At 41.1% G+C, this 72,089-nt stretch overlaps 1 long non-coding RNA gene and 1 other non-coding gene across 2 annotated transcripts; one reads left to right on the plus strand and one right to left on the minus strand.

Moving 5' to 3' along the window:
- Nucleotides 1-14,796: 14,796 nt before the first annotated feature.
- On the plus strand, nucleotides 14,797-14,902 carry LOC113594307 (U6 spliceosomal RNA). The gene has a single exon (XR_003414667.1). It is a non-coding gene; the product is annotated as a U6 spliceosomal RNA (small nuclear RNA).
- A 5,915-nt stretch (nucleotides 14,903-20,817) lies between these two features.
- Nucleotides 20,818-50,339, minus strand: LOC113594196 (uncharacterized). The gene is made up of 3 exons (XR_008291240.1): nucleotides 50,241-50,339; nucleotides 49,958-50,046; nucleotides 20,818-21,020 (listed from the first exon to the last, which is right to left on the minus strand). It is a non-coding gene; the product is annotated as an uncharacterized LOC113594196 (long non-coding RNA).
- Nucleotides 50,340-72,089: the final 21,750 nt, after the last annotated feature.

Consider the following 72,089-nt stretch of genomic DNA (forward strand, 5'->3'; position numbering starts at 1 on the left):
AGGAACCGTCTCCAGGTGCTCCCAAGTCTTGTCTCCAGCCTCCGGCACAGAACTGCATTCTCGGCACATGAAACCCTGTTGTATTCTGGCGACGCTGCGGGGAACGCCCTTCCCCTCTGCTCCGTGTCTGTCTGCACTGCCTGATGCCAAAGCAGAAAGGCATGCACCCTCAGGTCTCACAGAGTGGCCCCTTCTAAGCAGCTCCTTCAGCTCCTACCACCAACACTTTGTCCACAAGACTCAGGCACAAGCCAGCCAGACACATAGACCCCCTAGTGGGCCCACTATAGCTGATAGGACCCCCGCATGACTCCTTTCCTCTGCTCGTCCCCCAGTCCCTCTCCTTCCATTCTTCTCTCACTCATCTCCAGCCACGTTGGCCTCCTGGATGTTTCCAGAAAACACAGGAAACTCTCTCTAGCTTTAGCGCCTTTGTGCTTGCTGTTCCCTCTGTCTGGAATGTGTTTCCCTAACATCCCAGAAAGTGGACTCCCGGTCATCAGATCCCAGCTTAAAAGTCATCCTTATCATTGATGCTAAATTGTCTGCCATCTGCTCACCACCAAACCCCCACGCCCACCTAAGGCTAAGAACTACATTTCCCAGAATCCCCTTTTCTGTATATTTCTGCCTTAGGCTTCCCCACAGCAAGGAATTTGAGCAAGATTTAGAAAACAGAGGTCATTATTTGGGGGAGGCTGAGAGAGTCAGCCTCACTTCACAGCCCTAGAAGACCAGCTTCAAGAGTCAGTCTTGTGCAACTTCTTGAGCTTTCCTTTGATCTCAGCCTTTTCCGCATGGGCCAGCGATTGCTTCTCTGACTCCCAGTCTGAAACTTTCCAGACCTCCGCTGTCCAGGTCCTTCCACATTCACTTAACTTCTTATTTCCACGATGCTCGTATTGCCTCTGTTTTCCATAGGAAACCAGGCTGATCCATCACCTCTCTGAAGTCATTCTGTATGTCACCCCTGCCCTTGATTCTCTCCCTAACATATCTCGTTGATATTTTTACCTGCTCGTTTATTTGTTTGCTCTCTGTCCTCATTGCTGCCAAACCCCTTGACCACAAGGCACAAATGGGAACTTTGGCAGTTTTGTCCACTGCCGTACCTCCAGGGCATGGCTTATAATAAAATCCTACCTTTCAATAGAAGCTTTAATAGCTTCATAATTATAAAAATGGTAAGACAGAAGTAAAGGAGTAAGAGGCATATCATTACCTGAGAATCTCAATAAATATATTCATATATATTCATATATAGAAACCAGGATGAGTCTTACTTCCTTTGTAAAGGGAGTACCAGTGCCATTTATTGAGCACCTACTATGGACATGCCAGGAACTGTGCTAGGCACTTTTTACATTAAGTAGCTCTGTTACTTGCTTATAAAACAGTTCCCGCAGTACACGTACCTAGATTAATGTAGGATTCAAAGCTGCTCAGCAAACTCAAGACTAGCTGTGTCTCTGTTTTAAATTTCAAGATCTTGACTTGGCTTTGGTCCTGTTGTCCCCAGCCAGAACACAAGAACAGGCTCCTAGAAGGACAAATTACTCGTTAAGATTTCCTGGTGGAAGCAGAGGTCACAGCTCAGAGTCTAACACTTAAGGTGAGAATTTGAATCTGTGCAGATGCCTCACCTTAAAACCCCGGGAATTTTTGGTTGGCCACCCACCAAAACAGGAGTGAAATGTGCTGTGATGATGTACATGAGTGAAGTGATAAAGGTCCAACTCATTTGTAAAAAGCTCCCTTCTGATGAGCGCCTCTGCATATTTCCATCATGAGTTCTAATCGACTGTGGGTAAGAGCTCAGTGCTCACCCCTCTGTGGTTTTCTGCTCCTTCCTAGGCACATGGGACATTTTCTGGCCCTTGCAGGTAAATCGAGTCACGTGATGGGCTCACGAGTGAGAGAGATTTGTGCCATTTTTGGCCAAGGCTCTGAAGAGCAGGTGTGAGTGCTCTGTGCTCTCTTTTTCCCTCTCACAGAGACCCTGGAAACCACGTTTCTGAGGTCGCAGCCGCACAAGATGGTGGGCTTCTTCAGCCGGGATCTGAGTAACTGGAGCAAAGCTTTCCACTGTAGACCCATGTAGGACACCCATGTGGGATGCACTGAATGGATGAAAATTAAATCCTTTGCTTGTCAAGCTACTAAGATGTGGGGACTGATCTGTTACCACAGCATAACCTAACCTGTCCTGACTGCTACCAACTCCAAAATGCTCTTCCCTCATAACAATGTCTGCTGAGAAGTAACCGTGAGATTCCAGGTAATGGTTTGGAAGGACGCTTTCCTGCACTTTCCTGTCAGGTATACAAAAGCATTTTGTACCGATTGTCTCTTTGATGCGTATAGCATTTCTGCGCTAAAAAACTAGAATGATCATTTCCATGTGAAAACTAAGGCAAAAAGAAGTGAATTGATTAGCCATGGATAACCGCAATTCATTGGAAAGAGCTAAAAAGAAAAATCCATATGGACTTATTCCCAGCTTCAGGCCTTTTTCATTCACAAAATAATCTCTTGGGTTTTTCTGGGCTAGCATCCATTTCTTGCCTCTTACAAAGCCCCTTACCAGAATACCACAGTGCTAAAAGAGTGGGGAGGGGGGAGGTATAATAGCTTTTTGGATATAAAACCTGAAGTAATTGCATTGTATGGCATGTCTGTGGCCTTAATGTAAATTTTTTTTCTTTTGATTCCTTCCCATTCTGCTAATAGCATGCCCTCCAGAGTAATCAAGTTACCCAGCCAACTAAGCTCTTGCATTACTAAAAAGTATTACCCGAGACCAGCATGCCGCCACTAAAGCTTTTTCCCCCATCCTGTGAAAAATGTAACACTGGCTAAAAAGGAAAGCCATTCTTGGAACCAGTTTGGAGTTTTGTTGGTTTTTTCCTTCCCCTCAGCTCATACTAACGATTTAAAGGCTGAATAAGAGTCAAGGATTATACTCAGTTCATTGTCAACACTAACTATTCGACTTCTTTTTCTTTTATTTTTTTTTAATTTTTTAAACATTTATTCATTTTTAAGACTGAGAGAGACAGAGCATGAACGGGGGAGGGGCAGAGAGAGAGGGAGACACAGAATCCAAAGCAGGCTCCAGGCTCTGAGCTGTTAGCACAGAGCCCGACGCAGGACTTGAACTCAAGGACTGTGAGATCATGACCTGAGCCGAAGTCGGACGCTCAACCGACTGAGCCACCCAGGCGCCCCAAACTATTCAACTTCTTGTTACCCTTCAGAGTATATATACAGCATATTCAGATACAGAAATATATAGATATAGATGGATTTAAAATTTCCAATAGGTGGTTCTTTTAAAAATAAAATCAAATGGAATTTTTAAAAGTTAGAACAAAAGATAATAATAGTAGGAGGATTTAAAAAATAAATTTATTTTTAGTAATTATCCTATTCCATCCATCAGCTTTCTGATTCATCTTATATGGAACAGATTCATCCAAACCAATAATGAAGATGACTGACATTTTAAAACATCGTGAACTACTATTCCCTCTTAGTATTTGTTCACTTTAACAAATCCAACTCAAGAAACGAAGCAGGTAGGAAAACTCACAGTGGAGAGAAGCCCCTATGACACCCAAGGTAGAATTCACATACCTGATCAGTCTGTGTGTGAAACATACATAAAATAGCCCATTTGATCCCATTACTTCATTTGCTGTAATTAGCATGGACTCTTATTTCACAGATGATTTCTGTTCCCTTCTGTCTGTCTCATTTCTACATCTTCCCATCTTCTGACTTGGGCTTCATCTCCTATTTCCTGACTGATGTTTGTCTTTTGAACTTGATCATGTCAGGCGGTTTTTGTTTGTTTGTTTGTTTGTTTAATTTGCTTTCAGGTTTTGTTCTGTTTTGTTTTGGTTTTTGGTCTACTCTCAGATCTGTTTCTCTTGGTTCCCCTGGTCGGCTCTATTTCCAAGCTTCCTTGACAACTGACTTTTACCTTCGTCTAGCAAGGTAAGCTCCGGTGGGAGACTAAAGATGACAGAAGCCGAGTAGGGTTCCTCTCTTCCTCCCCTCCCCTCCTGTCTCCTCCCTTCTCCCCCACCTCTCCACCCTGTCACTTTGGACAGAATCTCTGAAGCGGTTGCATCTCTCTGGTGTGCTTTAAACACAACTAAGAAATTCTAGTCTCTACAATCCTCAGAACTTTTATTGTTTCACCCTCCCTGTTTAGACTTATCATTAATCTAGAATTGTTTTGCCTTCACTTTTTTTTTTTTTTTGTCTACAATACAGTGTAGGGTAGGTGTAATATTCTTTTTCTAAATCTGTATATCTGATTGACTCTGCACCATTTATTGAAAAGACCATTCTTTCCCCCACAGATCTGAAGTATAATCTTTATCATAAATCAAGTGACCTTATATAGGTGGGTCACTTTTGGATTCTGTTGTTTCACTGATTATCTTTATATCGATATCATACTATCTTAGTTATAACAACTTTATGATAAATCTTGATATCTTGTAGTATAGTCCTGCAGTTTTGTTCCTGTTCTTCAACATCACCTTAGCTAATTTTACCCCTTTATGTTTTTGTATACATTTTAGATCAGCAGGCCACTTTCCAACACGGGTCTTGACCCCATGACCCTGGGATCATGACACAAGCCAAAATTAAGAGTTGGATATTCAACCAACTGAGCCACCCAGGCACCCTGTATCTTGGCATTTTATTCAGTGTTTCGCTAAGTTCACTTTTAAATTCTTTTGGATGTTCTATGTTCACATGTCATCAAGGAACAGTGAAATTTTATTTCATTTTATATATATATATGTGTGTGTGTGTGTGTGTGTGTGTGTATACACATATATAAATTTTTTTTTCCCTTGTCTGCTTTCAGGAGCTAGGACCCTGTGTTGTTCCTGATATAATAGGGAATGCCTTCAACATCTCAACATTAAGTATGAGGTTGGATATAGGTATTTTGGAGAATATTTGTCTCAGTCTATTTGAGCTGCTATACAAAAATACCAAAGACTGGGTAGCTTATAAACAACAGAAAATTATTTCCTATGATTCTAGGGGCTGGAAGTCCAAATTCAGGGTGTCAGCATGGTCAGGTTCTGATAAAAGCCCTCTTGTGGGTTATAGACTGACAACTTCTTATTGTGTTCTTACATGGTGGGAGGCACAAAGAAACTCCCTTGGGCCTTTCCTATAAAGACTTTAATCATTTCTGAAATGCCCCATTTCCTAATGCCATCATATGAGGCATTAAGATTTCAACATATGAATTTGGGAGCCAACATTCAGTACATAGCAATACTCTTCATCAGGTTGAGAATGTTTTCCTTTATTATTAGTTTCCTAGTTGCTATTAAATGCTTCTAACATGAGCCGTTTTTAATTTATCAAATGTTTTTTCTGCCTGTATTAACTGTATGATTTCCTTCTTTCTTTGGTTAACTTTTAATTTCAATTATTTCAAATGTTTTAATCTTTTGTTTTTTGAATAAATAACTTGGTTGTGATGTATTAGTTTTCCCTAGCTTTTTCACTAGACTTGATATTTAAATATTTTTTGTTTAGTGGTTTTGCATCTATGTTCAAGACATTGACTTATAATTTTTATATGTTTTGTTGTCTTTGTCCAATTAAGTATCAATATTATATGTTGGACACATAAAAAGTATGGGGAGGTGTTTCCTGTTTTCCAATTTTTGGAAAAAATTGTCTAAAACTTGATTATTTATTTCTTCCTTAAATATTTGGAAAAAATTGGAAGTGATAGCATCTAGGCCCAGAGAGTTATTTGTGAAAAGTGTTTATCTGTGGATTCAGTTTCCTTAATTGATATAAAACTTTTCAAATATTATATCTTTTCCAGACTCCATGTGGTATACTGTAGTTTTTTACAAATTTATCTATTTAACCTGAATTTTTACATATATGGGGATAAACTTGTTTATAATACTCTGTTATGAGTTTTTAATGACTGTATGATCTGTAATAATGTCCCTTTTTTCACTTCTAATATTGGTAATTTGTATTTGTCTCTTTTTTCTTTATCAGGTAGTTCTGTCATAGGATTATGGAAATTTTTTTTATCTTTTTAAAGGGTCAAATATTTTGTTGATATTTTCTATTATACATATATAGTTTATTTTATTAATTTACTCTCTGTTTTAGACTTTCTCCTTTCCACTATCTCTGGTTTTAATTTGCTTCATACAGATGCTTAGATCTTTGACTTTCCAGCCTCTCTTCCTGTCTAATGTACACATTGAAAACTCTCATTTCCCTTATAAGCATGGCTTTAGTTGTATCCCTCATGTTTTAATCTATGATGCTTTTATTAATGATCAGCTTAAAATATTTCTAATTTCCATTGTCATAACTTTTTCACCTTTGGTTTATTTTAAAAGAGAACTGCTTAATTTCAAATATTTGAGGATTTTCAAGATACCTATTTACTATCAATTTTTATCATAATTCTCTTATAACCAGAGAACACACTCCTTATTTCAATCATTTGTTACTGAGACTTACTTTATGGCCCATATGGTTTTACATAGTCAATTTTGGATAATGTTCCAACACCTGAAAAGTGTCGCGTTCTATGATTGCTAATTGGGCCAAATTAGAAAATCATGTTGTGCATGTTGTCTCTGTTCTTACTGAATTTTTGTGTCTATATCGTGTCAGTGAAAACTTCTAGCATGATAGTGCTTTTGTCTCTTTTTCACTCTAATTTTGTCAATTTTGCTTCATACATTTTCAGGTGTTGCTATCTGAGTTATACCAAATTGGAATTATTATATATTTCTGGCGGTTTGACTTTTTTTTATCACCGTGTGTTCCTCTTTTTGCTTTCTAACGATCCTTATTCTTTGAAGCACACTTTACCTGTTACTAGCTGTACTAACGTGAATACAGCCCACCAGCTCCTTCTGGTCAGTTCCTCTACACTTCCATTCTTTGTGTGTCATATATTAAAATCATATAAAACATATTTGATTCATTTTTGACCCAGTCTGACTATGACAGTCTTTTAATTGGAGTGTTTGCTCCATCTCTATTAAAGGTAATTATTGAAATATGTCGGCTTAAACCTCTCTTATTTGTTTCCTGTCCTTTATTCCATCTTCTCTTCTTGCTTTCTTTTGGATTTATCAAGTAGCTTTTATTATTCAATTTTTCCCCTTTGTTAGCTTTTAGTTATGCCTCCTTTTACGATTCTTTTAATGATTACCCTCATTTTCTCTCCTGCTTTATCTAATCTCCTGTTAAATCAATCTATTGAGTACTTAATTTCAGTTCATAAATTTTGCAGTGATAGAATTCCCTCTGCATTATTTTTTATAGGTTGTAATTCTCTGGTGAAATTCTCTATCCACCTATTTCTAAAGATATTAATTCCAGTACCTGGATTACCTGTGAGTCTATATCTTTTCTGTTTTTCCTCTTGGTTTTCAGTAAGTAGTCCTCTTGGCATATCAGGTAAATTCTTTTGAATGTCTGACATAATGTATCTTTAAAATGTGTAAGTTTTAAATGATGTTTTCTTCCTTTAGAGATAATTTACTATTTTTCAGACAAGCAGTTGAATGAGGGGTTGATCATCTTTGTCCAATCAGAGATGAAGATGATTTGGAATTTGGTGTCAGTTTTTGGAAGATGGAGTCTATTTTCAGTTTATCTTTATTCTGAGAGTTTAGCCCTCAAGAGACTCAATTTAAAGCCTGGGGCACTTTTCAGAGTTCCTCATTTTGAAGAGCAATGAATTCCAATTCTTGCCATCCGAGCACCATGAAACTGTCAAAAGCTCTGTGCCTCTTCTGTTTGAGTTTATGCTTTATGCATCCCTCCAGATAGAATTCATGTTTGTTTGTTTTCTAGATGAGCCTGGCAGTACTAACAACCTGGGATTTTTCTAACTGATGAGTTTTTCCATCTATAATGGTGAGTGTGCCTTTTTTCCGCCCCCCCGCCCAAGTTCTCTGAGAAGACTATTTTTCTCATCAAAGACAAAACAGGCCAAGTCTCCTTATGAAGGACATACACTTCCTCAAGGTACCAGGTGAGAGTTTTGACTTCAGGTTTATGTCCAAGGTGCTGATCTTCCATCCCATTCTCCTTGGATTACAAGCCTGTCTCCTGTTCCCCACATATGGAACTTCAGAACCTAGGGCCTAGCCTCCAGACTTCAGCAGATAACCTCAGGACAAAAAAAATCAGCTCCAGTTGGCCCTTGTTTCTCTTCCTTCTCACTGACCCTTAACTCTAGTTATTTCACATACTTGAACCCCAGCTCAGTCATACGTCTTTAAGAAAAAAGAAAAAATTTTAAACCAGTGGAAATAGCATTTTTTTGCATTGTCTACTGTGGAATGGACTAAAGCACACCAACTATTAATACCAGTTATTAAGGAAAGGGAAGAAAAGGAGAGTAGGGAGAGAGATTACTAAGTGTTTATGTTACTTTGTATTTTTTTTCTATGTGTTTTATAAATTTGGGAGAGAACGTTCATGAGGTTTTTGCAAAGTATCTGTAATATAGAGAAAAAAAGTTTTTGAAAGTATTTATCCAACTTACTGACTTTTCTAGGTACTTGCATCCCTTGACGTAAGCTGAGCTACTGGAAAGGGACATTTTGGTACACGTTAGGGCATCCCTAAGACAGCAATGTTTACCTTCAGCTTTTATCAAATCCCATCATATAGTCAAGCCATATGAAACTTAGTGTTTTATAAGTTATAAAAATGTAATTGAGGTCAGTGTTTATTACATCATTCACTGCCCTCAAGGAATTATATAATGGCTTAGAGCCAAACTCACACACCAGCTATGGCAACAAGGTTTGAGTCTTATGATGTGTATAATTATGCTTTTCTTTTTATCTGATCCCGGTATTTTATTTCTTTTTGGTTTGCTGTGTTACAAGCTGCCTTGAGTCTTCAAAGGAAAAAGAGAAGCAAATAGATTGTTTTAAATGCAGAAGAGCATTCTGGATTTCAAAGTTAAACCTGCTAAAATATTATCAGGCTGAGAAATAATGATTGAACCACTTGTCCTATGAGTCTCTGTGGGTTACAGAGAGTGAACAGAAAATTCAAGAAAAAAGTATTGATAAAGCTTTAATAAATAAAAGATACAATTCCATGTAGGTAAGAATTCTGGATAGGTGAGGAAACGCTATGACAAAATCTATATTAATTAAATTTGGGTTTAGAAACAAAATTATAATTAATATCCTCTTTTTATAAGAAAGTGAACATAGTCTTAGATACAAAAGGTAGATCATCTGTACCATTGCATTTGTCTGACCTGTCATTCAATTTTGGTTAAGATTTCTATTCATTAAATAAAAGATCAAAGGCAAATTATAAAAATAAAAATCTGTATAGACCAGAATGAGCATTAGTTGAACTACTTGAAATTTTTCCTTTTTTCTAATAAACTTTGAAATTAAACCTCAAGGAAAGTCAAAGTCACAAACACATTGAGGCATTATTGTCTCCTTTACCATCACTAATTTCATATTTCATATAAACAATTGGGAAGCAACATTTGTGCATTAAGTACTGTGAATCCTGATTACAATTCCTGGGTTTGAAAGACGGCTTTGCCACCCACTACATGGGGAATTTGGTGCTGTTTACTCAGTCTTTCCACATTTCTGTTTCCTCACCTGTAAAACAGGGGTGCTGGCAAGTATCAGCATCATAGGATTGCTGCAAGAAGTTGAAAAGTTAATATTTGCATAGCACTTAACACAGCTCCTGAAACTTAGCAGGCCCAAGAGAATTATTAGTTATTAAACTACTAAAATCTTTCCATCAAAAAGTAGAAATCACTAAATATCACACCAGCGTTCTTTGAAACATTTTTCCTCCTTCTTCTAAATTAACCTATAACCTTTACCCTAACGACAAAGTTTGATTGAAATACTTAGGAGTGAGGTATTTATTATTTAATGTGGGCTTCCTTATAAGGGGGTACAAAAAGTCAATACATACTCAAGGAAATACTATAAAGAAGACAATTTGTACACAATTGCCAATTCTGAATTAGCTGCAGATGTGGACAACTCATGTAACTTGATTGTGCCTAGATTTTTTTCATCTGCCAAATAGCAGTAATCAAAGTCTGATTTTTCTCCTTCACAAGATTACAGTAAAGTCACACACACACACACACACACACACATTACCTTTGAAAAGACTGTACCAATTCTCTAAGGAAAGGAAAACAGAACTTACTGTTAATTCTGCTAGATGTTTCCTCTACATTATCTTATTTAAAACTGCTCTGCAACCCTATCAGATAAATACTATTATCCCCAATTTGCAGGCAAGAAAACAGAAGCTCAGGAGGCTTCGACGCTTGTCCACACTCACATGGTCATTAATCAGCAGTGCAGGATTTCAAACCTCGTCCATAACAAACGACTAACATAGTCATCATACCTGGCGAAGCCCTCCATAGAGGAAAGTGCTCAGTAGATGTTTGGGGCCTTATTTATTGCTTAATACAGAAGCCAATGCCTTGAGTTAATCAGTTATTTATGAGTTTCTACTGTGCAACAGACAAATCTTGAAACTCACGTCCTTTAGTGGCTGTTCACCAGACTAAGATTTTAAGGAGGAAGGACTTCAGTTAATGTAACAGTTTCTGGTTGTTGCCATGACTACAGTGTAAGGAAACAGAAACAAGCTTGTTACCAATCAAGGCAGATATTGGGTTATTTCTCCAACTACCCCTCATACAAAACGATTTTTAACCTTGAAGTTTAGGAAGCCAAGGAAGAGTTTTAACATTGAGCTCCCACCATAGTTTCCTATTTAGAAGCTGCCTTGTGAGGACTCGTAGAAAACCTCATGCCAACCATCCCCAGGTCTGAGAAGACCCCTTCGCCTCCCCTTGCCTTCCTAAAGGGCAGGCGTGGCAGACAATTAAAAACTCTGAATGGAAAACATAAAAGAGAGTTTAATCATTGCCGAGTGGTAGAAATATCAGCCACGAGTGGTAGAAATAACAGCCTTGGAGCCCTTTTGAAGCAAAGCCAGGTGAGAAAGCCAGCTGGCACCAGCAGGAGAACATGCAGAGCCCCCATCTCAGTCCTCCATGGGAACTCTTTGCTAAATCTTTCTAACAACATCAAGCCTGAATGTTTATTCTGATACAAGAGCTTGAAATCAACTCGTTGTCAGGCAACAGACAGTGATAGTATTTGTCCCTTGTGTCCCCAGGAAAATGGTTAAACCCTAAAGATGTTAATAGCTCCTATTGTTTTTATTTTTTTTAATTAGTTTATTTATTCTTGAGAGAGAGAGAGAGAGAGAGCATTTATGCATGACCAAGGGAGCAGCAGAGACAGAGAGAGAGAGAGAGAGAATTCTAAACAGGATCTGCGCTGTCAGCTCAAAGCCCAAGGCAGGGCTCAAATTCATGAGCCACGAGATCATGACCTGAGCTAGAATCAAGAGTAGGACTCTTAACCACCGGAGCCACCCAGTCATCCTGATAGCTCCTCTCCTTAATGGGAAGGTTTGGAAAGCACATTTTTATGCACATGGCGGAAGGAGAGCAGTGAATTCTGAGCCAGGCCAGCTCTGTCAGGAACAACATTGCTTCTAACCCTGCTGAAGCAGACAACGCGATTGTATATCCTCATTAATGCTATAATTGGTATCTGGAATCTGTTCAAATATGCCGATTTCCTTTGTAACAGAGGATTATGGCTGAATTTGGAGTTCTTTATGGTCTGCAGATGCTTGAGAAATTCAAATATAAAAACTGTCAGTTAAACATCTCATGAAAAGCTGTACCTTATACTAATCCAAACGGACATGAACAAGTGCTTGAGGGGATAAAAATCCACTGTTTCGGTAGCTAACCACTTACAGAAACATTAACATTCTTGGACAGGGTTGCTCACTGAGTTTCTAAAGTAACTTAGGAGCTATCAGGATTCAGTTCTTAACAGACTTCAACACAGTAGGGGGAAAATTGTCAGTCACCAGCCTCCAGTATTTATGAATTATTAATGTTGGCTTTCTGGGTATTTTTTTTTAAGTTTTGCTTTTGTGTGCGTGTTCAGCTGAGTAATTCAATAGACTGATGGAGACATGAATAGATATGTTAACTAGCACCAGGGTTAACCTTTAAAGTTCATTAAAGCTGTCAGCTTTCAATGAAATATTTTCACGTTCTTTTTTTTTCCCCTGTGAACTGGAATATAAACATTATTTGTACACTGGGATCAGAGGTGCTTGGGAGAAAAGGAGACTCCACCCTGTCATCAATTTTTTTCTTTTAAACCAAGACTACAATAATGGATTCATCAGGAAAGGCATCTTTTTAAAAAAAAATTCTCGTTTACAAACCATGACACCAGAGTATATCCATGGCCTCGCTTTGTGACAGTATTTTTCAACCAAAAAAAAAAAAAAAAAGTGGGGGAGGGAGGATGGCATGTCCTATGGCTACAAAAACACTTGGGGGAGAAAAGGTTTGGATCTGAAGAGGACAAGGCAGGGATTTTGGAGAGAGAAAATGGAGACCAGGGTAAAGCTGATGTAGACATCAGCGTGCAGACCGCAAAAGGAACAAAAACCACATCTCACGGTCATGGTGAAGATGGCATTTAAAGCTGGTGACCACCTTGGATCAAAACAGGGATTCTATTTGGAAGAGCAGAGCAATGAGAGGGCCCATATTTAAACCAATTGTAGAGTTTCCAGTATCTTCAAGGATTTTGTAGCCACATGGGCTTGACGAACAAGGCTAAATAATAAACCCTCCAAATGGAAATCACCCTGCTCTGAAATCTTTCCTGTTACTCTTTAGCTGTAGAGTGTCCTGCTTTTCCTTGCTGAGGGTTGGCTACCATTTGGAATCATCTGCCACCTAATGTCACATGCCAGCGGTTTCCTCCTGCTCCGTCCACCCCTCCGATGACTGTGCGTTTCTAAGACCTCCTTTTATCTCAACCCCCATCACAACTAGAAGGGGGAAAAACTGGAAAAGGGAGACTTGCTTCTTTTCAAAGTCTTTAACTGCCCACCGGTTTGCAAGGGTTCCTTTACTACGATACGGAATGAGAAGACTGCCTGATGTGTGACAATAAATGATGCAATTAATCAAATATCTCAATCTTTTTCTAAAGGGATCTCTAGTCTTCATTTTTTTTCCCCCTCCACCGCATTCCTTTTAGGTCAGCAAGAAAGATAAGAGAGTGATTTACCAAACTTTGTAAACGTGAAGAAAAATTGAAGCAAAGAAATGGGATTACTTGCCAGCATCCTAAGACTCCTAGAAATACTTGAACTCAACCCTGGAGTCTCTTACCAGGTCAAAGACAACCAGCTCATAGTGTAATCTACATCTAATTTTCAAAGTTTATGTCTACCAATAGGTGTACAATTCAAATTAGGGCACTAAAATAAGGCATAGATATTCTTTCTCAGTGTATATATGCTTTTAGGATTGCCCCTTGGCTTTGCAACCAAGGCTGAAGAAACCAGTTTTGAGGGCTCGGAGTTTATTTTTTGCTTTTCCTCCCCTCCTTCAAGGCCATTTTCTTTTTTTTTTTTTCTTTGTATTTTCTGATACCTATCTTTTATTATCATTTATAATATAGCAGTATATATTAGAGACAATTTTTAAATTATTAATGTGCTTTATTTGTTTTGCAACTCCACGTCCATGTCTTAGAGAACCCATCTGCTTGGAGAGATGTGTTAGAGAGAGAAAAATAAAAATAAATACTGATGTAATATTCAGCATCTGACATCCGAAATAGGATTTAGCAGAAAGTCAATAAGCTTAAGAGCCATGCATTTTTTAGAGAGAAAGGATTTCCCAAACGCTTTTATTTCCTCCTTTGGTATATCAACAACCAATCCGGGAGGACCCACGCCTGTTGAGTTCTTGTTACTGTTGAGAAAATTCCACTTCCACCCGGGAATGCAATGGTGGAGAATCTCTTGCTTAATTGTAGAAGGAGATCAAAATGTAGGCAAAGAAAAACAAAAACTTCCCTATTTCCAGCTTCAGGATTTATAGGGAGCAAAAGAGGAAGAAAGAAACCAGATTCAAGTGTTCGGTCCTGTGTCTCTTGATGTCCCCCTCCCAGACTTTTACTCAGCGAGGGCGATTGCCCTATATAAGGAAAGAAACCTTGAAGAGAAGGGACTCTTGCCTCTTTTTCTCCACTTGGGAGTCAAGAAGGAGGTGACTGTGCAGAGAACCCCACACCAACATACAGCCACTCGGCTTAATTAAGAAAGCACACCATGTGGCTAGAGAGAGGGTGATCTGGGTTGACACCTCTGATCCCCTTCAGTCTCCATGGCATGTGGGCATCTGAGTTGAGAGCGAGCCAGACTGATAGGCACCTGCCGTGTTGGGACATAGTGACATAACAGTAGGAGGTAGAACTGGGTGTCCTGGCCACAGGCCTGGGTGAAAGGCATGGTAGAGAACAAGGGTCTGAAAGCAGTGGACACTCCACAAGCAGAAAAGCACAGAGGCCCCTGCACCTGCTACCACAGAGACACCTCAGCCCCCTCATATACCCATATGCCATCCGAGGAAGGAAAATAAGGGGAGAGCAGACCCAAGCAATTTTATCTACACTGAACACTACCTAAAGGAACAGTTTAATTTTTTTTTTTTGATCAGACTAAACTTTATTCTAAATTGGATATTTTGTCACATCTCCTTCCTCACTCTCAAGAAGAGTTTTAGAATTAGCTCCTCAGGCGATCTTTTTGCATATTAAGCTTAAGAACCCTTGTCCAGTGCTCGCTTCAGTAGCTCATACACTAAATTGGAATGATACAGAGAAGATTAGCATGGCCCCTGCACAAGGATGACACATAAATTCGTGAAGCGTTCCATATTTTTGAAAAAAAAAAAATAGATACAAACAGAGAGGGAGGGAGGCAAACCGCAAGAGACTATTAAATACAGAGAACGAACTAAGGGTGGATGGGGGGTGAGGGGGGGAGAGGGGAAAATGGGTGATGGGCATTGAGGAGGGCACCTGTTGGGATGAACACTGGGTGTTGTATGTAAGCCAATTTGACAATAAATTATATTCATAAAAAAAAAAAAAGAACCATCGTCCAACTTTCTGGCCATCCTTGCAAAAAATAAAAGCTAAGTTAACCTTTGGATTCATTGATCATGAGAAGAGTAGATATTCTTGGTACTTACATTAGTTAGAATTTCTTCCCAAGGACCACTTAGCAAAAAATCCCATGCAAATGTTTTCAGTAGCAACCTTTCAGTAGACACACAAATGCACTTCTTGAAACCCTTTCTAGAATATTCTTTGCTCTATTTTTTGCTCAACAAAAAGTCATTTATTAAACAATCTAATGTTGAACCAACATGGGGCGCCTGGGTGGCTCAGTCAGTTAAGCGTCTGACTCTTGATTTCGGCTCGGGTCAAGATCTCACAGTACAGCTCGAGGCCTGCTTGGGATTCTCTGTCTCCCTCTCTCTCTGCCCCTCCCCTGCTAGTGCACTCCGTCTTTCTCTCCCTCTCTCTAAGTAAATAAGCTTTAAAACAAAGTGTTAGTATTGAACCCAAATTACACAGCATAGGATTGAGTTTGCTCCAGAGGTAAGCTTTAGAATATCTGGTGGAATTCATGAAATAAATGGCCTTTGAACAAACTTCCCTTCATAAATATTATTTCAGCTTGGTTTTTGCTAAATGGTGGGTGGGTCCCAAGTTCAAGAGTATGCTTATTGTGGGACTAGCTTATGTCACTTATTAAATAGAGACATATATCTAAGCAGGCAAGAGAGATTGTTCTGATATCCTTTTATAGAAATTGAGTCATTTAATAAGAACTCACAATGAAGTTTTAGTTTTTAGGTCTGTCATAACAAAGTACCACAGACGGTGTGGCATAAAGGTCAGAAATTCATTTTCTCACAGTCTTGGAGGCTAGAAGTCCAAGATCAGGGACTCAGTGGGATTGGTTTTTACTGAGGGCTCTCTCCTTAGCTTGCCCTAGAAGGCCCACTGTGCCCTGTGTCTTCACGTGGCCTTCTCGCTGTGCAGCTGTGTCCTAATCTCTTCCTCTTAGAAGGACGAGTTATAGTGGATGAGGACCCACCCAGATGACCTTATTTTACCTTGACTACCTCTTCAATGACCTTATCTCCAAATACAGGCATTCTGAGGCACTGGTGCCTCGGATGATCTACAGGAAAAACTGTACTCTAACCACTGAGTGTCTGACTTCAGCTCAGGTCATGATCTTGCAGTCTGTGAGTTAGAGCCCTACACGGGTCTCTGCACTGACAACTCAGAGCTGGAGCCTGCTTCAGATTCTGTGTTTCCCTCTGTCTGCCCTTCCCCCGCTCACACTCTGTCTCTCTCTCTCAAGTAAATAAGCATTAAAAAAAAAAAGAAAGATAGTCATTTCTTAGCTGAAACACTTCATATTTTGCACACTTGATATAGTTTACACAATGAATTCATGTGAGTTATTACTTAAGCATCCAGTCCTCCTTCAAGATCTGTAGGACCCACTTCCTTCTGACCCACTGTGTGATACCCAGAAGACTTCTGACCCTGCCCACTTGGGCTTTCCACAGTCTTCATTTTTACCAACAGTGTTAGGAACTTTAAAGAGGTCAGCTCGAACCTGTTTCCATGTTGATGGGATGGTGGAGTCTTCTAACATACAATGTAAAATATCCAGTCACAAGGATTGGTTAAACCCATTTTGATTCATCTGTATAATGGAGAACTATTTTGCTTTTACCACTGATATTATAGAGCAACATATTTAATTGCTCAGTACTGTGGTACTTGAAAGAAAGCAAGTTACAAAAGAAGAGAGCCTCATTTTTGTAATCCACAGCACATATGTGTGATAGAACTGTCCACACGCAGAGTAGTTGACTCTAGGTGCTTGGCTGCGGTATTTGCTGCTGGCAGCTGAGATTCATAGGAAGCAGAGCCACTGAGTGTACGATACGAGCTAACTTGGGAACTTGGTTTGTCTTTGATCCTTCCACTCTATTTGGCTTTAAGAACTTCAAAAGCTGCAAGACGCGTAAACTTTATCTGGATTATCTTGTCATTTGGAGCATTCAAGTGTCTGCTTCAATATGCCTTAGAATCACGATTGCCAAATGAGAGCGATACTTTGTGCTTCTCACATAGCTTCTTCCCAAGGATCCCAAAGCACCGGAGAAGTGTTACTTTTGCCTCCCTTCACTTCTCTCAAGAAACTCAGAATAAAGTCCTGGACAAGTTGACTCCTAAAAATTATCAGTTAATCCAAAGATAAACTGTTAAGGGCCTGCTTCCTCAAATAGACATCTTCTTCATTCATTCTCTGATAACACATGAATCCCACAGACTACAAGAGGGATTTGGAAATTAATAAAAATTCACTCCAAATAAAGGGCACACAAGGACATAGAAGAAGAAGTACTCGTATCTGAGAGAAAGTTGCCAAACTTCTTGGGCTCCTGTGGAACCTACCAGACTTGTTTTTTCTTTCCATATCTTTGTGTTGGCCTTTCAACTTTTAAAAGCAAACGATAGTCCCTTTCTATTTAAGTTCATAACAGGAATGCAACCAGAGATAAATGATTTCCTTAAATACAAGTCTGTACTAAGCTCTGTGATGCTAATTTATATCAGCTTTAGTGATTACTGGGTGGAAGCCATTTTTCTTAGCCCCCATCTTCCACTCACCAACATGAGGCACTCACATGGTGCACATCCTGCCCAGGCTTATTGTGCAATCAAGTGGCAGTGACGAAGGGAAAGACTTTGGTCTCTTACCCTCACTCTATTCTGCTACGTAACTAAGCTACTTTTCTTTGTTATTTTCATTCCCAAATTACGATCTGGTCATACAGTTTCCTAAATATATATTTACTTTATGTAAAATCCAGGGCATTTTGAAAGACTGAATCATCTTCATTTATAGTCCATACTTTAAAGCCATTTTTTTGTTTGCTTCTTGATGCAATATATTATTTTGTAGTTGATTTTGGCTTCTATGAAAAATTTGCTTGTTTATATGCGTGACTTTAAGAGCCTCGGAGATCTAAAGAACCAAGCATTACTAACTGTTATCTGGACATGTTTAAGAGACCTACTCACTCATTTAGCAAAATAAATTATAATAGAATTTTTCTATGTATGAATGAATATATGTTATATTTTAAAAACTTGGATTTTTCTCCCTAGAATGTAGAACTTTTTGGTTTTATTTTTGTTCCACACATTTAACTTTGAAATAAGCAGGTTGCTACATACCATAGTAATTGTGGATGGACAGGGGTCACCAGGAAACAATAAAACTGTCAACACAAAGTAATGACAACTGAGCACAGGGTAGCAAATAGGACATGAGTGTTTTATGAGGAAAGGTCAGGAGGTACGAGTCACAGGGAAGAAAGATGGGTTTTGCCTTCCAAACTGAACACACTTTACAAGTTAATTAGGCTTCTAGAACTTGTTCCAGATGGTGGAGAAATAGAGTGTGAGACAGATATATGCCAGCAAGAGAGGAGTCAGGGATGAAACGTAAAGTCTGGTGTCAGGGAGATCCAGGAACAAGTAGGAGATTAGGGAGAGAAGGAACAGAGATGTGGGACGTGGAGCAGCGAGAGATGAGGCCAACATGAAGCCAGAGGTAAGGGCTGAGAGACCGCACAGAGGAACAGGAAAAGGGAAAACGCTCGGCGGTCTCCACTCACAGCATGGCGGTCAAGGCCGCAGCTCATGCAATGAACTCCTTCACCAGCTCTTTGTGGCCAATAGACATGGAGACCGCAGCTAAACCTCAGAACCAAACACGATGCCATGCGGCGGGATTTCTCAGCTAAGTTAAGAGACGTTGATTCAAAAACTGATGCGTCTATATGCTCTGTGTGTCTCTACCTGCTGACTCTAAATTACACCTACTTTACAGTTTTAAGGAATCCATGAATTCAGATTAATTTTAAATTAAAAAATTAATTTGAGTTATATATATATCCCCAATTATATATACCAAAAATATATATCACATCAAGCAAAATGTTTATTAATAGAGCACACATCCTATATACACTCAAAATACATTGCAAACATTTCTTAAGAAAGCTCTGTGACTTATCCCTACATCATGAGGCAGGGCTGGGGCAAGGTGGGGAGAGTTCAGCCTTGACTTTGGGCACAGAGTTTAAGGGGGTGCCAAAAATTTTAGCGATCAAGGGAAATTATATTTTAATGTAACATTTTTAAACTCCCAAAGTGAATTATTCCATGATGAACGAAATATCAAAATTTTAAGTGAAGACAAGAACCCACCTTGACCTTGCAGGGCTCACCCTCACTCCCTCATGGTCCTGTTGGATATAGATAACAGAGAGGGTGTTTGTTTGTTTGTTTGTTTCATGAACTTTCATAAATTTTCCATCTGAAGGCAGGTGTCTCATTCACTTTTGCCTCATTCTACTTCTGACTCTGGTGTGAAATCACCGACAAAAGGATAGGCCATCCTTAGTCCTCCTAACTCTCGCCCTGTGATACCCCCGAGCATTTCTGCAAAGCTGGACCAGCTAACGAGGCAGTCTTTATACACCCTCTGGTATCAGAGTCCCCTCCAGACTCTGGTCCCTGGCTGAGTTGAGCCCCACAGATCTAGTGACCTCATTCCAGAGAAAGAACAGCCAATATTTGTGCTGATTGAACATCACCCAAGTCCAGTGGCCATAAACTCCAAGCCCATAAATTCCAGGGGCACTGGGCCCCTCTCCTTTTATTCTCATTATATCACCAGCATCTCCCACAGCTCCTGATACACAGCACGCAGCCAAGAAACACTTGCGAAATAAACAAGGAAGTCCTCCTTAGATTATACACAGAGGTAAATAAAAGCAGAGACAAAACAACCTCCAAAGTAAAAGAAAAAGCTAACAGCAGTTGAAGAAATGAATTAGCAGGGCTGCCTAAATTGCAATTTTGAGATTCTGGATCCAGAAAACATGAAGAGCTTAGAAACTAAATCAGCCAACACGCAGATGTGGCTAGAGCAGGAGCTCTTGAGCCAAGGTCCAGGAGGGAAGTGGGCTGTGAAAGTACAGAGCCCTTGAAATTGACTGCAAACTGTAGGAGCAGGTTTGGTATTGGGAGGTAAAAGACTCGTGCATCTTTAAAAGTCTTCTTCACCTCTGGTTGATAATCACTCCTCCAAAGACTGTTAAAAATGGCAAAGCTCATCCTGGTCTTGGCCCACTGAAACAGTTCCTATAAAATACCACTAATTATGATGCATTCCACTTGAGCCCAGTGAGATTTTCATCAACCCAGGGTTGTTTTTTTGTTTTGTTTTGTTTTGGTTTGCTTTGTTTGTTTTAGTAAAGCTGATGATACTGCTCTTTAAATTCCATTATTACTACCAGGCCCAAGTATACCTCTGTCCATTAAGTGCCCTAAGAAAGTCCGTTTGCTCAGCTTGCTTGACAGCCTAGAGACCTGCCAGAGATGGAAAGAAAAATCATATCAAGTGTCCCAACAACAGCCCCTGTCTCTGGCCCTGCGGCAACTTCATCAGCCCCTGGTGGAAAAAGAAGGTCTGCATGTGACCTCTGATAGTCTTTTCTTTACCTTTCTTTACCTCCTCCCACATACACACCAGAGAAATATCAGCGTTCTGCATAATACCTAATTTGGGGGAAAATATAGTTAGCATTACAAACGTGTACTCATTTCGCAGGAGAAGAGCCAAAGCGTTAAGCCGTTATATGACTAAAGACTCAGCTGTCATGCTAGAAGTGCAAGTTGAACTGCCTTAAAGTGGAAGAGAGGTGGAGGCATTTACTGGTTTATTGATCAACAGGGTTCCAGGGATCATTGGCTTCAGGTAAGGCTGGATCAGGCGCTCACACAGGTCCCCGGTACTGGATGTCTACCTGTGGTCCAGCTCTCTCCGTGTTGACTTCACTGTGGCTGCCAGTTACAGGGAGTCTTGGGCACACCCCTGTACCTCAGCAGCTACAAAAGAAAAACATAATTTAATTGTTCAATACTTCCAAGTTAAGTCCTGCAACTGAACCTCATTGTCCAGGTCTCTGATACATGTCCATGCTTATACCAATCATTGTGGGCAGAGGGCATAGAACATACTGATTGAGCAGACCTGAGTGACACGCCCTCATCTAAAGCTAGCAGTCTAGAAGAGCCTCCCTGGAACTGTGGGGCCTGAGACTGAGGAGTTAGCATGTCCTCAGAGGAAACTCCAAGTGCTGTCAACAAAAGAAAAGAATACGATGCTGGGCTATTTAAAATAAACAAACGTACAAAAACTACATTTGCAAATGGAAAAAAATTAAGCAAGATGCCCAAGGTCAAATGGAAGTCAAGAGTGACAGGGAGTATGAAAATGTGTGTTTCGTTACCTCCAGTCTGGGTAGACGTTCATTTGCTAGCGGGGCCGGAACAAAGTAGCACAGACTGGGTGTCTGAAACAATAGAAATGTTGTTCCGCATGGCTCTGGAGCCTGGAAGTCCAAGACCTAGGTTGATAAGGCTGGTTTCTGCTGAGGTCTCTCTCCTTGGCTTATAGTAGCCATCGTCTGTGTCCTCATACGGTCTCCTCTCCGTGTCTGTCTGCATCCTAATCTCCTCTTATAAGGATACCACTTAGATTAGGGCCGAAGGTAATGACTTCATTCTAATTTAGTTACCTATTTAAAGACCCTATCTCCAAATACAGTCACATTCTGAGGTCCTGGGGGTTAGGACTTCAACATATAAATTTAGGGGAAGAAGCACAGTTCAGCCCATAGTGGTGGGTTTCATTACACCAAGCATGCTGGATGTAGTTTATATAAACAAGTGAAGGTAAACCCACAGAAAGTGACCACGTGCACAGATCTGCCAAGATATGCACAGGGGGGCCGTATGTGTGCCTTCTGGACACCTTACTGAGTGTGTCGGCATCCAAGGTGACTTGATGGTCAATGACCTTGTTCCATCACAAATTTCACAAGTAAACCATATCTGGAGCCACCGCACCCCCACCCCCGGTGGAGTCAACCACTTTACAAAGTAGCGAGTTCGTGTGAAACTTTTTATCAAATAAGATAACCCTTTTACACCGTTTATACAAATGTCAGTTTCAACATTATCTTTTTCACACTCCTTATGCATAGGGCAATAAGGAATGGAAAGTACAGAGATTAATTTAGGTAACAATTACCATAATTCACAATTGCATTAGCACCTATTAAGGTTCATTGTTCTGTGGAAATTTTAATGATACATTCCTGAGTGAATAAAAGCCGAAGATGATTGGAAATAAAATTGTTTCTATGTATGCTGACGGGACTGCTGAGTGTAATTATACATTTCAGAGGCGACCTGTTTTGGAGTTTACTCCATAATTTTATGTAAATGTTAAATAACTTTGTGCGTTCTTCCTCCCGGGTTAAATGCTAATTTGTGTTATTTCAACACAGGGAGTACTGCAAGGTTATTAACAGACTTGCTCTGCCAGCGAAGCCGACTTTGGAAAAATAGCTCCGCATTCTTCAAAATGATAGAGGTATCTCTAGTGTTTCTTCCTTTTGCATCTTATAAGTGGGCTGCCAAACTTGTCGTTCTGAAAACAGCTATTCAGTCTTAAAATTTGTAGCGAAAACCCAAGACGTGAGGCATTTTCTCCCTAAAGGTAATCAAGTTCGTTCCTAACGTTGGTTTGCATCAACTTGTTCAATCCCAAAAGAAAACAGGTAGAGGGTAACAAACCTTGAGACTCTCCAAAGTATGATCATTTTCATGTGTGGATAGGAGTGGCTCTCTATGTCCAGATTTCTCGCGGTTCCTAGAGACTAACACAGAGCCAGTACATAGTAGGCATTCTTCAGTACATGCTGATGGGAGGAAAATCCCCAGTCTTTACAAACCCTCAGGAAACCATCAAGACAAAAATCTGCTGAAACACAGAGGGCCTATTTTGCTTCTGCAGAAATGCTCACCCTATTCCCACATATATATGCCCCCAAATCAAGAGAGGACCAGAACAGGCACACATAGAGAAGGCAGGGGATATAAAAAGCAACAGATCCGTGTATGAGGGTTGGAAAACAGTAACACGTTCCCCTACAATTTCATTATCAGATCCCAAAGTCAGACAATCAAAGCATTCCACTTTATTATGACAAGACTCTTTGGCGATGAGGTCAAGAAAGAGTCAAATTATTTGCTTTGGCCTCTAGTGTCACACAGAGGAATTGAGCGCCACATAGGGATGTGAACTTTTGAAAGAGCCTCTAAGGTCGTCTGGAGAGAACAGATGCCCAGTAGTGTGAGAATCTTTACCAGATTCACAAAGCCAAGGCAATGCCAGCACTGGATGCCCGGGCTGCCTGACTCCCAGACCCGTGTCCTCCCGCCTCCCTGCACAGCCCAGCCAAGGGTGACCAGGCTGGAACATCCCTCCGGCTTCCTCTTTGCACCATGGAATGGTGTTGTAGGGTAAAAAGAATACCTGTCTCTGGTTCCGATGAGTCAGGATGAGTCTCAGCTCTTTGGCTTACGTTTTCAGTAACGTGGGTCAATTACTGACTCATCTGAACTATATCAGCTCTTTAGCAAAGACATCTGAATGATCAATAGGATTTTCTATTATGAAATATCAACAAGGATCTGGGAAGCCCAGAATAAACTGAAAATGTGGGGATAGAGGGCTGCAAAGAAAAAAAAAAAATCCTGTCTTTATCTGCTGAGGATCTCCTGGGACTGGTTGATCTGGCCACAGAGGAAATGGAGAACTCGTAAGATGGAGAATTATCAAAAGGCTTAACATTTATTTGAGTTCTTAAAAATAAGACGGCAGTTGTGCAACATTAAATGTACGCTAGCTATATTGTTTCATCATCGTGACCATCTACTCTGTGATTTTCTTTCTTCATCTACACAATTTTTGGTTCTGCAAAACTCCGGAGATTAATATGTTACACTTCACAATTACTTAGTTATGCCAATTATTTCTCTCTTAGACATGTCAATATCTAAAGTGTCGGTCAGCGTGTTGATCTCTCTATTGGCATAAAAGTCGGTCCAGTCAAGTCCCATTTGGAGAAACATTCTTCACATAAAATGTCATCACGAATATTGTCATCAAAATCACCATCAACAAACTGATCTCCTCTACCAAGGGAAAGCTTTACTCCTGAGGGAGACTTTAATCTATTTGCTGGAGACCAAAAGCCATGATAAAAGTCGATGGCCGTCTGAACGCCCAAGGTTGTTGCCTCAGTGACATTTCAGCTCCCGACTTGCATTTTACTTTCCCTTCTCCAACATCGCTTCGCCTTCTCTGTTCTCTCTATTCCAAACATGCTTATGCCTCCTGTTCTCCTAATGCAAAAACATGTTTCAGAGTTTCCTCCATCTCAAGTTTTGCCAACTTCATCCCAGTTTCACAAACACATATACAGAGATGTCACATGTAGTGATAACATGGCCTCGAGTAAGATAAAACATAAGCCAATAGTGGATAAATTTTAAAACAAGGCACTATTTTGGTGATTCAGACAGCAGATGTCAACTCAGAATATATAGTGACACATATCAGGAGGCAACTGCTGTTGAGAATTTAGGAACTACAAATAACTATTGAATCATTTCCCAAACAACTCACCATGCTAAGGAAAAAGTCAAAAATAGAAGTACATTCAGTACTTCAGTTTGTCTCCAAAGTTAGGGGCACTGATTATACTTATTTCTATTCTTAAACGCTCTTTTACCAATAGGAGCTCATGTCTGCTTATTGTCACCAGACTTGAACGTGTCCTTCCTATCAATATCTGTCTTCTTGCTGCTTTTATTTTCCAGCAAAGCACTGAAATGCTTGAAAGTCTACTAAAAATTTAGTTTTCATGCATCTGTCTCGTCCATTACAACCAAGCTGAATGAGAGCAGGGACTGCCTCTGACTTGTGATTGCTGTATCTCTGGGTCGAGAAAAGTCTCTGGCATGCGGTAGACGGTGGATAACGTTTTTTGAAAGAATAGCAGATGTGTGCATACTGTGTGGTGGCAAAAGAGATCGTTAGATGATCACCTGCAGATGTCTGGCATCAGCTGCCTGGGACAGGCAGGACCTTCGGGTGACCAAGGAGTTGATGTCATTTTGGTGGAAATAAGGAGTATCATGGATCGGTTAGTGGTTTTTAAGGAAACTAGAGAATTTAGGGAGTAAAAATGATAAACTCAGGGCTTTGAATTTCTAGGTCAACGTCTTGATACGGGACCAGAATGCTTCTGTGACTTCCCTACAAGTAATCTGTTTTTTTTTTTTTTCCTACAGACACAGGGCCAGAAGTTCTGAAAAACAAATTCTATATCAAATCTTTCTGGTAGCTGAATTACAAGTCAAATTGAATTCACATCCCTGAAGCGTTTCTGATGTTAAAGTTCCAGTGTCGGTTAAGAAAAAGCAGCATCCTAAAAATTGGACACATCCCGTGAAGCTGGAGACTCCGAACCCCCAAATTCCACTGAGGTGCCTTTGCAGGGAGAGGCCCTTCCTCCCTGACTGGTGTTAGTATTCATCTGCCTAAACGGGCCACAATGGCTTCCTCTGAGGTGTTTGCCTTGCAAGGAGTCGCTGTTATTTCTGAAGACCCACACACCCTGCCTGTCCTTGCTTCTAGACTTGCAACCAGACCCGAATGCCACCAGACCCCAGAGCATGAGTTACAAAGTGTGAACCATGAGAAGACGAGAGCCACACCAAAATCTTACAGGATTCTGTCAGCTTATACAGACAGAAACCCGACGTACGTGTATGGAAATGGATTGTAAAGGTGTTGGAAGAACTATAATGTTGGACGAAATTGAAATCATGGATACGGGAGCTCGGAGCTGAGATTCTGAATTCGATGTGCCAGCTTGAGTGGCTCTAAGAATTTTCTTGGTTACTTAACCGGAACTCAGTAGCCTACGCTAAATGAAGACTAAATGTCAAGACCTCCTTGGTACGTCGTAAAAGACAGTATCTAAGGCCCAGGGAAATTGGAATGCCAGAGCAGATTTATCATCTAAGAATTGCTCACCCACCCCCTATCTATACCCAAAGAGGATCCAGAAGACCCTTCACCAAAGCAGAGAGAAATACCATTGTAAAGGGAGTGGTAGCATCCTGGGAAACTCTCCAGTGGCTACTCTCTGCGAGCCAGTGATGCCTGTGGTAACCGCTGCTTCGGAATGAGGCTCCCTGAATTCAATGCAGATGCTGGAATCCAGGGTGGGAAAGAAGAAGCCGACTGCGGTCACCGTAATAGGCAGGGAGCTGAAGCAGCGATTTGATGGTTTCAGCCACAGAGATCTCTGTCGTTAGCCGATTTCTCATATATCCTTGGGACCGATTTGATTAAGCGCAAAAGCTCTTGGTGCGGTGAATCACCACAACAGACATTCAAAGCCCCTCAACAAATTTCTTGACTTGAGTATTTTTGCACTTGCCTCCGTTCTTACTTGGCATCTGTCAAGTCCTGAGTCTGCTGGGGTTCTATGGGAAATTTTTAAAAATCATCTTGTTCGGAAATAATTGCAAAGGTACAGCAACATTACCAGAATAATAACGAATGGCCCAAACTCCTCACTTAAATTTTCGTCTTTTTAACATTCTGTCAGGTTTGCGTACTCTGTATGTGCTTACATACATGCATATATACTTATATATAACATATATACATATATAATTATCATGTTTTCTTTAACATTTGAGAATAAGTTGCCTACAACGTGGTACTTTACCTCTTAGTACTTCAGAGTATATTCCCAAAAGAAAGATTTTTTTACATAACCACTTCTTTACGGACTAAAGTTATTGACTTCAGTAAATGTAACATGAATACAAAAATTGTATTTATCTGCTCTCTGTATTTCAATTCTGTCAATTTGCCCAGACTGCCGGACTACCGGATCTGGCACGGTATCACCCACTGCATTTAAATATTATGTCTCTGTGGTGTCTTTTAATATTTAAAATTTTCCATCTCGGAATAGGCGGCAATTTACTACGGCCCCCTGTTAAGGGCAGCACTAGAAAGGGGTCACTTATTCCACTGTTGCCGAAGAAGACCTGGGACAGATGACCAGTGTGGCCAGCAGACTTCTAAGATGGCCCCCGAGATTCCCCACCTCGTTGGTGTCCATTCTGTCTGCAAGCCCTGAGACGGTGACATGATGGATTTTACTGCTGTGACAACTGCCGCAGGAGTCAAAGCCCCCTGAGAGGGAGTGAGAGGGAGTGACAGGGTGGGGCAGAGGCAACAATGGAAGATAGTTGCTTCCAGGGGGATTGGCCAAAGAACCAATGTATATATAACTTTTCCTTAACTCCCGAAACTGTCCTTCTTCCTAGTCAGCCCCTACCCCCTCAGAAACAACCACTGAAATGATTTCTGCCATCGTTGATTAGATTTTCCTATTACCGTAGAGTGTAAACAAAACTTTCGTATGCACGGGAAATAAAGTGGGGTGGCTCGCTTTGTTGCCATATTGGCTCTATTGCAGTGGTCTAGAATGGAACCCACAATATCTCCAAGGGACACCTGGGGATGGCATAATCTCTCTAATGGGGCGCCTGGGTGGCTCAGTTGGTTGAGTGCTGTCTCTTGATTTCAGCTCAGGTCACGATCTCAAGGTTCGTGAGTTCAAGCCCCGGCCTCCGGCTCCGCACAGCGCAGGGCCTGCTTGTGATTCTCCGTCTCCCTCTCTGTCTGCTTATTCCTGCTTCTTCCCCCGCCCCCTTTTTCCTGTCTCAAAAACAAACTTTAAAGAAAGAAATATACGACTCTCAAGTTCTTCTATTTATTTGTTAGTTCAGTAACTTGAGTCTTCAGTTGAAGAAGAATTTGTCCACTTCACTTACACTATTGGCAGAAAGTTCTTCACAGTATCTCCAAATTTTCTTCTTAATGTCTGTGTGACAAATCAGGATATCGGTCCCTCTTTCATCTGTGATGTTGCAACAGGTTTTCTTTCATTTTCTTATCAAGCAGGGTTTATCAATTTTATTCTTTGCAAAGACTAAACTTTTCACAGAACTAACTTTTGGCTTCACCGATTTTCTCTATTCTTTGTCTCTTTTCTATTTCATTGATTCCCACTCATTTCTATCCTAGGCTTTCTTCTGCTTTTAGTTGTATTTGCATTTGCATTTATTTATTTATTTATTTGGTGGCTTGCTTCTTACGGTAGATACGGGGCCACTGACTTACCCTGTTCTTTTCTGATACATGAATTGAAAGTTATAAATTATCTTTTAAAGAAAGCTTCAGCAGCATCTGGGAATTTTGATAAATTGTGTTTTGGTCGTCATTCAGTTTTGAATGTTTTCCAGTTTCTTTTGTTACTTCTTCTTTCTCCCAGGAATTATAAGTTACTGCATTACTTCATTTCCAAATATTTGGCGATTTCTGAGGTATCTTGTTTTTATTAGTTCTAGTTTAATACCATTTTAGTCAGAAAACATACTCTGTAGAATTTTAATCACTTGAAACTTGCTGGAGCTTGGTTTATGACCCAGCTTTTGGTCTGTCTTATTCGATGTTTCATGTGCGTCGGAGAAGAATGTGTTTTCTCTTTTTGTTGGATATGCTATTCTATACATTTAAATTAAATCAAATTGGCTAAAACATTTGTCAAATTTCTGTATCCTTACAGCTTTTTATCTGGGAGTTCAATTACTGAACCTCCAACTATGATTGTGGATTTCTTTATAATTTTCTTTAGTTCTATCAATTTTTGCCTTCTGTATTTGGGGGCTTTGCTTTGAGTGCCTATAATGACTTTCTAGTTATGCCTCCGTGGGGTTTTTTTTTATGGACTGCTTTACAGATTATAATATGATTTTAATTTATCAACATTCCAGTTCACTATTTTCTTTCTCCATTTGTGCTAATCTGTTGTTTAAACAAGACCTTGAGAATGTTTTGACAAATACATTTTTCATTTCTAGAATACTACATGGTTTCTTTTAACATCTGCTTACCTGTGTTTATTATGTCTCCTTGCTTGTTTAAATTTGTGCTTACTTCTTTTATTTATTTTTTTAATCAGAGTTACTGCAATACTTTACATCTGAAATATTTTTTTAACAGAAGTCCTTGGGGGATCTGTTTCTGCAGATTTTCACTCTTGTGGCTCATGTTGGTGTAGATTGCATGACTGTTGGTTGTGAGTTTATATTTGCTTGGTTGACACTGATCAACCTTCGTTTCACCTTTGTTTCTACTAAGGGGGCACTTTCTACTCACACTTTCACCGATGCTGGTTTTAGGCAACTATGGGTTGCCTGGGTTAGCCTGACGTTTCATTCACCTGATCTGATGTTGACATGCATATTTGCCCTTTGGAAGATCTGTCTTTCCTTTGCTGGCCCCTCACTGCTCTGGTTTCAGCACATGAATTTTTGCCTCTGTTTATTTAGAGGGGCTTCAGGATGTCTTTTCTTTCTTGGAAGTCCAGCACTGAACCCGAAAGAATATGTGATGCAGCATGCTGTTGATTTCCAGCAGGAAGGCCCTTGAGGGTACTTGTCTCACCATACTTGAATTTGAAGCCTGACAACATTCTATGTCTTCAGTCCATGAACATTACTACTGAATGTGCCACTGGGGCCAATGCCTGTGGAGGCTCTGATGCCAAAGCTCCTGTAGCACCTCGTTTCAGCGTCTTAACCCCCAAAAGCCCTCATCATCTGTCTCATTGTCTCTAGCATTTAGTTCCCTTTCATTTTCTGGTCAAGTAGAATGTCCTATAGTAGAATGGTTAAGGCCCCCCCATTGAATTCTCCTATTTGTTCCATCCAGAATCCTCTGGAAAGAAAGCCAACCCCAGTAGAAAGGTTTGGTCCCTCAACACCACAGTTCTTTCATTTCTCCCCACAAAGCCCTCTTTTTAGCAAAGTGTTTAGGCAGTCTGGGAGGAAAGAATACAGAGTATATTCAGACACAGCCTGACACTATACCTAAAGTAGAGAGTATTTTTGTGACTCTCTGAAATCTGACTTCCATGATGATCTTTCCAGTCTGCTCCTCTGTCTAAATCCCAATAATGATGATGTCCAGGTTCTCCTTCTTGAGTGTTCTGGACTCCCAAAAATCAACAAGTGTGGCTTTTTAATTAGAAGTAATGGTACTCTTTGCCCAATCATATGGAGGAAATTTAGAGTGGATGCTGGTGACCTATAACCTCAGTTCCAAATTCAGCTAAAACTCCCTCGTGCACATAATTTTTTTACCTAGGGCCATAAAAACACCTTCCTGGTAGTGATTAAGTTCATAGGGGCACAGGAGAATGTTTCAGAATGCTGGGATGCTAGCAGTTTTGTGAATTGAGTCAAGTATTAAAAGAATACTCTGTTATGCTCACTCCCAAGAATGGCGTTGAAACTGGGCAACACAAGTGCCATAAAATGTAAGTATTTATAAGCTACATTGATTATTGGGGTATATAGCCACATGAGCGTAATGATGCTATGGTACAGGTATGTATTCATTTTCCAATGAATTATTATTCATTATCCAATATTATTCCTTCTTCCTCTTAAGAAAGTTTTAAATATCAGGGTAAAATAAAGTTTATACGAAAATGAAATACTTCAAAATCAAAGTAATTGTGTATAAACAAATTTCTAAAATGAATCATTAACCCTCACAATTTCACTTACAAATGTTTCAGTATATTTTTATAGTGAGCAAAATTCTAACATATTAACGTTCCCCTTTTCTCTTTAACAGTAAAATTGGATACACAAAAATTCAATTTATTATATTTTTAAAAATTCATAAGCATTATTTAAATCTTTACAAGTTTCTTGCATTTTGCAAAATCAGCATTTTTGTTAAAAAGGCATTATATATTAACCCGAGACTTTTACTACAGCTTCTTACTGGTTACAACCTTTTTAGAAGGAAAGAGGACCTACAAATTTGGTAATTTTATAAGCAGGAATTAAAAAGGTTTCATTGTGATTATATTTCAATCTAAACATCTCTGTTGTCAGCAATGAAAACACAAAATGCAACTCAATAAAGTCTATGCTAAAAATTTTTTGCCCTGCACATTAAATTGACTTAGTAATATTCTTTTAGGAGGGTGTTTTCTTCTTTCTCTTTGCTGTACTAAAATCCGTGATGTTAAATCAAAACAAAATTCCAAATGAATTTTTAAGTATTCTTATGTCCCCACCCATGACACCATGATCAAAAGTCATATGTTCTGAGCACTTGGGTGGCTCAGTCGGTTGAGCCTCCGACTTTGACTCAGGTCATGATCTCACGATTGGTGAGTTCAGGCCCCACATGAGGCTGACAGCAGTGAGCCTGCTTCAGATCCTCTGCCTCTCTCTCTCTCTCTCTCTCTCTCTCTCTGCTCCCCCCCAATATAAATAAAATACCATTTATTTGCGCTCTTCAAAAAAAAAATATATATTTTTTAAAATATACGCTCTTCCAACTGAGCCAGCCAGTCACCCCTGTCCCCAGCAGTTAATAGGTAGGTGGAATATAGGACAATTCTAGAGACCAGCTTTTATTTTTTTTTAAAAGAACCCTAAACTCATGTAATTTTAGTTTTTTAATGAAGAAGATTCATCAGATGTGATTTGTTTTATACATTTGTAAGACTTCTTACATAAACATATTCACAAAGCAGAAAATAATCCTTTGACAAACCATGTTCATTGGCTTACAAATTATGACCCCCTTCCAAACAGGACCAATTAGAGTCACTTATTATCACTTAGCAAATAATTATTCATCCATATTTCTTATAAAATGCCTCTGCTGTATTCATATAAAGCTTAACTTTTTCCCCCCAAGCTTATTTATTTTTTTAGTAATCTCTGCATCCAACGTGGGGCTCGAACTCACGACCCCGAGATCAAGAATCCCACGCTCTTCTGACTGAGCCATTCAGGTGCTCCTACAGCTTGACTTTTAGTAAAATTTCAAGGATGTTTCTAAATTGAGCTTGGATATCTTAGTTGGAACCATATTTTTGGTCTGCCATTTAACTGCCTGGAGTGCTGGTATGTGGCCCCTTAACAGCTCTGATATGATCTTCTATTGCCTCAACCATTTGCTTTGTATCAGCTTTAAATCTTGTTTAACTAAAGATCAAAACATCAGTGGCCACTCCCATCTTTCCCAATTCCAACATGAGCCTTAAAGGTGAATACACCGCATATTGTCTTCCATTTTGTTCACTTTAGGTCACTCATTTGATAACATATTGATCTTGGGAGGAAATAGTCAAGAATTATGCAAAGCATAGGACAAACTTTGAAAAATATCTCTTTATCGTCTATGAAAACACCTCAGCACATGCATGCACAAACACACGCCCAAATTATTACCTTCTATTACATCAAATAATTAATTGTTTAGTTACCTTTTCTTAAAGTAACTCCATCAGATAGAGGCATGCTCACATGGGCAGTTAGCGAAAACTCGAAAAGACCATTCCTGGCCTCCTGCAGAAATGAACAATGGGCCAGCCCATAATGCTAAGCCAATGTCCCCCAAAGTATGTTCCACACAATTTGCTGTTAATAAGTGGTAAGTGGCCAAATGATGCGAGAAACACTGGAGTATCAAAGTTAAACTATTTTCATTGCAGGATTTGTCAGAGTCTTTAATGGGCTCGTGAGTATTGTGAGTCTGCAAAAGCGCTTTGAAGATGTAGTGTTTCCCTGTTTGTTTTACTTTAACCCAGAGCATCTTGAGAGTCTGAGCAAATCTCACTTTGGGAAAGGATGGATTGAATGGACTTTCTGGAGTTATTATAAGAATTAGATGAGATAATGCACGTAAGTGCATGTCACTGAGCCTGGCACAGAGAGAGTGCTTAACAGAGTGAGTGCATAACAGACAGGTTTATGAAAAGCTACACCATTTCACATTCATACTAGCAACGGGTAAGGATTCCAATTGCCCCACGTTCTCATCAACACTTTATTTTATTTTATTTTATTTTTATAACAGTCCTAGTGGGTGTGGAGTGGTATGTCATTGTGGCTTTAACTTACGTTTCCCTAAGAATTTGGTGATGAATCGGGGTGCCTGGGTGGCTCAGTCGGTTGAGCATCCGACTTCACCTCAGGTCATGATCTCGCGGTTCGTGAGTTCGGGCCCCGCGTTGGGCTCTGTGCTGACAGCTCAGAGCCTGGAGCCTGCTTCGGATTCTGTGTCTCCCTCTCTCTCTGCCCCTCGACTGCTCATGCTCTGTCTCTGTCTCAAAAATAAAAAAAAACATTAAAAAAAAAGAATTGGTGATGAATATCTTTTCATGCACTTATTGACCCTTTGTATATCTTCTCTAGAGAAATATCTATTCAGATCCTTTGCCCATTTTTAAATTGAGTTTTGTCTTTTTACTGTTGAGTTGTAGGAATTCTTTAAATGTTCTGACTACTAGGGGCACCTGGGTGGCTCAGTCAGTTAAGTGACCGACTCTTGATTTTGGCTCAGGTCATGATCTCATGGTTTGGGGGTTTGAGCTCCACGTCAGTCTCCGCGCTGAGAATGTTGAGCCTACGTGGAATTTTCTCTCCCTCTCTCTCTGCCTCTACCCCACTCATGTTCTCTCTCTCTCTCTCAAAATAAATAAATAAACTTAAAAAAATGTTCTGTCTACTCGTCCCTTATCAGACATATGATCTGCAAATACTTTCTCCCATTTTAGGGGTTGTATTTGCCCCTTTCTTAATAGTGTCATTGGATACACAAAGACTTTAATTTTGTCATGGTCCAACTGAACTATTTTTTTCTTTGGTTTCTTGTGCTTTTCAGAATCATCAGACTTTACAGTCCTTCCTCTCACGCTATCCTGCTATTTCTAAATGAGATCCTCTATGTAAAGTCCCTGCCACAGCATCTGACACATCAGAATTTCAATAAATGTTAGTTCCTTCTCTCTGTACTCAAGAAGCCAGGATGATTGGATGGGGCAAACGTCTTAACTCACATAAGTTGGGAGAAATGTTCCAAACCCAAAGTGAGATCCAAGGGAATAGATTGGTTGAATCAGCCAAACGCAAAGGCAGGTTAGACATGGAGTGAAGGGACAGTCAACATTGTCACCAAGTTTTCCTGACAAGACACCTGGCAGAATGGAGTGATTATTAAAGGACATGAACTTAAGATAGAGGTTGGGATGTTAAGATGAAGATACCTAGAGGTCTTGGTTTTACCAATCAGATACAACCAGGGAAAATCTGGAAGGGAGTGCGTGTCAAATAGAAGATCATCTGGCACTCGCGGGGGCAGGAGTAGGGGCAGGTCTTCCTGTGGTAACTGTCGGGGGCTCCTGGCACCCAGGCTCTAGCACCTTTGGTGCTAAGTCGGGACAGCCAGCGGTAGTGGCATTCTTCTCCCGGACCAATATGGAGGTGCCCTTGGGCATTTTGTCTGGCTGCAATGTTTCTGGCTGTGTCGCTCCTGGTAGTCTCCCATAGAATCTATAAACTACCTAATCTCCTAAATAGTCTAGGAATACTTATTATCTTATAACACATATTATGATGTAATTTTATCCTGTTTATGTATTTGTCAGCTTTTAGACTTGAGAGTGCTGATTCTCAAGTGGGGATGGCTTTGCTCCTCCTTCAAGGGGACATATGACAATGTCTTACAGATACTTGGGATTGTTACCACTGGGGTGGGAGAATTGTTACGGATAGCCACAGGATAAGGGTCAAGGATGCTGCTAAACATCCTATGATGTACAGGACAGCCCCCCAATCACAATGGATTATCTGAGCCAAAATGTCACTAGTGCCCAGGTTGCTCAACCTTGATCTAAATCACTTGAGGGCAGAAATCATGGCTTATTCAGCATCATATCTCCAGAATAGTGTCTGATAAATCCTTGGTAAAAGAATGGAAGAACAGCAAAGGCATTCTCTAATGAATATCACCATTTGGGGAGTGGGGGAAAGAGCATCCACTTCTTCATCTGAGTTTTGTCGTTCACAAGTTGCTTCTCCCATCCAATCCATTACCTGTTCATGTCCCTGAGGATTCTCTCCTTGGCCATTTTCTCTCGTCCTATTGTCTTTGGGGTCTTCTCTTGCTCGTAGATTTCCTAAATAATCTCTTACATTTGCACAACTCTCTCCTAATTATATGTTAAAAGACCACAGAATTTTGTTTTCAGCTCAGACGTATCGCCAGGCCTCCGGAATTGCCTACTAACGTCTGGATGCTAACAGACACCTTCCCCACACCAAACTTGCCCCCCCCCACACCATATATGAGCAGAGGGCACCCAAATTCCATCTCCTTCCCAATCTGCTATTTCAGCAAATGAATAACTGAAAACCCTGTTACTCAGATCAGGCAGCTGGACTTCTCTCTGGCTCTCAGCCAGGAGCTGTGAATTCCACTTCTTGAGTATACTCAATAGATGGTGAATTTACACCCTGCTCTCCAACTTTACTCCTAGAAACACACTTCAGACCTGGATATTTTTTGCTATCGCTTAGTCAGCCTTCTTGTCTATAGTTTTTACCTCTTCTAGTCTTTTTATATAGGCACCTGCTTGATGTTTCTATAACGCATCTCTTGTCATATCCCTTTCTGTGTTAAATCCCGAGACTTCTCTCTCTGGATAAAATTCAAACTTTCTTGCTCTAAAATGCAAGGGGATTTATGATGTTGCCTCTGCCTATTTTTCAGTCCGCCTTGGTAACCTTTTCCTTCTTTGCTCTAAGTGTCTTCTTCCAATTCCTCCTTGCACATGCTGTTCCCACTGTCTGAAATGATGTTCCCCTCACATTCACCTGGCTGTTGGAGAAGGGTAGACATTCCTCCTTACTATTTGTGATGATCATTTTTAGGCGTTAAATTGATCAGACCGGTAGTACCTAGTTTTTCAAACACTAATCTAGGTATTGCCATGAAAATATTTTGTAGATGTCATTAACATGCTCGAAGTGGATCAGTTAAATTTAAGTAAAGATTATCCTAGAAAAATCATAGTGATCCTCATCCAAGCAGTTGGAAGGCCTTAAGAGCAGAAGTGAGGTTTACCTGAGGAAGAAAAATATTCGCCCTGGAACTACAGCATCAGTTCTTGCCCGGATTTTCCAACCGGTCCTTCCTGATGGCCCGCACTATGGATTTCAGGCTTGCTTGGCCAGTCCCCGCAATCACACAAGGCAGCTCCTTGCAATAAACACCATTGTATGCACACCCTCACACACATACATCCTACTGGTTCGGGTCCTCTGTTGGAAGTCTGACTGATGTGCTAGCCATGCCTGTCAACCTGGCATTCTGCACAAAGGAGGAAGTCTTACAGGAAACACTTAGTGCCCCCCTCTTCTGCCTCCCCTCTGTCTTCTTTCTCTAACTTCCTCTTCCCCGTAGGAGAAGTAGTGTCCAACCCAAATAGAGCCTGGTATTCAATGGCTCATGTTTTACCAATAGTGGAATCACTCTGTCTTGTTATTTGAAAAAAAGACCACACCCTCTTTCAAACCCCATGCCTTGGCCCCATGCCTTGTGGTCCCACAACCTGTCTTTTACAGCAAGCTTCTAGTCCTTGCCTATGGAGCTATTTGGGTCAGAGGGTCAAATATTCATTTCCCCACATTAAGTCGTAACCAGAATTGCCATGTTCTGTAGTCTGAATGTTTGACCCCACAAAATCCATATGTTGAAATCCCAACCCCGAAGGGGATGGTATCAGGAGGTGGGGTCTTTGGGAGCTGATTAGGTCACGACGAGAGAGCCCTTATGATTGGGATTAGGGCCCCTAGAAAAGAGACCCAAGAGAACTAGCTCATCCCTTCCGCCATGTGAGGGGACAGCAAGAAAACAGCTGTCAGTGAGGAAGCAGGCTCTCACCAGACACCCAGTCTTCCAGTACCTTGATCTTGGACTTCCCAGCCTCCGGAATCATCAGAAACCAATGTCTGTCGTTTATAAGCTTGCCAAAGGTAATTCACCGTAGCAGCCCCTGCAAACTCAGACAGAAGTTGGTACCAAGAGTGAGATGCTGCTGTAACAAATACCTAAAAGTGCGGAAGTGACTTTGGAGCTAGGCAAGGGGTAGAGCCTGGAGGATTTTGGGGTGCATGCTACAGAAAGCCTACACTGCTGTTAAGGGTAATTCTGTGAACTGCAAGAAAGGAATGTTTACTGTTTACAAGCCACTCAGTCCATCTCTCACAAGTTGCCATAGTCCCAGTGGGCTAAGACACCATGCCTCTGAAGCAGAAGGCAGGCCATCAATTTCCTATTTCATTTCTCACAGGCTCTGGAGAAGCGCTCACTTCTTTCTTGTTCCATCTGTTATGGCGAACGAGATGCAAGCCACACCCCCCTCCCTCCATCCACCTCCTCTGCTTCCTTACCGGGTGGAGAGCTAAGGCGGGTCTGGGAAGGCAAGGCCAAGGAGTCTGGACTTGGTAATCACAGGACCTAGCAGTTGAATATCATCTGAATCTGCCAGCTATCCTCAGCCAGGCAGCCACATGAGGAATCAGCACTAAGGGAGACTCCCTGTTGATTTGGAACCTCAGAATGAATGAGTAGGGATGTGGTCAAGAGCCAAGATGGAGATTTCTCATCTGGCATCAGTAAGATCTTTTCACTTCTCCAGGAGTCCAGGGGCTCACAGAGTCTTTGACAGACCCAAGGTCCTAGAAAGAGTAGGGCTTTTCACTGATCTTAGGAGGATGTCTTCAAAAGGGTCTGGGAATATGTGCGGAGGTTTGAATGCACGGCAGTTTGGGAGGGCTGGGCATAGGAGCCACAAAAGATATTTACTTGGTTTCTCCCATTGGCCTGCAGCTGTGAACTTGATACACCAGGAAGTGGGTGCTTAACAGGGGATCTTGTGCCGCCTCTTAAGCAGTTAAATTTATTCAAGGCGTGGGGAATTAAGGGGGAGAACATGAGAAAAGGGAAAGATTTGGGGTCATTGTATCTCAGGGACCACTCAGGCACGGGTTTGGGGGATTCTGACAGCCCCACACAGAGCTGAAGGAACCCAGAGCTACCGCAGGTTTTGGGGGTGAAGCACACAGCAGACAGAGGTCTTTGCTTCTCCTCAGGATTCTGAGGAAGAAAGTTCCAACAGTAGTAGCTCAGACGAGAAGCTTTGGCCTTATGCAAGGCATATGGCAGTATGTTGAAGCTCATGATGAACATTTTCCCAATTGAGTTTAAGTGAACATGTTGTACACTCCAGACAGCTGGCATAGAGTAACTGGCGTTCTGGCAAATCTAGAGGCAAGATGAATCTTTTCCTTCCTACTTTTTCTCTGTGTTACTTCCTCCACCAACTCTCAGCTTCAATCCATTGCTGGCTCAAGACAGAGGAGAACATAGCTTCTATTTGTGAAATGCTCTCACTGGGGATCAGACACCATTCATCTCTGTATGGGCCCGGTGCGCTGATCAATCATCTTGAGAATCGGGTTGACTTGAGTCTTTGGAGACGTGGGACGCATAAGAGTTCTGAGGTTGGAGGAATCCACTCTTAGCATCGGGTAATCACCGTGGCAGCCCAGGAAGACGGCCCCACCTGCAGCAGTAGGGTGAGACTCTCCAAGTCTGAGCAGAATGGGAAACGTGGGAAGAAGGTATTTTAGAGTTAAGTGTCTTTGGTTTACAAGAAAAAAGGAATTTGCACTTTTATTTCACTTCTAAATTCTCATTTCTTCCAGGACTTTAGCTGTGAAAGAAGTGATCCATTGTTCATATTTAGGGAATCAGTATTGTGCTAATTTGAATCTAGTCCAGAATCCCTGGTGAGCTATTCTGGCTAACGGGCTTGGTATAGTTTGAGATAAGAACTGAGTCTAAAATTCAACTCGGCCTTTGAAATGATGTCCTTATAGGACCGTCCTGTATCCTCCTGGCGTAAAAGCTGAACTGCCCAGCTCCCTCGTGGCAAGAATGGGTTCTCCGTGTCCTGTGGGGTATTGGGAGTGGCACAAAAGGGAGATGGCTGCTTTGACACTCTTCTGGCCCCTTCTCTCCAGGGACAGCCTCATCCTTTGCCCAAAGGTTTGAGAAGGAACAGAAAGCTGAGGAGAATTCAGGAATTCCTTGCCACCTCTTCCTCTGTTCATGCCTCAGGCAAAGAGGAGGGAGGTGCTCTGTCTCTCCAGGTGGGAGAGCGCTGGCAAAGGAGACTCTGTTGCCTTCTCCACTCCTGTCTTTATCCACTGGCCCTTCAGAGAGGGAGGGGATGCGGCCAGTCTCACGAGGGGAACTTGAGATCCTCAGCCTCACTGCCCTAGCAGGTGCAGTTACTGGGCTCACCCTACGTCTTCCAGCGACACCAGCGTGGTGGGTGGTGGGAAAGGCTAGGAGAGTCCCGTGCTCCCAGGAGGAATGTCGTTTCACTGACACTGTCTACAACCGTCAGCATGTGATGATAGTAAAAAGCAGAGGGCTTTGGGTTGGTCGGTCTTGATATTGTCTACAGAGAATGCACCACTAATTGGATGGATCGCCAACGTGGATCACTCCCAGCACCCTATCTTTATAGACTATCAGGGAAGGGTCCCCTGGGCTTCCCTCACTTACACCAAACCAGAGAGCTAGCTACTTTCTAGCTGACACCATCCCTCCTGCGTATCCGGGAAGGGCTTCCTCATATCCTACCTGCTTCTTATCTGCTCCTTCGACCCCATTTTCCTCAAAACGGCTGGAGCAAGATGTTAAAAGGCACTACCGCCTCCCATAATTTCTCATCAGACTTAGAATTAAACCCAGCCTCTTACCCCCAGCCCTCAAAGCCCTGTCCTCCTGGCCCTTGCCTGGTTCTCGAACCCTACGTCCTCCTTACTGCCTCCCAGTCACGAAGCTTCAGCCACACTGGCTGTCTTGGTGTGCTCAGGCAGATGTCACAAAACACCACAGACTGGGTGGCTTAGACAACAGACATTTATTTTCTCACAGTTCTGGGGGCTGGAAGACCAAGATCACAGTGGCAGAAGGTTTCTTCTAAGGCTTCTCTCTTTGGTTGATAGACAGCTGCCTTCTGGCTGTGTCTGCATATCCTCCCATAGCCTTGCCTTTTAACATCTTGCTCCAGCTGTTTTGAGGAGAATGGAATCAAAGGGGCAGATAGGAAGCAAGAAGGACATGAGGAAGGCTTCCCAGGCCCCCAGAATGGATGGTGTCAGCTAGAGAGTAGAGATGGGGGTTGAGAGAGGTAAGCAGCTTTGGGATATGTTTGGTGTAAGTGATGCCCTCATTGATGCTAATTACTTCTTTCACGGCCCTGTCTCCAAACACAGTCACATTGGAGGTCAGGGCTTCCACATTTGAATTTTGGGAGGACGCAGTTCGTGCTATAACACTGGTCCTCCTGCCTGCCCCAGGACCTTTGCCCATGCTGTGCTCTCGGTTTGGAGGGCCCTTGCCAGTTCTTTGATTAGCCACCTCTTTTTTTTTTTTTTGTCATCCAGTGTTCAGCTAAAATGTCTTTTCTTCAGAAAGACTCTCTGGCATCTTATCTAAATGGCCCTTCAGTCACTCGCTATCCCTTTACCCATTTTGGTTCTGCCCCAGGCCTTGTCACCTCCTGCTATACATCATACATCTTGTTGTCGCCTTTGCCCATTAGAATAAAAACTCTGTGAGAGTAGAGGCCTTGCCTGTCACGTCCACTGCTAGTCACCCTGTGTCCCCCACTGTGTTCCCAGTGGCACATAATAGATGCCTAATAAACATTTATTGAATGAATGCAACAGAATGCCCATACTGTTAAACCAGTAAATCAGTCCAGTATAAGGTAAGTCGGACAGCTTTCCACACTGAAAAATAAACTATAATTAGTGCCTAAAGATCTTCCTCTAATCAAATGAGCAGAGCATAACTCAAGGCCAAGTGACAGGGCATCGAGAGTAAAAACACCAGCAAAGCTGTCGCTAACGCTCTTGCCAAAACAGGTGATGATCGCTCACACCATCATCAAAAGTGTGTGCCCGTGCTGGCTCCCCGCCCTCTCACAAATGACCTGTGGGATCAAATGTAGGAGTATTTATCAACTTTACAGGGAAAATGCTATCTGGTTTTAATTTCCAGTTAGTGAAGGGGTGAGACTGAGTAACTGTTCATTTGCTCACTAACCAATTGTATTTCTTTTTCTGTCTGACATGTGTTCCGTTATTAGTTTTAGATTTTTTATTCACCTTTTACTTATGGATTCATAAGAATACTCTGAGCTTAAAATAAAACATGTTATTTACCGAGCTTAAAGAAATGCATGTATTCTTTGACCCAGGAATTACGCTTCTAGGAATTTCACCCATAAACAGATTTGCCTTACCGCACAAAAATAATGCTCAAGGACATTAACGGCACTTTTGTTGTAATAGTCTCAAATGAAAGCCATTTAAATGTTAATAGGGATAGGTTATATAAATTATTCCATAAGGATACACAGAACACTGAACAGCTGAACGAAAGACTATAGTACATCTTCAGGTCCAAAATCCATTCAATTTGAAGCAAACTGGCAAAACAGTATTTATAGGCTGATTCCATTTGTGTCTTTTGAAACAATGTTTTCTAAGCCTGGAGAAGAAATGGTTAACAGCAGTTAGTAGTAATAGTAACACAAAGGGAAGTGGGTAAGAAAGGGATTGACATTCCACTTTAAAGGCAAGTCCTGGGGGCCCCTGGCTGGCTCAGTGGATTAAGCGTCCAGCTCCAACTTCGGCTCAGGTCATGATCTCACCATGCGTGGGTTCGAGCTCTGCATGGGGCTCCCCACTCTGAGCACAGAGCCCGGTTCAGATCCTCTATCTCCCTCTCTCTCTCTGCCCCTCCCCCCACTCCTTCATTCATAGATAGATAGATAGACAAACGTAAGTCCTCCTCACAGGTTCAAGGGTTTTCCGGTTGTCATCATATGTTTGCTTTCGTTTTGCTTTGTTTTATTTCTTAGTTCAGGCCTTGGAGAAGCAAATCTTTCTCTTGACCCTGCAGCTCTCCCCAGATACTCAATGTCGCCGGCAGCTGTCCAGAGATTTCCTGCATTATCCACTTCCTTGAAAAGCCCACATTCTTCTTTAAATTCTTCTAGAATCAATCTTGAGTCATCAAGAGGAATTATTCCTGCATCAGTCCCTTCCCCTGCTGCACATTAAGCCTAGCTGTGAGGGGAGACTGCATTTTCTAATGGGGCTTGTCACTCTGCATACGATATTATGCCACTTAAAGGGACGTTACAAGAATTCCAACCGCATTCGAGCATTTCTACGCAGAGCAATGGCTTACAGTGTGAAAACAGAGCATGTACAGCCCAGAGACCCTGGAATTCTTGCCAGACTTGAAGAGGTTTCCACTGGAGCTAGCTGTTCTGAAAGTATTTGGCATCTGAAACAACTGCTTTTTCGGTAGTTCCCATGTCTGCGTTCCAGGTGTTTATCCCCAGAAAAGTATACGTTATTTCATCCTAGGCACGTGGCTCACACCCAGGACCTATGCTCAAGCCACCAATCCACACTGGTTCCTAAGAGCATCTACTCACCGGTATGCAAAAAATGTCTCCTTGTATGTGAGCCATGTCAGGAAGAACGGATGGGGCACTGACATGAAATGAAGTGGCAATTCTTGCTGGAAATAATAGCAACGAATACACTTGAGGGGTACTTCCTGGGCCTCACAAAACTGGAGGGATAAAAGCATAAAAATTCAGATTATTTGGGGGGCTCCAGGGTGGTTCAATCTGTTAAGCATCTATCTCTTGGTTTCAGTTCAGGTCACGATCTCCTGGCTCGTGAGCTCGAGCCCTGCATCAGGCTCCACGCTGACAGCATGGAGCCTGCTTGGGATTCTCTCTCCCTCTCTCTCTGCCCCTCCCCTGCTCACTCTCTCTGTCTCTCTCACTCAAAATAAATAAATAAACTTGATTTTTTTTTAATTTCCGATTATTTTTATCTTTTCCTTTTCCACTTCCAAGATTTAAAGAAGACAAGAATAAATACGTAGAACTTTTACCAACCCGAGACTTCTGAATTGGGCATGTGTTAGGGCGTTGAACTTACAGTAGTAGCCTTGACTCATCTACTCTCCACCATTTTCCAATAGCTATTTCCAAATCTACTCCGATGGGAGAGCCGTCCACACAGTCAGCCAAAGAAGATCATGCTTCCCTGGCCTCCCACCTCTCCCCGATTTCCAGACACCAAGGGTGAGCCTGCCCATCTCTGGCCTCACACGGCCGTCGGCAAGAGTGAAGAAGGCCTCAGAACACTCCCGGCAAGTCCACCACAGTTCACTGCCCCGCAATGCTCCCAGCCTTGTTGAGGACACACAGGCAAACCTCACTTAGCCCTGTTCTCTGGTGGGTGCCAGGCCCCACAAGATGCTTAGAACTCTCAGTCACCTTTCATCTCCGTGGACTCTTGTCCTCAACCATCTCTGCATTTTCCCATCTTCTCTTTCACTCTATGACCCCGCTCAAATTCCCAAAACCCTTCCACACTGCCTTCTGGAATTCGGGTTTAACCACCAAATTCTGGACTCTCCTCTCGGGAAACGACTTGCTTTTCACTCAGCCCTCTGAGGTGAAGGCCGCTGTGTCCTTCAAGACTCTTGCAACACCAGGCCTGGGGGTGGGGGGTGGGTATCCTTCCTGTTTCATACAGCCTCCCTCCCAACACAAGAACAACAACATCTTTGAATGTCATGTCATTAGTCTTTATCACTCTATATTCCAATCTGTTACAGTCACTAACAGACCCCCCCCCCCAATCCTTTGCAGATTTTAGCTCTTGGCTTACTGCTACTTCTCCAGCATACATGATGACTTCAGTACGCATATATATAAAATCTTGCCAATGTCCTAGACTCTCAGTTTCCTGATGCCCTCTCCTCCAACTCTTACATCCTCCACTCTGCCTCAAGCAGTCACTTCAAAGGTCATACCTAGACTTACTGCCAGCAAATAGAACTCCTCTATAATTGTAATTTCAAGCATTCTCTCTTTCCAGCTCACTCTGATATCCCAACTCTAAGAAGCTTTAGCTCCACTGGGACTTATTAGCAATTGATCATATATTTTCATGGTCGCTTGGTTTTCCGCTTAGCCTAGGTTGTGAGACTCCACCATTATATTACACCTTGGCAAATATTCTTCACAATCTTGTTTCACTGTTCTCACCTGGAAAAAACCCCCAAGCGAGGTTAAATCTAATCATTCATCTCTGTGCACCTACAGACATGGTCAGGGCTGGAGAGAGACACCTGACTCCCTGACTGATCTCATTGTCAACTCCTGAACAGTGTCTTCAAGGAGGTTCTTTGTTCTTCCCATCAACATACATTTCTAGAAATCCATCAGTCTCCTGTTTACCCTTAACTTGCTCCCGAGTTTGAGATTACCACAGAATCACCTAGAAATACATGAAAACTCAGATTGCTGGGCCTCCCTCCCCAGATTTCTGAATCAGTCGGTTTGGGGCAGGGCTTGAGTAACTGTATCTCTCAGGTGGTGCTGATGTTGCTGGTCTGGACCACACGTAGAGAACAACGTGCCCTGGATGACTTTTTCATGACTTTTTCTTTCTCCTCAAACCTCCAATACATATTGCCCATCCTTACTCTCATTTGATGGCTTTACTTAACATACACCACACACACACACACACACACACACACACACACACACAATCTAAAAACAACTTCCAAGGCTCCCAGAACCCAATCTCCTTGTGACCCTGAGCAGTGCCCATCCGTTCTTTGCTCCCTCCTGCTATGATAGATGAACTATTAGGCTTCTCTCTATAGCCAGCCCTCCACATGTATAATGGACTCTATCTCCCCTCTTACTCCATCCTAACTTGTGCAACGACCACTTCTCCTAACCTTCTCCCTGTGTCATGAACTTCTCCCTTGCCTCCCATGCCCACTAGTGTCAAGCACTTGAAGAGAACCCCCTCATGACCCCACATTTCCTTCTATCACCCTTTTACAACAACATTCCATGAAAACCTGGTGTCTTCAGTTTTCCTCAGACTCACCAGGCACAGTACCTACCTACCACACAGCCTTTGACTTGCTGTTGTCTCTACCTGGAAGATTCTACAAGACCCACTTGACCATCTCCTTCATGGTCTTGGTCAAATGTCATCCTCCCAGTATTTTCTCTCCCCCAAGCCCCACTCCTCTGTCCCTCACTGACCAGTTGTCCTTACCCTTCTTCTCTCCTGTATTGCTTGGGATCTGAAATTCCATCTTGGTTGGATTCGGGTAATAACGGACATTAGGCAAAACTAACCTCTTTCACACAGGAACACTGAGCTCTCTTTGACTGCATCTAAATTGTCAAGGCCTTCCTAAATAAAATACATTTCTGCTTTTCCTTCGCTCTCAATTTCTACTCTGTGTGATCAGTTTTAATACCAACTGGCCACTTTATAACTTTGTCCTGAATATTTAAGTGCCGTTGGATTATGGGGACTAGTAGGCTTCCCCGGAGGCCACTTCAAATGTAGCTTAATTCGTACTGGTCCATGTGGCTATGTTAATCTAAAACCCAGATATATGAGACCTGCCTCATCTTCCTTTCTGTTCACTCACTTTTCCCTATGTTGAATCGTATTTGGCTAAGCTAGACAACAAGAAGGAAAAAAAAAAAAAAGACTGTGGCATATCCTACCCTAAAGGGACCACCACATCAGTGGCGTTAGAGGAATTCCCACATCATTCAAGAGGTACTCCAGTGCTCTTAAGAAACCCGGCACTGGCTGCAAGGAAGCTCACTGGCACATCACATCACCTGCAACACAGTGAATCAGACAGGAATGAATCTAGCTGAATCCATATGCCGTGTGGTCCCTGGGAAAGAAACTAATCAGTCAAAGTGACATGACTGATGGATTAACTTTAGGAATGAAGGACATGGCAATTTCTCCTCTGCACAGGGCCCAAATAAAGGGGAGGTCATACAAAAGCCGCAGCAATTAAAGAATGAAAGAATCACAATGTAAACGTTTGCGGAATTTCCCTATAACTCAAACTCGACCGCTTTGGCTTGTGGGGATAGTTTCCCTGTAAAAAGAAAAAAGGAATTCTCTGTGTAAAGGATTAAAAAGCCAGTGGATTTTAAATACCCTGGTTTCTCTACTTAAGAGATCAAATAAATAAATAAATAGGATGTGCGGACACTTTAAGTGCTGTGTGTGTCCCCAGGTGGAAAGATCAGGCTTGGTTAAATCATTATATACTCCATCATTCATGTGTCATGTCATGGAAGGCATCATGGGGAGAAAAAGAAATGTGCCCCTCCCCTCGTGCTGGCCGAGGGGACATAAATCCGTATTCAGGACTGAAGTGACGAACCCTTCCGGTTAGAAGCCTGCAGGTTCACAGAAGTTGCCCTTTCAGTCGGTTCTCTTACGTTAAAATAAAACAAACCAAACAGAAGCATACATTTTAAAGGAGAGGATGAAAAATATGTGAAGGTGATTTGATGGGGAAGACAAAAATCCCACCCCTGGCCCTGCTTGGAAATATTCTGCCATGGAAGCTGTGTCTTTGTCCAAGGCCACTGTTTTCCCGGCCCCTCCTTTTCCGGGATCACGTGTTTCCCCGGCAGATATGAAAATGACCTGATACTCCCAAGGTAGCAAACATTCCACTGAGTTTCTGTTGCAGGCGCCTAGAAGAAATTTCCTGTTCCATTATTGTACCAAATGAGTGTTGGGCTAATCAGGGCCTCCTGGGGAGGAATGACGAATAAAGAGTACCCATCCCCTCGAGTGAGGCTCTGAGCTACTTCCAAATGCATTTATAGCCTTAATATAACTCAGGAGACTTCACCACCCACGTGGGAAACCAAACCCTTCTAATGGAGTATTTGCTGAGTTCGTCATGGAGCAAAGGAGGACCATTTCTGATAAGCATATTCTTTTATCTATTGTGTTCATTAGAGGTGCCGATGAGAGGTTTCAAAGTCATTTTTTTTTGTTGTTGTTTTGTTTTATCGTTGCTCGGGATGAGACATAGAACTTTTATCATGAGCAAGATGACCATCAGGAGACACACGATTCCTGCCTGGTGCTGCCCAGGTGTTCGGTGGGGAGGAAGAAAAACATGGGGCATGCCCCCTGACCTTGCCACCAATACTTGGTGTGGGTCTTCCCCATTCCCCATTAAAGCCCCATTTAAAGAAGGCTTTAAAACCCCACCCACTTTGGGGCGCCTGGGTGGCTCAGTCAGATAAACATCTGACTTCGGCTCAGGTCATGATCTCACGGTTCATGGGTTCAAGCCCCAAGCCCCGGGTCGGGCTCTGTGCTGACAGCTCAGAGCCTGGAGACTGCTTGGGATTCTGTGCCTCCCTCCCTCTCTCTCTGTCCCTCCCCTGCTCACACTCAATCTCTCTCTGTCTCTCAAGAATAAATACACATCAAAAAAAAAAGTTTAAACTCCACCCATTTCGTGACCCTCACTTTTACCTCTTCGTGTGTCTTCAACATGCAGCTCACCCAGAGAAAAAGTATCAGACTCCTCATTTTCTCATAGGCAGATATTCTCAGTCCTTTTGTTTTGGTGAGAAGCCTGCCGATACCGCACTGAGAATCGCTGGGCCCCCACCTGCCTCTTCTTCTCCCAAGGGATAAGAAAGCTGTTATCACTTCCATGCTAATAATAGCAAATTTAGCACAATTGCCTTCTGATCTTTCAAACCACTACAATATTTTGAAGAGGAAAAAAAAAAAGAAAAAGAAAAAACCTTGGCTCCAGAGGGAAGAGAAAGATTGTAGTTGATCAGACCTGCAAACAATTGTCTAACATTTGTATGTAGCGAGTAATCATGCTTTTTCTTTCTGTAATTAAAAGAAGAAAACTATTGCCCTCTCACTTTTGTCCTATTATTTTTGGAGAAACTGAGGCATCAACATTATACTTAAAAAACTTCCGCATTTCCTGCCTGTCCCACCACCTGCTCTTTAACGTGTTTCTGCCTTGGACATCAGCTCCCACCTGGGAAATGCTGTTATAAAGAAGAAGCTAGATTTATAGAAACATCATGTAATGCCTAAGCAATTTGCTGGAAAAGAAATTTTAAGTGTATCTATGGTTCACATTCCAAGTGAGTGCAGCTGCCTGGGTCATACAAATTCTGTGTCCACCAGCATTAAAAATTAATATCATATGGGGCACCTGGCTGGCTCATCGGTTAAGCATCCGACTTCAGCTCAGGTCATCATGTCACAGTTTGAGAGTTCGCGCCCCACGTCGGGCTCTGTGCTGACAGCTCAGAGCCTGGAGCCTGCTTTGGATTCTGTGTCTCCCTCTCTGTTCCCCTCCCCTGCCTGTGCTCTCTCTCTCTTTCTCTCTCTCAAAAATAAATAAATGTTTAAAAAAATTTTTTTAATAAAAAAAAATTACTATCATATGAAAATATAATCACGACACTATTTGGCATCTAGATAATACTTTGCATCTTAAGAACTCAACATCCCTGTAAATAGGTGACCTTACTTCACCTTCCTTATAGTCTTGGAAGCTAGAAAAGGCATAGTATGCTAATATGATCCCTGTTTTATGAAGGGAAAAAAAGGAATCTAAAAAACTCAAGCAGCCTCCGTGTATAGGTTGGAATTGGAGCCCAAAGTTAAAATGCTGCATGGGAAACTCACTGAACTAAAACACCTCCATCATTTATTACATTTGAGAGTTTGCAAAGAACCTTCAAGTGGTGCTGGCACATATACCTGCAAAATGCTCTCAACCCTCCAGATGAGCACATTTGCAACTGCCGCTTTCTGACCCAAACAAGGAGCAGCTGAACCAAATGAATTAGCGTCTACGTGTTCTGATTAGCTGGCCTCAGCGCTGCTCCCACGGGGACATCCCGGGATGTCCCTTGGACCCGCCGGGGAGGTGGGGACAGGGAGAGATGGAGAGAACCCTTAAGCACTAAGGGGAAAACCCAAGTGCTCCGAATATTCACCTTCCCTCCTTTTGCTTCTCAAACGTTATTGTAGGTGAAATTAAGCCAGAGTGCAGTACGCATGGACCCAAATCCTTTCTTTTCTTTTTTTTTTTGTCTCCGGTTCGGAAGTGCCAGACAGGCGAGCTGTGGTTTTAAGAAGCACCCAGGTTTTAAGAAGCAAGGCAGGTGTGCAGCCATTTCCATTCCGGCTGCAAGCCCTTTTGCAAAAAGGAGCCCTTTGCAAGAAGCATTTCTCTCCTGTCCTTATAAATCAAATAAAGAAAAATAAAAATTTCTGCCAGGCCGCATGCCTCTGTTCCTATCCTTCAGTGGGCCTAAAATAAAAAAAGATTACCCTCTCTGTTCTTTCTCTTATCCCTTTACTAGGGGGAAAAATAAATAAAAATAAAAAATAAAAATAAAAGAGCTAGAGAAAGAGAGAAAAATCAAACAACTGTCTAAACCAATCAATCCAACATTTCCAAAGGCTTTTGACCTGTGGCAATGTCAATCCCATCTTTTTTTTTCCTCCTTTCTTTCTTTGAATCGATATAACCTATGATTCCGATCGCTCCCATATGTCAGTGCCTGCTGAAGGCACATTTTATTGTTCATAAAGCCCCGGACGATAATGAAAAATAAGCAAGAAAACGATAAATTCATCAAAGTTGCGAGAATATTCGAGGAAAAAAGGAATTTCCCGAGGTAACTGTCCTTGACCTGGCTCTTTAATCGAGTGAGATTTCATCACTTTATCTAATATCATGCTTCATGCTTCAGGCGTCCAGCAATTCTATTTTAGTGTGGTCTAATGGGCAGCTGACACATCCACTCAGCCCCAGACTGCATAATATGTGCTGACATACTGTGTGGTGAGCAGCCTTGCCTGGGCTGTTTATTTGGGCCTCCGGAGGAAACCAACCAACCAACCAACCAACAAGCAAGCAAAAAATGTCATCAGGAAAGGGTGCTTCCTCCCCCTTTCAGGCTCACCTTTCCGGGTCTCCGTGGACTTCACCTGTGAAGAGGTCCGGGAGCCCTTGCCGGAGGGCAGGCTCTGATTTGGGGCTGCCTGGGTCTGCCTGTAGGTGAGAAGCCGGCAAAGGCTGGTTATGGTTGTCTGAAACCTGAATCTGGACGGTGTAATGAGGAGTGTCATTCTAACCGCTTTGCAGGCGGCTCTTCTCAGAACCCCTGGTTCAATTTGATATTCTGAGGTTAACGTACTGTATTGCGCCCGAAAATAGGAATGCACACGGAAGGCTTTTAGACTTACTCAGTTCAGTAAGCATGGCAAAGCCATCAACAGCTATTTGTACACGTAGCCATGGTGGGGCTCACTTCGATGTTCTGATTAATGCTTGCTCCCCGCCCCTCCGCCCCCGCCACCACCCCCCAGTCGGACTTCAGAGTAGAAACCCCCTTGTTTTGTTCTTTTTAAAGTCAGCTTTTGACGTAACAGCTGAGAATATTTTCGTAGATGACGTAACACCAACACCAACAGGCACGCAGGGAAACGCCACAATCTTTGTAGATTTCCAACGTAGGCAAACTTCAAACTTTTCTAAAAAGCACGAGGACACAGCAGGGACATGATAACTCTCTGAAATATGTGACCCTGGACTGAATTCAATACTGGATAATGAAAAATGCCATCGAGAATATTATTAGAACAACTGACAAAACATGCACCGTGGATTACAGGGAAGGACTGTGGCAAAGTCGCATTTTCTGGATTTAATAACCTGCCGCGGTGAAGTAAGAGAATGTGTTTTCTTCCACGATTCATAGCGAATTCAAGGTATTAATGGGTAGGATGGCAGGAGGCATGCAAATTATTCTCAAAGGGCTTTAGAAAAATTTAATTAGAGAAAGCGGGAATGATAAAGGATATGTGGCAAAATGTATAAAATGAGCCCATGGGGGGCGCCTAGGTGGCTCAGTCAGTTAGGCATCCCACTTCATTTCAGGTCACCATCTCACAGTTCTTGAGTTCGAGCCCCCTTCTGACTCTGTGCTGACAGCTGGGAGCCTGGAGCCTGCTTCGGATTCTGTGTCTCCCTCTCTCTCTGTCCCTCCCCCACTTGTGCTCTGTCTCTGTCTCTCAAAAATAAATAAACATTAAAAAAAATTAAAATTAGCGAATCGTCATGGCAAGGCGAAATGCTTCTTGTCTAAAGGCAAGTAAAGAAATCCTGTCAAGCGGCATTTCACCTGGCTCCCTCCCCCACTGTGAGAAGCCAGCATTGCAACCATTTGCAAATTCACTTCCATGCTCTTGATCTGGAATTGAACCTTTGAACCGGTCATAACGTTTGCCTGTTTCTTTCATTAATAGTAAGTTAAAATCTTTACCATGTGTTCATTCACAACAAAATTTGTGCATCTGGATAAAAGCTATACAATTTTCTCTCCCTCTTTTTTTTTAAGATTTTTATTTCTTTAAGTAATCTCTACACCTCCCACGGGGCTCAAACTCACAACCTTGGGATCAAGAGTCACACGGTCCACCGACTGAGCCAGCCAGGCACCCCTAAAGCTATACAATTTTCTTAACCAACCTTGCAACATTTCCGCACGTTTGAAATTCTTGCAAAATAAAGTTTCTAAAATTACCATACACAGCCAATGACAATAGGCAAGGAGTGTATAAGAAGGAACACCTTCTGTATGTACATATTAAACAGGAATGCTCTTTGCAGGAGACAGTATGCTCAATCCAGAATCATGGCAGCTGTCAAGTTGGGCAAGCCATCATCGTCTAGACCACCATGACTAATCATAGCAAAGCTCTGTGATTTGTGGTCTCATTACAACCCTGACATGTCTACCTAGATCTCCCTGTATGCTATTCCTTACTTCATATCACATCTTTTATATTTAAGAAACTGGAATAGGGGCACCTGAGTGGCTCAGTCGGTTACGTGTCCGACGGCAACTCAGGTCATGATTCCACAGTTCATGAGTTCGAGCCCCGCATCGGGCTCTGTGCTGACAGCTTGGAGCCTGGAGCCTGCTTTGGATTCTGTGCGTCCCTCTCTGTCTGCCCCTCCCCCACTTGCTCTCTCTCTCTCTCTCTCTCTCTCCCTCTCTTTCTCTCTCTCAACAATAAGCAAACATTAAAAAAATAATAATAAAGAAAAAAAAGAAACTGGAATATAACAGCTTTACATTTTCCAAAAAGATTAAATGTAGTTCAAATGGAGTAAGATATCTCTATCTTGTGGGACTGGCCTTGTGGTCCTCATAGTCCATCTAGGGAGGAGGGGTCTTTTGCCCAAAATACTGGCAGTTGCAGTTAGGGAAGGCATGCGAGAACAAAGCAGTGAAGCCATCAGTCCATCAAGGGTTGAAAGTAGGACATCTTACTGAAGATGAAATAAGGGCATTGTTCCGTCTTTTAAATGCCATGTTTTCCATTCTGTGCGGGAGCACTTTTTTTTTTTTAATGTTTATTTATTTTTGAGAGACAGAGAGAGACAGCATGAGCAGGGGGAGGGGCAGAGAGAGGGAGACATAGAACATGAAGCAAGCTTCAGGCTCCGAGCTGTCAGCACAGAGCCCAACGCGGGGCTCAAACTCACGAGCCGTGAGATCATGACCTGAGCCGAAGTCAGACGCTTAACCCACTGAGCCACCCAGGCGCCCCTATGCAGGAGCACTTTTAATACAATGGCTCAAAGATCCCTTTCCTGGTGATTCCTGCTTTGCTTCCTGTCTAAAGCAGTACAATAAATAATAGCTGTTATCATAATAGCCCTTATATTGAGGCTTTAACAACGTTCCATATACTCCATACACAATCTCACATTATCCCTTTAATCTTCCCAATTCTCTGAGCCAGATATCATTGGTCCCATTTTACAGATGAGGAAACTGAAATTGAAGATCCAAGGACACCCAGAACTAATTAGTGGCAGAGTTAGATTTCATATCAGGCTAATCTGTTTCTAAATTCAGAATGCTTAACCTCCACCCTAAGCAACCTCTAAACACAGATTTGATGAAAACAAGCTTAGAAATTCCTTTAAAAAGCTCATTGAAAGAAACAATACGAATTAAGTATTCACGATATAGTACTGTTCATGTCACGGCCAAGAGTGGTTAATTGTGTTGTGTAGCATCATACTAATGAAATAGCTAGTTTAAATGAAGCTCTTTAAGAGCATTTAGAGCAAAAGTATGCAAAGCAGGGTCATTTTCTTAGATTTATTTAAAGTTACTAAGAAAAGGAAAGAAATGAGGAACTACTGTTTAATTTTCCATTTTGAAGACTTTAAAACTCTAGTTGGCAAGACCTCTTACTTTCTAAGAGGATAAAACAAAATTGACTGCCAAATGGTGAGAAATTAAAAATGCAGCTTTCAAGTATCATTGTTTTAGTGATTATATCAATATTTTCTCTACTAAAAGTAAGCATTTTTCCAAGTAAAAAATGTTTGATGTAAATGGTTTTTGCTAGCCAAATCGTAGATGGAAGTGTTCAGGGTCTGACATTGTACAAAAAAGGATTGTTATCTTAAATAGTAAGCCCTCCCCCATTTTCTGTGAATGCGCATCTTCCTTAATTCCCAAAATATCAAGTCTCACTAATGAGGCTCTGGAAAGGTCAAAAAGATCCTTAACCCATTAAAATGTTAACTTGGGGTGCTCTTTCATTTGCCATCTGCTTGGTAAGTCCGTCACTCAACTAATATTTATTGAATCCTGCTAACATTTATGGAATGGAGGTACATACATGTCCTCAAGAAGCTTAGAATTCAAAGGAGAAGATATACATGAAAAGTGAGCTGTAATGGAGAGCAAAATGAAAGAACCCGAAAGAAAATATAATGAAGAAAATCACCTTACTCTTGGAGATGGTTCCTTCCTCACTCTACAATACTCTGGCGCTCCTGTCCATCATGTGGCCCCACTTCCTTCACCACGGGAACCAGCATATGACCTATGCTGGCCAATCAGAGAACCTCAACTTCCCAGTTAGGGGAAAGTGATAGAGCCAAGGTGGACGTGTGACCCAAATAGGGACACTCGGTGTCCTCTGGTGGCCGGGGTGGGGTGGGGTGGGGCTGTGGCTGTTGATACAGATATTACGGACGAGGATTTCTCTCCTTTTGAGATTAAGAGCTGAAAACAGCCTCTACATCTGGGGCTTGTTAGAACTACTTTCCTCCCATGCATGAGTGAAGGGTCTGCTGAAGACTGAGAGGAAGGCATGAACATGAAGGAATCTAGAACCAGGAAATACAATGAAGGACAGACCCTGAAACCATTAGCTGGGCACCACAGTCAGCCAGCTCAACTGCTAGATTTTTGGGTACATGAACCAATAAGCAGGTCTCTTATTCATCCCAACATGTTTGGTATTTCTTTCCTTGAAGACTAAATCATCTCTCTAACACCAAGAGGGTCCCTGAATAGACTTTGATTCAACTGTAAGCCTTTCTCCATCGTCAGTATACTAATTTACTCCAGGGTGCTCTGGGGGGGTGGGGGGGGGGAGAGAGGAAAGAACAGGTACTTTCAGGTGTACCCAAGGCTTCGTGAAGGGGTGATATTTGAGTTGAGCTAGGGTTTCCATAACTAGAAAAGCGGAGTAAGGACATTCGGGATGAGGAATTAGAGTGAACAAAGACAAAGAAACGTGAAAGCATCGGGTGTATTTGTGGAACCCGCCGGTTCCTAAATCTAATATATGTAGAGGGATGAAGGGGAAGTTGACACTGGGAGGCATTTGGAAGCTAGATGTTAACGATCTTGAAGTAGTTCAGACCATATCACATAAGCAAATAAAAGCCCTCGAAGGCTTTAGAAGACAAAGGGAAAAAACCTCTATGATCTATCCTATTTCTTGGTAACTAACCCTGAGAAGAACCTGAAGAGATAATTAAATTAGGAAAGATTGGAACAGAAGTCAACCCAGGGCCCGGTAACAGGACTGGCAGAGAGGTGTTCGTGACATAAGACAGTCTCAGGAGCCTGGATAAAAGGGGACATATTCAAGAGACATTTCAGAAATAAAATTAATAGGGCAAGGTGACTAACATTAAACTCTTCGAATAGTGATATCTGCCAACAGAGAGTTTTAAAAAAAGAAATTGTGCTCTGATAAAGTTTTGAGGGAACGGTTTTCGATGGTTCAAAACAGCATCTTTCAGGCACAGTGCAACTAACCTTTGAGAAATGCTTAGAAACGATCCAAAACAGGCAGATGTACCACACTCACTCTAGTATCAGGAAGTGAAAGAATTTTACTTCTAAGTTTTGACTTTATAACACATTTTAAACTGCAGACAAATGAGCTGGCATAATGATAGAGTCACAAAATGAATTGCAAGTTGAATGTGAAATGATGCCTGCTTCCTTTGGGTTTTTGTGTGGTCGGGCTGAATCTCAGGACAGCAACCAAATGTGAACACAGACACTCTTCATTTCCTTCCTTCCTTCACTTTTCTTCCTCTTTCTCTTCTTTTTACGCTTTTTTTTTCCAGTCTTTCCTCTTCTCATGCTCTCTCATTATAATTAAATTTTTTAGCTAGGCTTAGAAGGAAAATTTTCTTTCCATAATAGAAAGAAATCAGGGTGCTATTTGAAAATGGCAAAAGAACAGTTAGAAACGCTTTCTATGGTTTTAGGAGGGGGACAACTTGTAAATTTTAGGTAACAAATGTTTCTTGACTATTTGCCACGCGGCAAACACAGTATCCAGTGTACTTTTCCACCCCAAATAGCCATTTAATCCAAGGATGCAGGGCTCTGAATCTTCCCTTGGAGAGATGTGACTCTTCTAACCTAATAATTAGACATTTCCTCCTTCAGGGACGTCTGGGTGGCTCAGTCAGTTGAGCGTCCGTCGGATTCTTGATTTGGGTTCAGGTCATGATCCCAGAGACGTGGGATCGAGCCCCATGTTGTGTTCCACACTGATTGTGGAGACTACTTAGGATTCTCTCTCCCTCTCTCTCTCTCTCTCTCTCTTTCTCCCTCTACCCCTCTCTTATACACTCTCTTCCACTCTCTCAAATAAATAAATAAATAAATAAATAAATAAATAAAAAGAAACTTTCTCCTTCAGCAAGTTTACACTTCTAATTATAATATGAAATCTTAGGGTGATTTCCTTTCCTGGATTGATTATATTGTCCTTTAAATTCAAATAGGGATATCAAGGGATATCCTAGAAATGTCCACAATAATTTTTCCTAAAGGGATACAAACGTTGATTTCAAGCTGTAACCCTGGAGTGGGGAAAGACAGCTCTCATAGCATGTTTTAACTTTCAGATGGATAGTCATCATTCATATTTCATGAGAATTTGAACTAATAGCAGACTGTACTTATTCAGGACTGAGTGTGAACTAATATGTATTCCTGTCTGGGGAGGGAGAGCAGGGAAGCAACTACAGGATGGCAGCCTCTGACAATAAAAGAAAGGCAAAAAGGGGGAAACAGAAAGCAAATTGAGTTGTCAATGCTGGAAATCAGTGGACAACTACAGCATGAAGTCCACCATCCACAGAGGACGTTCACAGACATTTTTCTGAACCCAAAATCAATACCATTAAGGCATCAGCATTCATTTTTTTTCTTAATTTAAAACATCTTTTCAGGTAAATAGCACATACTGTTATTATTACCCTAAGTAATAATCTAGGAGCTTAAACTAGGCACAGATAATTTCCTTTGCATCTTAGAAATGCAAAAAGGAGGAAAAATGGATACTTGCGACCAACCCCAAGTCCCCCCACATGTACACACCAAGAAAGTAAGAAGTTAAGATACAAGACAAGTCTTAAAATCAGTTCTGAGAAACTTGAATGTGGTTTTCTTACATATAAAGTTGAGCTCATTAAGCTGTCTGAGATTAGCAAATTAGTTAAGACTATTAAAAATGATTTCCAATAAAAATATTACTTCTAAATTCAAACACCACAGAGACAAATGTATTAATTAAAAAAATAAAAGCTACATCTCACCTATTCAAGCCTAGCTGCTCAAGAAGAGTATATTCTCATAATTTCCTTTTTAAACACGGTAACTGTGGTGCCTGAGTGGCTCAGTCGGTTGAACACCTGACTCTTGACTTTAGCTCAGGTCATGATCTCACAGTTCGTGAGTTCAAGCCCCGTGTCAGGCTCCACAATGACAGTGTTGAACCTGCTTGGGATTCTCTCCCCCCAACACACACACTCAGTCACGTGCTCGCTCTCTCTCTCTCTCTCAAAGTAAATAAATAAACTTAAAAAAAAAAAAAACTATGATAACCAACTAACAATTTAACAAAAGGAAAAGATAAAGAAATCTGTAACATATATTATGCTTTCACTTATCAGCAAAACAAACAAACAAACAACAAAACACAAAGTGAATGTGCTTTTTACCACAACTGCTTAACCTTGGAGACTCACCGTTATGTTCACTCTTGCTCTGGGAGTTTTAAATGGCAAAAACATCCCTGGTTTCATTTGCAGTCTGAACGAGTAGTTCAAAGATAACAGTGACATTTGAAATATTTGTGGTTTTGTGCAACATTTCCTCTGAGAATTATAAATAAGTCAAAAACATTGAATAAGGCAAAGAGGACCCTCCTTAAGAACCACAGAGGAAGACAAAATCCAGTGAAAAAGTTAGTTGTTTCGCAGCACAGCCCCATTTACAGCAAGAACTCACATGGTCCACCTTTGTCTTTTGGCCGATTAATTCATTAATAGTAAATTGTATTAAACATCAACGAATTGGCATTCAGATTTCCACTTCTCAGCTAGTAACCATTGCCCAATTAATTCATTAATAATAAATCATATTAAACATCAATGAATTAGTGTTAAGTTCCCACTTCTGAGCTAGTAACCATGTTTGTTCAGTAATAGTAAAATTCAGGGGTTTTTTTGTTGTTGTTAGTTTAGATTTACGTAGCTTCTACAGTATGTTTACAAGAATACAAAATGATTACCAAATAGATATTTACATATATATCTTTTATTGCTCCCTCTGTTCACTAACGTCTAAGCATAAGAGTTGGGAGACGTGTGTAAAACCATAAGATATGGGGGGTTTATGTTCTAGGTAAAAGGACAGTTCTGTAAACTGAGTCTCAAACTACTCATGCTACATGTAGTCATAGTTTTTTCATGTCTTTATTTATTTTTGAGAGAAAGCCAGAGCAGAGCTCAAGTGAGGGAGGGTCAGAGAGATGGAGACACAGAATCCGAAGCAGGCTCCAGGCTCTGAGTCGTCAGCACAGAGCCCGATGTGGGGCTCGAACTCAGGAACCGCGAGATCATGACCTGAGCCGAAGCCGGATGCTTAACCGACTGAGCCACCCAGGTGCCCCTGTATTCATATTTTTAAGGTGTGCGCACAGTGTTAGATGATCTCCCGAACTGTATGTTTTTAGACAGTAAGCATGTATAACAACTACAAATATTTCATGAATGAACCAGACCATCGGCCACAATGTCGAAACACTTTGAAAGAAACGTCATGAAAATAAGTTGTCTCCTTTACTCCTGGCTAAAGGCAATAAACCAAGAAAAAGGGAGGTCCTCCAAGCCAACACCTAGGCAAAAAGCAAAAGACTTCAGAAACCCAAGAGGAATGACATTTTAAAAATAGTATTTGATTTTAAATTAAAGTCTTAACTAAAAGTGGTTCTAAAAATCAATGTGCTCTGCTTCAGGGCAAGAGAAAGAATTGCAACACAGTTCTAAGTACACAGTAGGCACTCAGTATATCACTGTTGATTGATAGAAAAGCAATGACAAAAATCTCGTGTTTTTCTAGAAACAGAGAATGGATCAAGGTTTTCTCTCTGTCTGGAAGTCCACTTTATCCTGCATAATGCAGGGGACCCACAGAAGGTATCGTTAAAGGGGCGAGGAAGTAAGCAGGGAAGAGACTATGTTGGCAAAGACAAGAACACCAGCTTCTCACTTCCCTACTGTCTCAATTAATTAATTAATTAATTAAGGTTTTTTGAAAGTGAAGGTTTTTTGTGTCCTTTCTCCACGACATGGAGAATAAATCTGGGGGTGGCCTCCGAGCTCCCTCATCAATTGGTCCTCATTGTTCTAGGAAGTAGGTGAGGGAAGAAAGACATGGCATCCAATTTTGAGTAATTATCAGTTCCTTCCCCTCTCCCGATCCTCCTTAATATCCAAAAAGTAAACAAAGCGGGGTGACAGTGGGGCCATCTGGAGAACTCTGCACTGTTCCTTTAATCTTCCATTGAAGGACACCTGATAATGGCCAGATAAATGTTGCGGCTCGGAGGTGTAACTCTAACGTACAGAGAAGTTAAATGATCATTGTTCTAGACAACACAGAAGATTACAGGTGGTGCTTCCATAAAAGTTAAGGATTTTTTTTTCCAAGTGCACTGTCTAAGCAGGTGGGCTTGACATGCACATTCGCCGGATCCTGTGCAAAATCACCAGCGCTTCCCTGTCCGAAAGCGTTACCATTAAAAGGGAATTATCCTACGAAGGAGAGAGGGCTGTGTGTATTTAACTTGAAAACAAGATTTGACAAGGTGACCATCTGTTTTCCCTTTCTCACTTAATTACAACAGGAATGGTACTCGAAGCCAACTAAAATACCCGGAGAGGAATTGAGATTATGACGTATTCATTTTCTCCGCAAAGCGCCAATCTAACACTTGCTCATGCGGCCACTTTGAAGAGCGGCCGAATCAGTGCCCGGGCATTGGCTTTCCCATCACAGCCACTTGGCTTGAAGCCAGTCAGCCTGCAAACAGTGACATCATTCAAAGCATTGTTAAAGGCTCCTTTTAGGAGGGCCAAATGTTCCGCCATGTGACACCTTGTTCCATCAGCTGGCATGAAGTCATCTCCACCCGAGGCCAGAGTTTCTACTGGCAGAGTTTATTCTGTGTCTGTTTGTTTTCGAATAAAATATGCCTAAATACAAAAGTGGAGACATAGTTCCTTGTCATGGAAAGCACAACTGACCGGAAGTCCAAAGGTCTGGACACCAGCCACAGGTAAGTCATTCCTCCCCTGTGTGACCCTAGGCAAGTCACATAACCTCTCTGAGTCTCAATGTCCTTATCTGTAAAATAAGGCTAGTAATAGCAATTCCATTTACCTTAGAGACTATTTGGGAAAGTTTCATAGGACAATTGGAAACTGATAGGTAAAATGTAAAGCATTTTACAAATGTAAAGCATTAATACCAACATCAACAAAAACACGTCACAATGAACCTAAGAAGAATCCCATAAGGGACCTTTCTACATCATGAGTAAACACCCCACCAGCAGTGAAGATAGTTTCCCAGCTACCCTTTTTTAGTTAAGCGGGAATTTGCTGACCAGCTTCCAAACGACCACGAGAATAGTCAGATTGTCTCAGAGAAGTTAATTACTTCAGAATACTTGCACTTGTTATAGACAAGACTTTTGCAAGAGCAAAAGTGAATTCTGAGTCCCTTAACTCTTTGGTATTTTCCTGAAAATATAGTGACCTTCAGCCCAGTGTTGCAGTCTCCCGTATGGGAGCCACCAGCCACATGCGCCTACTTTAAATGGAAATTCATTAAAATTAAATAACATTAAATCTTCAATTGCTCAGTCATACTAACTGCATTTTAAGTGCTCAATAGCCCCAGGTGGCTGGCTAGTGGCTACAGTGTTGGTTAGCACATATAGAGAACATTTGCATCACAGAAAGTTCTACTGGACAGTGCTATTACAGCATAAAAAATGAAAGGCTTTACTTGAAGGGAAGTGGAAAAGTAAAGATAGCCTGTGCTTTCAAGTTCAAGCTTTGACTCAACTCTGCCTTTTCTTGACCAAATGGCTTAAACCGTCCCCCAAGACCCAGGTTTCTCCATCTGTAAAATGGGGACAATAATAGTACGGTTTGATAGAGTAACTGAAAATTAAGGGAAATAATACAGGTAAAGTATCTAGCATATTACACACGCTCTACAAATGTTATTTGTTACTGTATTTCAGCGAGTCTGAGATGCAGAACTTTTCACATTTTAACATATCTCAAATTCGTATGTAATTTATAGTCGGTGCCAAAACAAATTTGGCAGAGGAGTGAGTTGTGACATAGATGTCAATGCCTGCACATGTGCAAATTAGCATGTGGATGGGAGGTTATAGATTCATCTGAGTCTCACCTAAGCTGAGATATGAGCCTTGTTAGCATGACATGTAGTTGAACCTCAGTTTAAATCTGGGCCCTAACTGTCATTTAAAATGTCTTTTAAAAGAACCTATTAAAATTTAACAGGGAAACAAATAATAATTATCTTTGCAGAATAGAGTCATGCTCTACACAATACAATTAAAGGCAATAAAAATTGCCAAATGTCTCGGCATGGCTTTCTCAAAACTATAAAAATTCAGTGATGTCTGCTCTTGAATCCCAAACAGCTACCACTCTGATACCAGCACCCATCTATCAGAAATCCCCAGTTGAGGGGCGCCTGCGTGGCTCAGTCGGTTAGGCGTCCGACTTCGGCTCAGGTCATGATCTTGCAGTCCGTGGGTTCGAGCCCCGCGTCGGGCTCTGTGCTGACCGCTCAGAGCCTGGAGCCTGTTTCAGATTCTGTGTCTCCCTCTCTCTCTGAACCTCCTCCATTCATGCTCTGTCTCTCTCTGTCTCAAAAATAAATAAATGTTAAAAAAAAAAAAAAGAAATCCCCAGTTGATTCTTAAGAACTGTTTAATGTCCAATATATAATTCGGTGAAGGGGGAACATATAATCATGATTTTAACCACATAGGAACTGTTAATCCGGCCTGGAATACTGTGATACGCCTTTTGTTCTGAAATATGCTAAAGAGAACCAGATGATAGAAGAAGGGCCTGAGGTACAGTGGAGAGGTCACCATGACACTATGGGTGGTCTTCAAAATAGACCTAGGAGAACATTTGGATTTTGAATGTGAAAAAGCATAGGTTCAAATCAAACTTACGAATTGAGGAATATGTCTGGGGCACCTGGGGGGCTCGGTTGGTTAAGCATCTGACTTCAGCTTAGGTCATGATATCACAGTTGGTGAGTTCGAGCCCCACATCGGGTTCTCTGCTGTCAGCACACAGCCCGCCTTGGATCCTCTGTCTCCCTCGCTTTCTGCCCCTCCCCCACTCATTCTCTCTCTCTCTCTCTCTCTCTCTCTCTCTCTCTCTCTCTCTCCCAAAAATAAATAAACGTTAAAAATAGATCTACATATATTGAAGAACATACGTCTATCAGAAAAAGAAAGGGGCAGCTGGATGGCTCAGGTAATTAAGTGTTCGACTTTGGTTCAGGTCATGATCTCACTGTGGGACGGTTCAAGTCCCTGTGGCAGGCTCTGCACTAAAGCACGGAGCCTGCATGGGATTCTCTCTTTCCTTCTCTCTCTGCCCCTCCCCTGCTCACATTCTCTCTCAATAAACAAACAAACAAACAAACAAACAAACAAACATTTAAAAAAGAGAAAGGGCTGGGTAAATTTATGGGCGCCTCTTTTTCCTGAAAAGCTATGATAAAATTCACGGGGTATCCAACAACCTATGGTGTCTGGTGTAAAGGAAGTGTGGGATTACCTGTTTCGCCCATCATCCAAAAAGAAAGCATCTCTCTGAAACCTTTGGTAAGCTGAAACGGCATAAAAAGAGCATCCTTCCCCTTTCCACGGTTTGCCACTTGGCTGACCCAAAAGACTTGCATCAGCACAGTAATGGCTTTTTTCCTTAAATCAAAAATCCGCTTCGAATTTCTTTCACTCAGTGAAAAGGAGGTACTAAGGTAGGTCTTTTCATACAAATGAAGTGCGTGTAGCCAACTTCCGAAAACCAGGGGACACCTGAATTAACTGTATGAGAAGAGCTGTACGAGGAGAGAAGAAAGAGACAAATCCCTGTATCTCCCGAACTTAGCTCTAGAGGATAGTTTTTTGAGTTTATTTTCCCCAGTGTCATTGTTGGTAGTATATGTCATCAAATCGAATAATTTAGTTGAAAAACACCATTATTTTAAAAGCCACTAAGAAAAAAAAAAACCTACCAATTAAACTGATAAAAGTACCTTCTTATCAGTTAGAATTTTAGGTGTAATATTAATACCATGACGACATTTAAAAAAAAAAAAAAGCCCTTATCTTTTAGGGTTACATGTTGAAATATTTACAGAAAAGATAATATGAAATCTGGGATTTGCTTCAAAATAATGTGGGAGGGTAGACGTGAAGGGGGGTATGTATGTGTAATAGGCAGACTTCTAAAATAGTTCCCAACGATCCTCACCTTGGTAGTTACACCCTTATGTAATTCCCTCCCCTTGAGTGTGGGCTGGACCTAATGACTTATTCCCAAAGAACAGAATTTGGCAAGGATGGTAGGATGCCTCTTTTATGATTAGGTTACAAAACACTGTGACTTCCCTTTTAGCTCACAAGCTGTCATGTTGTGAGATGCTCTACAGAGATGTCTATGTGGAAAGGAACAGAGAGAGGCATCCCTTCAACAGCTCGTGAGCCAATGACTCCTGTCAACAACCACTTGAGTAAGCTAGGAAATGGGTCCCTCCCACGTGGGATTTGAGGTGACTGCAGCATTGTGAGATAAGCCAGAGGATCCAAATAAGCCCTATCCAGAGACCTAATCCATAGAAACTGTGAGATAATAAATATGCAGTGTTTTAGGCCACTACATTTAGGGTAATTCATTTTACCCCCATGGATAAATATAGTATGCTACAAGACTGACCGTGGTCTGATGACTTTGGGGGTGAAAAGTGTACGGAGGTTCACTTTTTATTTTTTCTATTCTTGTATATGTTTGAGATTCTCCATAACAGTGAGTACTTCAAAAGCAATGAGTGAGATATGGTAATACCAATTCATTGCCTTTCCTGTCTTCCACCACTTAATGGCAGTACAGATATTTTCCATATGGCTAGGTTTTGTCTATATCTTCTGTTATGATACGTTTCCTACTCTGATTTGTCTACCGGGCTCCATAAGACAGTAAATAGTTAGGGTCTGCTAAGTGCTAATGAAGAAAAGACCTCACGCACCAGTTTAAAAAGAAAAAAAAAAAAAAAAAAAAAAAAAAAAAAAACTAAAAGACTCTTCTTCTATTTGTGATCACTTTGGAAAATGACAACAGCATAAATGAAGGTAAGTGATGATTAAAAGGATACGTAAATAAAGAAGGGGGCAGGGAGGGGGGAGGAAGGCGCTCTGGCATGGGACTAAGAAAACTAAGATGAAGGCAAATTTGTTAGTTCATTTTCCAGGCTGTGCATTAATTGGTGTCTCTGCTTTTGTTTTGTTTTGTTTTGTTCAATCTGCCTGACTTTAGACTATTACATTAGTTCTTAAATCTCTACCAGCAGGGCAAAAGGGAAAAAAAATGTAATGCAGCATTCAATATTCCCCTTGTCAACACATGTAGAAAATGTTAGAGGTGATGGAAACAAATAGCAAAGCTTAAACATTAAGTTAATTAACACAAATTAAATATGGAGTGGGGATTTGAATTCCTACTGATCATGCAGCTTGCCGATACATTCGTCTTAAGTTTATAAGGTCACATCTCGATAAAATTTAACAAGTGTTTTAGAAGAGATATAAAATGTTTTTTATCAAACCCACGCGCAATTTTCTTATCTTCTTTTGACAGGGATAATTTTGAATTAGCTATTTGCCACTTTGTTCTCATAAAATGATTATAGGATGTGACTCACTGAGGCCTAAATTATGTGAATGTGCTAGAAAGAAATCTGCTGAGCATCAGCAGGGGACGAGTAACAGTTTAGTCCTTGGGTGCCGATTCTCTTCTGTTGTGATCCAGTCCCTATAGGGAGAAACTGTAAGTAGTTCAACATACAAATTCTTGGTGGGGCCACCTGGATTTAAATACAAGCTCTGTTACTAGCTAAGGATATAAGCATGGGCAGGTGCTGTAAATGCTCTAAGTTTTAATGTACCCATCTTATCAGATGGTATGGTATTATCAGTATGATAATGTAGTTAACTTCTCTATTTGTTATAAGGATCAAATGAAATTGTGCATGTTAAGTGACACAGCCCAGGGTGTGACACCATAATTGTCCCTCAATAAATGAGAGCTATTATTGCTATTATTACCAAAACCAACAGAAGACAATCTTAGACCCTCGGCCACCCAAACTCATAGTCTTAGGACGTGTGAGTGTGAATTATGGTACAGAGTGCAATAAACCTCCTACTCCTTTTCAGTTGATATTTTGATGTTAAAATTTGGTGGAAGGAAGTTAGGAGGATGGGTTTATGCATATAATTTGCTTCCTTATGTTATTACAATATAAGATACTTCTAGGATCATAGTATACCCCTAATTCAGTGGTTTTCAGCTGGGGGCAATTGTGCCCCCTAGTGGGTCCCATGGGACAACTGGCAATTTGGGACGTCTGAAGACATTTTTTATTGTCATGAGTGGGAAGGTGTTGCCAGCCTCCAGTGGGTAGAGACCAGGGATGCTACTGAAAATCCTACAATGCACAGGACAGCCCCATCTCCACCACCACCACAAAGAATTATCCAATCCAAAATGTCAAAGGTGCCAAGGTTGAGAAACTCTACCCTAGCTAAAGCCAAGAACAGAACTGTCCTTTTAGTTGGCCTTTAAAGGTTTGGAGCACATATTTAACAATAGCTAAGATGGCTTTTAAGTGCTCTTACTTTCAGCCAATAGAAATCCTCATGACTCTTTAATCCTACTGACCAAGATTTCAGAAGGCCTCTTCCTGATGCTGTTAATTAAAGCAGACTTTACTTCTTGAGAAGAAAGAAGAAAAGAATAGATATGCCACAAATAAGCAAAACTGTCATATTGTTCATCATTATTGTGACCTAGAAAAACTGATACATATTATATTGTATATGTCATAAATATATGTGAGAGAAATAATTAGCATGGACCATCTTATACTTCCCTAACCAAGAGTTTGTGGACCAACCGACCCAACACTGTTGTATGTTAAGGGTGGGTAGGAGAAGGTAGCAATTGAGGCCCTGCAAGATTTCTTCAGTAGCTCTCATCTTCCAACCAACCCTCCTCTCCACTCCAATCAAAACACTTCTAACAGTCTCTGTGGATATTTCTCCACTAACAACGAACAACAGATCCCCACCACCATCAGCTACCACGGCATTTCACACCACCTATCATTATTAGAGCTTGAAACCAGGAGCCCTATTTTTCCACACTGAAAATATTTGAATGGGCTGTCAAAAAGACAGAAATACGCCCCATCCAACAGCAACAAACCCTGTGCAAACAAATCAAGTGGTGCAGAAATCCTTTGCACAAGATGATAGGGAAGGCCTCCATGCTGACACTGTAGGCGAGCCAAGTTTTCATGTACTTGGATGGCTGACCTCCAACTTCTGACATATTCATTATATTCCAGCATGTCGGCTGCAGATTGCATTGAAGTGATGACAGCTACAAGACAGCCAACGAGGAATATGGCCATTCTGGCAACAGGTGGCCTTTCACTTGTACTGGGAAAGTTAATCTAGTTTATCATCAAAGTATATTATGTTCAAGGAGTGTCATGTTTTGAGAGCTCTAGTGACAGATCAAATAGAGAAAGCATTCTTCCGTGGAACGTGACATTTTGGGGAGACCAACCCTTTCAAACCACTTCATTGTTTATGCTTGATTCAGGTCTGTTAAGCTACTCCATTGTCTCAAGGTTTACATTATAGTTTCCAGCTTATGGATTGTGTTCCCCATCAAAGGCTGATGGAGGTGTCCACAATCTCACTTTTAATAATCAAATGCCCGGACTGCAAGGAATTTTTAATGGCCCTAATTTGTCAGTAGAAAAAAGTATACATGTTGAAGAAAAGGCCAGCAGCAAAGGTGTATTTGTATCCACGCAAAGTGACCATCATATTTCCTGGTGAATTTTCAAGTTACAGACATTCAAAACCAGCCTTGCGTACCCCCCTTCAGAATACAATTGTTAAAAATAATCATTGAAATGAAATCATGTTCAAGGCTCATAATGGGGAAACAATGGCCCCTGGAGGGTACTAACTTCTCTTCAGGTTTAACCTTGGATTTTGGCAGGAAATTCCTCCCCAACCTCTCTCCCATTCCCACTAGAGTTGGAGATAAATGATACTAGATGGTAATATTTATTCAATCATCCCATTCCATGGCTGCCCTCCAAGTTGGATGATTATGTTTTGCTGCACTTTGGACCTCATTTGAAAAACTCTTAGTATTTCTAAAACATGGGGAGGCAATCAACATTCTCATTTGCCTTGTGGAAAATAATTTTGATTTTCTTGAAAGTCTTCTAGGCAATCTGGCGACTCTTTATGAAGAGTCTTTATGGAAGAAAGAACAGGGTAACACTCTTTATATTTTTTTCATTCTATGTGAACTCCTTTTTGCCCAGGGACAGTCAAGACATTTAATCTCTAAAAGCAAATTAGTCTCTTTAGTCCACAACTACTTCTCAGCATTCAAAAGGATGGCAATGGTCCCATAAACATATATAGAGAAGGTTATCTATTCATAATACTCTCTCATGTTCTTGGACCCCACTTAAGGATTGAAGAGTAGGCATTACCTGACTCATTCTCAGATGTTGATGATTCTGAAGCACGAACATTCCATCCTAGCAATCTGGCAAGTACCTCTTTGGGGATTAGTCAAATTGAGCACACTTTGGACCAACAATCTCAGAACATGTGATTCTTCTGGATACTGAACACTTCAGAGAAAACAAAATATTGCCAAATGTGAGGAAACAAAAGTGACATGTTTAGTTTTATTCTATGACCATTCCAGCCACCTGTTACTTAAAATATGGATTAAATACTTTGTTTAATTCAAAGAATCACTTACATAGCATTTAGTATGTAATAGACATGGTTCTCAGTACTTTCATAGACATTAAAGTATTTCATCCTCATAAAAATCCCATCAGGTAGATACTATCATTACTTTTTTATAGGTGAGAAAACTGAGGTGCAAGGGCATAAGTGATTTCTCAAGACCACAGACCTAGTGACAGTGCAGGGTTGAATCTAGTCAGCCTTAATCCAGAGTCCGCGATGTTAACCACCACATTGTACTGTCTCTACCGGCAACATAACAGTATGAATAACCCACAAAATTTAATGAGCCACACTAAACACTGTGCATGTTATATTTAATCCTTACTATAAGCCAATGAGAAGGGTCCAATTGTCATCCCCATTTTACACATGAGAAAACTGAGGATTAGGAAGATTTAATCATTTGTCCAAAAACTCACAGAACCAGCCAGTGGTGGAGCTTGAGCTAGATATTGTGGAGGTGAAGAGATGACATAGAATATAATTTTGTTTTCAGGGGCCTGAGTGGCTCAGTTGGTTAAGCGTCTGACTTCAGCTCAGGTCATGATCTAATGAGTTCGAGCCCCACGTCAGGCTCTGTGCTGACAGCTCAGAGCCGGGAGCCTGTTTCAGATTCTGTGTCTCCCTCTCTCTCTGCCCCTCTCCTACACTCTCTCTCTCTCCCTCAAAAATAAATAAACATTAAATTTTTTTCAAAAAAAAAAGAAAAGAATTCTGTTTCTCTGGTTTCTAATAGTTTATAAAAGTAGATGCTCATTGGTCTGGAAGCATGGGGACATTTTTAGAAGTATAATCTTTCCTTTTCGTAGAAACAGAACATGACCCTCAAATTCTGGTTTGCTGGCCTTCCTCAGACATTATAGGTTATAATCCTAAAGAATTTGGAGATTTAGTTGTTACTTCATTAGTTTAATAAAACCCTAAATCTTCAAAAATACCCAAAGCTAATTCACTTATAAAAGGAAAAATTTTTAAATTGAATTCTTTCATGAATATAAAATTATATTGCCTTTAAGAATCCCAGCATTTGTAATTCTTCTCTTAAAAAAATAATAATTAGAAACACAAGATGTTGTCTTTAGAAGATGAAATGATGTCAAGAGATAAACCATTCTAGTAAATGTCATTATTTTATCAGGAAGAACACAAGGTCTTAGGGGGAAAACAACACAAATTAAAAACAGAATAAAATATTAAGTTTAAAGACCACACATATGGTGAAATATTATGCAATCATTTAAAATTGTATTTTTATGGGCCTAGAATAATGTTTATTTATGTCAAGGGATAAAGCAGTATAAAATCTGAGTGTAAAGTACAATACAATTCTTTTTTTTTTAATTTATTCTTTTAGTCATTTATATGCATATAAATTTCAGGTAGTAAATGTACGAAAATATTAACAAAGGGTACCCCTCAAGGGTAGGATTCTGAGTGGTATTTTTTTCCTTTATACTCTATTTTTTAAACTTGATACAATTCAATATATGTTTATAGTCACAAATAATAAAATAGCCGTTATTAGAAAACTATGGGATAACTAACTGTCCCATCTACACCGATCCCCATCTCCAGCATCCACAGCCCAGGTCACAGCAGACTGGAGACCAGTTCTCAAACTGGATTGAAATAAAGCCTATATAACTGAGGAAACACATGATATAAAGCAACATGGAAGTCATTGCCAAAAGAGCCACAAAAACAAATGAAGTCAATTGATGGATGTGACGTCAATCACATGTGGAATCATATGTGGGAACCCAATAGTATCTACCTCGTGGGATACATGGAGCAAAGCCTGAAGCCTGGAAGAACAGAAACGGAAGAAGAGAGCTGAAGCAGAGTGAAAATAAGTTCAGAAAGAGGACAAGCATTGCAGACTCTGCTCAGTTCTGCTTCCCGAACACAGCCATGTGAGCCACCCCGCAAGAGGGAAGTACGAGATCAGGATAACCCAAGGACCGCCCTGTTCCCTGCAATAACATTAAATTCAGGGCAGATCTAGCCTCCCAAGGAGCCCCCCACCACCAGATTCAGGTGTGACCAGAACAAACATGGTGGGCCCAACAGTCATAGCTACTTTCGGGATGCTGAAATGACAGCGATTTTAAGACGACTAAAGGAAGAAAAGAATATCTTGAGATTTAGACATTCCCAGGAAAGAGTCACCCTTAAGTAATTTGCATTACATGCAGGAGTCTGTATGTTTCTATGAAATAAAACTTTTAAACTGCATTGTTTAAATCTTTTATACCCTTTTTTTTGGCTACTCAGTCAATCCATTGATTTATCGGGGGAAACGTACTACCATCCACACAATGCCTACTAAATTATCCCCTGCTCCTTGAAATTATTTCATGTCTTCTCTCTTAGGTTTTCATGTCCAACTTCCAATTTCCTGCTTCTACTGTGATCTTCCCCATCTCAGCGACCGACAACATTTATTTTTCCATTTCTCAAACTGGAAAACATGGGACCATTTTTGACTCTTCATTTTCTCCTGCATCAGACCCATGGGCTCTGTTTTTGAAATTACACCAAACTCTGACTCATTCTCATCCTCTCTAGTGGTCCAAAGCATAGTCACCCTGCATGTGGATTATTGCAACAGCATACAAACTGGTCTTCCTGTTTATTTCCTTGCTCTCCTACAGTCTAAACTCTGCACCACAGCCCGAGTGATCCTTTCATTTTTTAAGCTTATTTCTTTATTTTGAGGGAGGGGTGGGGCAGAGAGAGAGAGACAGAGAGAGAGAGCTAATCCCAAGCAGGCTCCAAGCTATCAGCGCAGAGCCTGTCACTGGGCTTGATCCAGGAACCATGAGATCATGACCTGAGCCAAAATCAAGAGCCAGACACTTAACTCAGTGAGCCATCCAGGTGACCCCAGAGTGATTGTTTTAAAACAAAAGTATATCATGTCACACCTCTGCTCAAGGATATCCCGTCTCACCCTGAAAAAAAAATCCAAAGTCACTGCAGTGGCCATCAAGGTCCACACAACCTGACAAATTATTACCTTTCTGACATCATCTCCTGCCACTTTCTCCATTGCTCACTCCACTCCTATCACACTGGCCCCCTTGCTTTCCACAGACACATTAAGCATGGTCTTGCTCAAGGTCTTTGTTTGTGCTAATTCCCCTACTTTGAAAGCTCTTCCCCTATAAACCCATATTTATTATTCCTTCACTTCCTTTGGGTCTGAACTCAAACGTTATTTTTTTTTTTAATTTCCCCTTACCCCCTATCAAAAATAATATTCCCATATTGTTTCTCTTTCTCCCCTTACAATATTTTACTATTTTTCATAGCTCATATTACCTCTCCAAATGTGTTTCTTTGCTTAGTGCCTAATTATCTAACCTCTGCTCCCAAAGAAATTAGACTGTAAGTTTCATGACAGCAGAAATTTTTGTCTGTTTTGTTCACCAGTGTGTTCCCCAGCACCTAGAACAGAGTCTGGCATAGGATGGCTTTCAGTTAATATTAAATAAATGAATGAGTGAAATTTTGAGAACTCTAAGAGAATACGGTATCGAATCACAGACTTCCTGGTGAGTTAAAATGGTAATGGTTATGTAGAAATCTCTTTAACCCTAAAGATGCTCTTGCCCTTAAATTTATTTTGTCCGGATTAAATATAGGAATGCTGACCTACATTAGGTTAGTATTTCTGTGATGTAACTTCTCCCGTTGTTTCCATTCACCTTATTTTTTTTAAGCTTTTTATTTAAATTTCAGTGTAATGTTAGTTTCAGGTGTGCAATATACTGATTCGACACTTCCATACATCACCGGGTGCTCATTACAAATGTACTCCTTAATCCTCATCATCTATTTCACACCTCCCGTCTGTCCATTCATCTTAAGTTTTAAAGATCATTTGTAAACAGCTCATACCTAGTTTGATATTTCTAGTGCAATCAAAAAGCTGACTTTCAATTAAATTCACACCACTTACGTTCATTTATTGGTATATTTTTTTATTTATTTACTTTGTATTTATGTATTTACTTATGCTTTCTATCTGTAATGCTTTTCCTGAATGTCTTCTACTGGTGCTTTTCAAAAAGTTTGCTGACCTTGCATCACTACTTTTTAAGTAATATGTTTTTTTCTTTCTGGCTGCTTTTAAGATCTTTCCTTTGAAGTTCATGTTTTCTGTGTCTTACGGTGTTTCATTATGAAGTATCCTGGTGTGGGTTACATTTTAGTCATTCTAAAGTCACTTATTTTAAAATCTCCTTTTGCTGATTC

This window comes from Acinonyx jubatus, chromosome D4 (genome assembly GCF_027475565.1).
Source record: "Acinonyx jubatus isolate Ajub_Pintada_27869175 chromosome D4, VMU_Ajub_asm_v1.0, whole genome shotgun sequence".
Lineage (NCBI taxonomy): Eukaryota > Metazoa > Chordata > Mammalia > Carnivora > Felidae > Acinonyx > Acinonyx jubatus.